Genomic DNA, 70,700 nt, shown 5'->3' on the forward strand with positions numbered 1-70,700 from the left:
AGGTCATCGTTAGCCCATTTCCCTCATGTAAGGGTGTGAAGAGTTTCCAGAGAAGGAGAGCTACAAGATTTTAAGGGTGAGGCTACTAGAGAAGAGACCTCTTTCCACCATTGGATGACAGGAGCAAGGGCAGTGTTAGTGATGTTCACAGGGTGACTGGATGGCAGTCCAAGCCACGACCTTCTTCACTGGCACATTGTCCTTCAGGGAGATCAGTTCAGCTCTGTCCCAGGCACCAAGGTGCTGCAAAGGGAGCTCAGGCAGCAAAACCCTCTCCTGCCAAGGCTGGACAACCCAGCTCTGTTTCCCCCTGGCCCTGGGCTCTGCAGGCTTTGCTCTCTTAGTGGGAATCTCCTCTCACCATCGCATTGCCACCTGCTCTCCATGACAGCATGCCTGTGCTCTGAAGTGCAGCCACCAGAAACGCTGTGTCCTTGGCCCTTGGTAGAACAAGTTTCACCATCACCAACCTGTTCTCTGCGCCACAGCTGAGGCCCTGCAATGAAAACATGCACAAGTGCATAAAGCCTGGGGAAGAGAGAGGAGAAGATGGAGGTGCCCATCTCACTGAGAAATATTGCTGAGGTGTTGTGAAATCTCACACATCTCCAGCAGCAGGGTATGAGATCTTCAGGAGTGTACGGAGGAAGATGAGCAAAGGGGCTGCCCTGAGTGTGAAGGGGCAGCTCAGATGTGTGGAGCTCTTTGAACATGAGGGTTAGGGTCTGAGTTCAAGCTTGTAAGTGACAAGGGTGAGACCACAGTGGGAGTGACCAAGCACCCAGGCAGGGTGAGGAAGTGGGTACAATCCCCTTTAAGCAATGTGAACAAGTGTGTGGCTCAAAGGGCACTCCATGTGCACACAGCTTGCCAGCACTGGCTGCAAAGCTGTCGGGAATAGTTGTTCTCGAGGACTGGCTGGCTCCTGCAATGACCTCCCAGGAGCTGGGAGAGGGCCGAGGAGGCAGCAGTGCCCTGGTCCCCAGCACATGTCAGCGCCTTCACCCTCACAAACCACAGGAGGACTCATGTCCTTCCTCCCCGCACTCCTCCCAGCGGACAACTCCTCCCCAACAGGCTGAGGGAGGCTGAGGCCTCCTTGTCCACCCAGAGGACGTGTCACGGATGGACTCCCATCAATACTGCCAGCTGCTTGTTCCCAAGTGCCTGTCCCAGGAACCATTCTCTGGAGGGGACTGTTCACTTGTGACAGTCACAGGCAGTGCAGTGCCAAGAGGATGGTGCCAGGCCTGTTCTTCCAACATTGCCTTGAACAAGCGGCTTGTGAGGAGCAGGAATGGCCAGGCCCCATGGGTGTCCCTGCAGCCAGCTGTAGGGAGCAGCCTGGGAACGTGGTTGGGTTCAGCGCCAAGAAAGTGTGGGTGAAGCAGCAGGGCTGGTCATCACTGGTGCTGGTGGAGCAGAGCTGGGAGAGCTCCTGGCAGGTTCCCTTCTCCCAAGGGGAACATGGGGGCTTCCATGTGTGCCCATCCCTGCACCTGCACGCGGCTCCCTGGCTCCACTGTGCAGACAGCACCCAGGGCAGGGTGCTCAGCCCTGGGGAAATGTCCCTCTGACATGGTCCCCAGGACAGTCCGCACTGCCCTGTCCCCCCCACAAACCCTGCTGGCCCCAGCCTTGTACCACATTGGGGTTGGTGCAGAGCCGTCCTTGGCCTCTGAGCTGGGAGGGAGGCTGGGCAGGGCCGGCTGCTCCTCTGGCTACAGGCACCGAGGCCGGCAGGAAGGAGCTGCCCAGGCAGCCAAACACTGACATTGAAGGTGACCTCAGTGACTCTCCGGGCTCCCTGCCCTGGGCCTCCTGGGTCCCCACTGCCTCTTGCAGCACTGCAGAGCTCTCCCTAGCCTGCACATTCATTGCTTTTGCCCTTTCCCTTTGGGTGGCTCCCCTTGAGTTTCTGACGCTCCATTCACTGCTAGGAACATGGTGCCCTTGGAGATGCCCTGTGCTCTCCTGGAGGCTCCATATCCATCTTCAGCCCTGTCACATGGAAGATATGGCTTGACCATTCACCATCTGGAGGAGCTCTGAGCACTCACAGTGAGAACTGAATCCAACCCTCCTTCCCTAACACATCATCTATGAGATCATTGCTGGAGGTCCTGGAAAGCCCTGAGTAAAAAACAAATACTTTGATGGTGAGAGTCCCTGAGCACATTTTAGAATCTGACTTTGGAAGGAGAGGCCAACCTTCAAGTACTGCAGTGAGGAAATCCACTTTTATTTGAGCAAAGCCATGACTGACACAGAAACGCAAGGACAGACATATTTACAGCAGGTATGGCAATTATACAGAGTGGGTTCATGCTTCTGACAAAGGAGGATGCATTCAAAAACTTATGTAAAAAAAATCATTATAAACACAGAGAGAATGCTCAAAGCACAGAACTATCCAAGATGCATTAGGAACCACTTGTTAGGAAGGACAGGGAGCTTATTTCCAGCACCGAGCCAGTTTCATTAGGGCATTCTTGAGATCCTTGTTCCTCATGCTGTAGATGAGGGGGTTCAGGGCTGGAGGCACCACTGCATACAGAACAGCCACCACCAGATCCAGAGCTGGCGAGGAGATGGAAGGGGGCTTCAGGTAGGCAAACGTGCCACTGCTGACAAACAGGGAGACCACGGCCAGGTGCGGGATGCACATGGAAAAGGCTTTGTGCTGGCCCTGCTCAGAGGGGATCCTCAGCACAGCTCTGAAGATCTGCACGTAGGACACCACAATGAAAATGAAACATGCAAAGAATAAACAAATGCTAAATACAAGAAGCCCAACTTCCCTGAGGTAGGAGTCTGAGCAGGAGAGCTTGAGGATCTGGGGGATCTCACAGAAGAACTGCTCCACCACATTGCCTTGGCAGAGGGGTAAGGAAAATGTGTTCCCAGTGTGCAGGAGAGCATTGACAAAACTGCTACTCCAGGCAGCTGCTGCCATTTTGACACAAGCTCTGCTGTCCATGAGGGTCCCATAATACAGGGGTCTGCAGATGGCAACGTAGCGGTCATAGGCCATGACTGTGAGGAGGAAATACTCTCCTACTATGAAGAAAAGAAACATAAAGACCTGTGCAGAACATTCTAAGTAGGAAATGGTCCTGGTGTCCCACAGGGAATTGACCATGGATTTGGGGACAGTGGTGGAGATGGAGCCAAGGTCGAGGAGGGAGAGGTTGAGGAGGAAGAAGTACATGGGGGTGTGGAGGCGGTGGTCACAGGCTACGGATGTGATGATGAGGCCGTTGGCCAGGAGGGCAGCCAGGTAGATGGCCAGGAAGAGCGAGAAGTGCAAGAGCTGCAGCTCCCGCGTGTCTGCGAATGGCAGGAGGAGGAACTCACTGAAGGAGCTGCTGTTGGACATTTGCTATCTCAGGGCATAGTGCACTGTCCTGGAGAAAAAAAAAAAAAAAAAAAAAAAAAAAAAAGATGTGGCATTTTAGAAAAGACATTTGAAGGAAGAAAAAACCAGTAAATAAAACCCTATTCCTATTCTCATACAACACCACACCCACCTCTGAGTCTCTCTTTACTAGGGGAGGGGATGGGAAGGGGCATCTGTGCACTTACCTGGCTTGAATCCTGTTTTGTGCTGACCGGGTGTGTTGTAAGGATTTGGGACCTCTGCCCATGGAACGTGGAGGGAATTGGAGTGAGTAATTCTGACACTCACAATAAAATCACTTTTCATGTAACAGAGCTGTTCAGCATCTTCACACCCATTTCTAAAGGATGGGGCTTGTAGAAGAAAGTTTTTTTTTTAACATTATTTATTTTCTTTGAGATGCCCCTCTCCCACCTGGGCAGCGCTCCTTGAAGATAGCAATAATTATCCTTTCTGCCACGAGTGCTGAGAGGAAAGGCTTCCCTATCACTTGGGGCGGAGTGACGAGAGCTTCTCTATTACCCCAGGTTCCAGCTGTCCTGCACTCACACTGCTTTGAGCTGGAGGATGATCGCATTTACATGTTACCCTAAAAACCACACTCCCGTGCAGACCCCTGTTTCATATAACTTGCAGCATTGATATCTGAACTGCAGCTGAAATCCTCTCCACCCAAGTGAGCCTAAGAGAAGACCAGGAGCAGCATGGACAGGAGGGAAGCAAGGAGCAACCCTGGGGCACAGGGACACTGCTCTGGATTAGAGCCCATGCAGACCTGGGTGCACACCCAGCTTCACAGCCCTGCAGCATCCCTGGGAGAAGGAAGCAGGATGCCCTGTCCCGGTGACGCTGAGGCAGGGAATCCTGCTCTGAAGCATCCTCTGCATTGGAGATGGGGGGAGAGCGATTGCCCCAAACCCGATCAAGTGATGGCATTGACTGGGTGCAGAAGAGCCCTCTGGAAACTCAGTAGCATTGCCCTGCAGCCAGAGACTTACCATGCAAGGGGCTGGGAGCTCACTTCCACAGTGAGCTCTGCTCTGTCCTCCCGCTCCACACTGCCGTTCCCCTCTCACTGCCTTCTCTCCTCCCCTGTCCGCAGCAGCAGGCAGTGCCCGCAGCCCTGCTGCTCTTGGCACAGGAGCTGCTCCTGCACTCGGCTGTCTCTGGGCAGTGCTGCCAGGCTGCCACGAGCTGCCTCCGTCCCAGGAGCCTGGCCCCGCTCAGGAGCAGAGGCCCAGCTGAACTCACCAATTTCTCTGTCCCTTGTGCTCCCTCCTCCTGGGAAATGTTCACTTCAGTAAACTAAAATAATCATCTGTTGTCCTTTGCTAATGATTGGAGAGAGATTATTCCAACATGGCAATTTATTTCATCAAAGGATGACTATCTATGAAAGTTGGAAATGTCTCACTCTGAAAGTCTTATCTCACATCCCTTAACTAGACAGGAGACTGAGGAGTGGACAAGTGGGAGTTCACGGACACAAGGTTCAGGTGCTGATTCAGAAATACCCATATGGGCACTACCTGCCTAGATCTGAGTGTGAAGTCGTATTCAGATCCCTCCTGTAAACTCCACAAATACAGCAATGGCGGGATTCCCCTTGCCAAATGGAAATGAGTGGAGCACAGAGATCTGCACACAAGCTCCTTGTCAAAGCTCCGCTACAATCCCTGGAGATGAAGGTTGAGAGTCAGTTGCTCCCACGGAAGCACCTGGTGACAGTGGAAGAGACTGAGGAGATGCAAGGCAGGTGCCAGTGCCTGCTTGCTCCAATGGAGCTACTGGGAGACCTGCATCATTCTAGAGCACGAGTTGGGGTCCAGGTGGGGAATTGCCTTAGCTGTCTGAAATGACCCCAGATTACAACTACAATGACAGCCCCACTCGCTATGAAGTTGAAGCATGGGAAGATTGCAGGATTAACCAGCAGCTCTTGTAATTCAGTGCAGAGCCTTGATTTGATGGCACAGAAAAGTGCTGGCAGGGCCTTGTCAGATGCCAGGGGTGACCAGCACAACCACATGTCTCTAGCAGATACAGCAGGGGACCTACAGCAAAACCATGTCCCCTTGGAGTCATTGCTGGGCAAGTGCCCCAGGACATCCTGCATTTCTGTCCTGTACCCAAACACAGACATTCCAGCACTGGCTGTAGGGAAAGCCCATCCCGTCTACATCCAGGGTACTGGATGGCACCCCAACCCCGCCATGTATCTGCTCCAGGCCCTGCCCTCTCAAATCCTTCTAGCTCTCCTCCCCTGAACTTCTCTTCATCTCACCACATGATATGAACAGACAATGGGCTAATGAGGACCTCTGGGTGGCTGCATCAAAGGCTATCAAGGCCCACGGACATCTTCAGTGGCACCTTGTTCTTCCGGAACCAGCGTCAGCTACAGGAGAGAGTGCCCGTTGGGCTGCTTTTTGTGAGAGGAAATGCCCGTGGCCAGGAACATGTGTCCCCTTGCTGGAGAAGCTCCTGCCTGGCTGTCTTGGCCCAGGTCTCCTTTCCTACCATCCTCGTGCTCTCCATGCAGGTCCCATCCCTCCCGCCCACCTCTCCCTCCAGCCCCACCGCTCACCTCCCTTGTGCGCTCCTGCGCTCCAGGGATCCCGTCCATGGATGAGGAACAGCCGTTCACCTGCTAGTCCTTCTCCATCTCCAGGACTCGCTCTGGGGACAGCCCTGCACGGCGAGAGCGTTTCCAGCCTGTCCTCTACACAGACAGACGGGTCCTCACAGTCCATGTCACAGCCCTGTCCTCTGATCCGCTGCTCACACTGACGGGACCTCACAGGCCCTTGGCTGGGGCTGGTTCTGCTGCTGGCCAATCCCGCACGGGGGAGCAGTGACCTCACAATGTGCCTTGGAACCTTCAGCTGGCTCTGGCCTATCAGCAGCAGCGACAGAGGTGACGTCACAAGAAACCTCAGCAACCCAGAGCTTCCTGATAGCATCAGGTCTACAGTGAAGGATGTGACCTCACTGTCACCATCAGAGCCATATCCCTGCTTTTGGCCTACCAGGATCAGGCACAGCAGTGACCTCACTATTAATATCCAGGCCATGTCCCTGCTGCTGGCCTGTCAGGGACTGGCACAGCGGTGACCTCACTAACAACATTCTGGCCATGGCCCTGCTGCTGGCCTACCAGGTCCTGAGGCAGAAAGGCCAACACAACCAACATCCAAACCATGGGCCTTTTCTGTCTGGTCACCACCGGGCACTGAGGTGACATCACGACAGCCTGTGGGAGCTAAGAGCCCCCTCTGGCCTATCCAGAGCAATAAGTGTCCTCAGAGTCAGAATTTGGGGCTGTCAAGCACTCAGGCAGAAATGACCTCAGACTATGAATCGCACCCATGGCCCTGCTGACAGCATGTCATGTTCTCACACAGAAGGGACCCTGTCACTGGTCCCAGGAACATGGGAAAAGCTTTTCTCCAGGGTATGCCTGCTCCTGCACAGCTTTCCTAGGAGAAGGTCTAGCAGAGAGCAGTGCCCTGGCCCCAGACACACGTCACCACCTTCACCCCATGAGCCCTGAGCTCTGTCCCTCTTCCCCCGCAGGCCTCTGAGCAGACAGCTGCTCTGCACCGGTGTGACAAGAGCCTGAGATCTCTTTGTCTACCCAGAGAGCAATACAGCTGCCCTCCACCCCACCAGAGGCATCTCCTCCCAGCTGCTGCAGATCATTGCAGAAAGGGGCTTGCCCGAGAGGGTCTGAGATCCAGCTGTGTTTGGGGATGTGTACTGGTAGGACTCCTGGACTGCATTCCCCTTTTTTGATTCATTCCTACTTTTGTCCTCCAACTCTGCCACAGAAATTCATTTGACCCAGTGGTGTGTGTCATGAGCCCTTATCACGAGCAATCAGAGGAGAACGTGCGCAGCCTGGGAACTGGGACCCTTTCACCTCAGGAGGGTGACTGCTACTCAGCTTGCCCAGACCTCTGTTGTGGGTTTAGGTCACATACACTTACTCCTTCAGTGGGCTCCCCAGGCTGTCCGGATTATCAGCGGGTTGTTTTTGTGAACGCATTTCCTTCTCCAAAGTTCTGATCTATGATGCAGGGTAAAAATTTGACAGCACTGGCTGTTTTAAAATGTTTGCAGCACTTGGGCCATTGATCATACTGCTCTCTCCCAGACTGCTAGTCTGCAGTTCTGCCCTCTCTTTATTTTGCTTCTCTTTGGTTGAGGCTGCCAGGACACCTCAGTATCCTGCTGACTTCTTGTCATGTTCTTGTCCACCAGGCCCCCCACATCTTTTCCTGCAAAGCTGCTTTCCACCCAGTGAACCCCAGGTTGCCCTCCTGCATGAGGTTATTCCATCCCAGATACAGGACTTGCTTCAGCAACCCGTGTTTCCATCATTCCACATCAGCTGCAACCTGTTGCTCTCCCTCTGCTTAGCAACCCTAAGGGCACGCTGCCCCTCCAGCATGTCAGCCACTCATCCCAATTTGGCGTCGTCCATGAGCTGGCTGGGAGTGCACTTTGTCCCCTCGTCTACACCATTCATAATGACAAACAGCATGAACTCTAGTATCAACCCCTGAAGAACATCACTGGTAACATGAGTCAGGTGGACTTGCCCCACTCTTCTCCCCTCTTTGAGCTAAATGACGTCCAGCTCCTTTCCCACATGCTCCATTCCTGATGCCTCCACCCCATGTCTCCCCAGTCTATCTACAAAGATGTTATGGAAAAGCACATCAAGGGCATTCCTAAATGGTACTCTCCCCTTGTGCGCACAACCAGTCATCCCATCCCAGAAGCAGTCACGTTGGGGAGGCACACGTTTCCCTTGAGGCCTTCATGCTGACTGTTCTCAAGCCCTTCTTGTGGCTGGAACGAGCTCACAAAATGATTTACTTCCCATGGACTGAGGTGACACTGAGCAGCCCACCACTGCCCAGATCCACTTTCCTGTCCTGATACTGGAGTCAATGCTGTTTGTCATTATGAATGGTGTAGACGAGGGGACAAAGTGCACTCCCAGCCAGCTCATGGACGACGCCAAATTGGGATGAGTGGCTGACATGCTGGAGGGGCAGCGTGCCCTTAGGGCTGCTAAGCAGAGGGAGAGCAACAGGTTGCAGCTGATATGGAATGATGGAAACATGGGTTGCTGAAGCAAGTCCTGTATCTGGGATGGAATAACCTCATGCAGGAGGACAACCTGGGGCTCACTGGATGGAAAGCAGCTTTGCAGGAAAAGATGTGGGGGGTCTGGTGGACAAGAACATGGCAAGAAGTCAGCAGGATACTGAGGTGTCCTGGCAGCCTCAACCAAAGAGAAGCAAAATAAAGAGAGGGCAGAACTGCAGACTAGCAGTCTGGGAGAGAGCAGTATGATCAATGGCCCAAGTGCTGCAAACATTTTAAAACAGCCAGTGCTGTCAAATTTTTACCCTGCATAATAGATCAGAACTTTGGAGAAGGAAATGCGTTCACAAAAACAACCCGCTGATAATCTGGACAGCCTGGGGAGCCCACTGAAGGAGTAAGTGTATGTGACCTAAACCCACAACAGAGGCCTGGGCAAGCAGAGTAGCAGTCACCCTTCTGAGGTGAAAGAGTCCCAGTGCCCAGGCTGCGCACGTTCTCCTCTGATTGCTCGTGATAAGGGCTCATGACACACACCACCGGGTCAAACGAATTTCTGTGGCAGAGTTGGAGGAGGAAAGTAGGAACAAAACAAGAAAGGGGGAATGCAGTCCAGGAGTCCTACCATGACACATCCCCAAACACAGGTGGATCTCAGACCCTCTCGGGCAAGCCCCTTTCTGCAATGATCGGCAGCAGCTGGGAGGAGATGCCTCTGGTGGGGTGCAGGGCAGCTGTATTGCTCTCTGGGTAGACAAAGAGATCTCAGGCTCTTGTTGCACCGGTGCAGAGCAGCTGTCTGCTCAGAGGCCTGCGGGGGAAGAGAGACAGAGCTCAGGGCTCATGGGGTGAAGGTGGTGACGTGTGTCTGGGGCCAGGCACTGCTCTCTCCTAGACCTTCTCTTAGGAAAGCTGTGCAGGAGCAGGCATACTCCGGAAAAAAAGCTTTTCCCATGTTCCTGGGACCAGTGACAGGGTCCCTTCTGTGTGAGAACGGGACATGCCAGCAGCAGGGCCATGGCTGCCATTCGTACTCTGAGGTCCTTTCTGCCTGAGCACCTGATAGCCCCAGATTCTGACTCTGAGGACCCTTATTGCTCTGGATAGGCCAGAGAGGGCTCTTAGCTCCCACAAGCTGTTGTGATGTTACTTCAGTGTCCCGTGGTGACCAGACAGAAAAGGCCCATGGTTTGCATGTTGGTTGTATTGGCCTTTCTGCCTCAGGACCTGATGGGCCAGCAGCAGGCAAATGGCCTGGATGTTTATTAGTGAGGTCACTGCTGTGCCTGTTCCTGTTAGGCCAAAAGCAGGGATATGGCCTGGATATTGGTAGTGAGGTCACTGCTGGCCCAGTCCTCGATAGCCCAAAAGCAGGGATATGGCTCTGAGGGTGACTGTGAGGTCACATCCTTCTCTGTAGACTTGACGCCATCAGGAGGCTCTGGGTTGCTGAGGTTTCTTGTGACGTCACCTCTGTCCCTGCTGCTGATAGGCCAGAGCCAGTTGAAGGTTCCAGGGCACATTGTGAGGTCACTGCTGCCGCTGTGCGGGATTGGCCAGCAGCAGGACCAGCCCCAGCCAAGGGCTTGTGAGGTCCCCTCAGTGTGAGCAGGTGTTCAGAGGATGAGGCTGTGACATGGACTGTGAGGACGTGTCTGTCTGTGCAGAGGACAGGCCAGAAATATGCTGGCCAGGCAGGGCTGTACCCAGAGCGAGTCCTGGAGATGGAGAAGGGGCAGCAGGCAAATGACTGCTCCTCGTCCATGGATGGGATCCTTGGAGGGGATCACCTCCCGCACGAGGGAGGTGAGCGGTGAGGCTGGAGGGAGAGGCAGGCGGCAGGGATGGGACCTGCACAGAGAGCACAAGGATGGTAGGGAAGGAGACCTGGGCCAAGATAGCCAGGCAGGAGCTTCTCCAGCGAGGGAACATGTATTCCTGGCCATGGGCATTTCCTCTCACACAAAGCAGCCCAAGGGGCACTCTCTCTATGTACCTGACGCTGGTTCAGGAAGAACAAGTAGCCACTGAAGAAGTTCATGGGCCTTGCCAGCCATCGATGAAGCCACCCAGAGTTCCTCATTAGTCATGTGATGAAATGAAGAGGAGTTCAGGGGAGGAGAGCTAGAAGGGTTTGAGAGTGCAGAGCCTGCAACAGAGACGTGGCGGTGCCGGGGTGCCTCCCATTTATGCAGCATCCTGGGTGTGGACAGGATGGGCTTTCCCTACGGCCAGTGCTGGAATGTCTTTGTTTGGGTACAGGATGGAAACCAGGATGCCCTGGGGCACTTATCCAGCAATCACTCCAAGGGGACGTGGTTTTCCTGTAGGTCCCCTGCTGTATCTGCTAGAGACATGTGGTTGTGCTGGACACTCCTGGAATCTTACAAGGCCCTGCCAGCCCTTTTCTGTGCCATCAAATCAAGGGTCTGCACTGAATTACAAGAGCTGCTGGTTAATCCTGCAATCTTCCCATGCCTCAACTTCCCCATGCTCTCGTTGTAATTGGCACCTGGGGTCATTTCAGACAGATAGCCAAGGCAATTCCCCACCTGGACCCCCGCTCATGGTGTAGGATGATGCATGTCTCTCAGTAGCTCCATCACTGGCACCTTGCTTGGACCCCCTCAAACTCTTCCACTGTCACATACCTTGGCCCTCCTCAGTCTCTTCCACTGTCACCAGGTGTTTCTGTGGGAGCTACTGACTCTCACCCTACATCTCCAGTGATTATAGTGGAGCTTTAACAAGGAGCTCGTGTGCAGATCGCTGTGCTCTGCTCACTTCAGTTTTGGCAAGGGGAATCCCACCACTTGTGTTTTGGTGGAGTTTGCAGGAGGGATCTGAATACGACTTCAGACTCAGATCTAAGCAGGTACAGCCCAGATTGATATTTCTGAATCAGCACCTAAAGCCTGTGTCAATGACCTCCCTACTTGTTCACTCTTCGGTCTCCTGGTCTCCTGTCTAGCTAAGGGATGTGAAATGAGCCTTCCAGAGTGAGATGTTTCCAATTTTGATAGATCTTCATTCTCTGAGGAAATAAATTGCAGTATTAGGATCTCTCTCTCTCCACTTGTTAGCAAAGGACAACAGATGATTATTTTAGTTTATTGAAGTGCACTTTTCCCAGGAGGAAGGAGCACAAGGGACAGAGAAATTGGTGAGTTCAGCTGGGCCTCTGCTCCTGAGCGGGGCCAGGCTCCTGGGACGGAGGCAGCTCGTGGCAGCCTGGCAGCACTGCCCAGAGACAGCCGAGTGCAGGAGCAGCTCCTGTGCCAAGAGCAGCAGGGCTGCGGGCACTGCCTGCTGCTGCGGACAGCAGAGGAGAGAAGGCAGCGAGAGGGGAATGGCAGTGTGGAGCGGGAGGACAGAGCAGAGCTCACTGTGGAAGTGAGCTCCCAGCCTCTTGCAGGGTAAGTCTCTGGCTGCAGGGCAATGCTACTGAGTTTCCAGAGGGGTCTTCTGCACTCAGGCAATTCCATCACTTGATAGGGTTTGGGGCAATCTCTCTCCCCCCATCTCCAATGCAGAGGCTGCTTCAGAGCAGGATTCCCTGCCTCAGCGTCACAGGGACAGGGCATCCTGCTTCCTTCTCCCAGGGATGCTGCAGGGCTGTGAAGCTGGGTGTGCACCCAGGTCTGCACAGGCTCTAATCCAGAGCAGTGTCCCTGTGCCCCAGGATTGCTCCTTGCTTCCCTCCTGTCCATGCTGCTCCTGGTCTTCTCTTAGGCTCACTTGGGTGGAGAGGAATTCAGCTGCAGTTCAGATATCAATGCTGCAAGTTATGCGAAACAGGGGTCTGCACGGGAGTGTGGTTTTTAGGGTAACATGTAAATGCGATCATCCTCCAGCTTAAAGCAGTGTGAGTGCAGGACAGCTGGAACCTGGGGCAATAGAGAAGCTCTTGTCACTCTGCCCCAAGTGATAGGGAAGCCTTTCCTCTCAGCACTCGCAGCAGAAAGGACAATGATTGCTATCTTCAAAGAGCGCTGCCCAGGTGGGAGAGGGGCATCCCGAAGAAAATAAATAATGTCAGAAAAAGAAACCAACTTTCTTCTACAATCCACATCCTTTAGAAATGGGTGTGAAGATGCTGAACAGCCCTGTTACATGAAAAGTGGTTTTATTGTGAGTGTCAGAATTACTCACTCCAATTCCTTCCACATTCCATGGGCAGAGGTCCCAAATCCTTACAACACACCCCATCACCACAAAACGGGGTTCAAGCCAGGTAAGTGTGTAGATGCCCCTTCCCTGTCCCCTCCCCCTAGTAAAGGGAGAATCAGTGTGATGTGTTTTTAATGAGAAATTGAATATTTTTTTTAATTTACTGGTTTTTCTTTCTTCAAATGTCTTTTCCTAAAATGCCATATCTTTTTTTTTTTTTTTTTTTTCCTCCCAGGACAGTGCACTATGCCCTGAGATAGCAAATGTCCAACAGCAGCTCCTTCAGTGAGTTCCTCCTCCTGCCATTCACACACAGGCGGGAGCTGCAGCTCTTGCACTTCTCGCTCTTCCTGGCCATCTACCTGGCTGCCCTCCTGGCCAACGGCCTCATCATCACAGCCGTAGCCTGTGACCACCGCCTCCACACCCCCATGTACTTCTTCCTCCTCAACCTCTCCCTCCTTGACCTGGGCTCCATCTCCACCACTGTCCCCAAATCCATGGTCAATTCCCTGTGGGACACCAGGACCATTTCCTACTTAGAATGTTCTGCACAGGTCTTTATGTTTCTTTTCTTCATAGTAGGAGAGTACTTCCTCCTCACAGTCATGGCCTATGACCGCTATGTTGCCATCTGCAGACCCCTGTATTATGGGACCCTCATGGACAGCAGAGCTTGTGTCAAAATGGCAGCAGCTGCCTGGAGTAGCAGTTTCCTCAATGCTCTCCTGCACACTGGGAACACATTTTCCTTACCACTCTGCCAAGGTAATGTGGTGGAGCAGTTCTTCTGCGAGATCCCCCAGATCCTCAGGCTCTCCTGCTCTAATTCTGACCTCAGGGAAGTTGGAGTCCTTGTGATTACTTTTTGTGTACACTCTGGGTGTTTCATTTTCATTGTGTTGTCCTACGTGCAGATCTTCAGAGCAGTGCTGAGGATCCCCTCTGAGCAGGACCAGCACAAAGCCTTTTCCATGTGCCTCCCGCACCTGATTGTGGTCTCCCTGTTCATCAGCACAGCTATGTTTGCCTACCTGAAGCCCCCCTCCATCTCCTCCCCAGCTCTGGATCTGGTGCTGGCTGTTCTGTATGCGGTGATGACTCCAACAGTGAACCCCCTCATCTACAGCCTGAGGAACAAGGAGCTCAAGGATGCCCTGAGGAAAGTAATTTCACGGACATTATTCAGAAATGGTAATATTGGTGTTGCTCTCCACACGTGAATCCCACTGTATCCTGTACCAGGACTGAGCAATATTCTTTATTTTTATTAGATTTACTATTACTAGCATTTGTTAACATGCTGCTACACAAATGGTTGGATTTGTTCCTCCTTGAATTAGATTACTTTGTCTCATATGGTTTCCAAATAAATTGGTGTCTAAGTCTGGATCAGAGCTGACCCCCTCACTCTGTCATTAAAAGCAGAAAGTTCCACCTAGTGCAGTGCCTGAAGGCTGCTCTTTAGAGGAAGCTGGTTTTAAGAATAGGCTCAAGGAATTTCTCTTGCATTACCTTTTATGATACACAAGCCTGTGGTGCCTGCTCACCACAACTGGGCCTGCTGCACACAGAGCTGCATTAGGAAGTGCCTGGACACTCAGGCGAGAGCAGTTCTAAGCCCCCATGACTCAGCCCTGTTATGGCCACATGCGGAATTGTGTGTCCCACTGTGGTACACCCAGTGCTGCAGGAATGAGGAGGAACAGGAGAGGCTCCAGAGAGGGTCTGCAGAGATGGGCTTGGAGACCTAAAGCACATGGCCTGTGCGGAGAAGCTGAGGGACCTGGGTTTCTTCAGCCTGGTGAGGTGTTACAGCTAAGGCGAATATAACACTGGCCAGTGACTGCTAGAAGGGTGGTTTCAGAGATGATGGAGCCTGTTCTGACAATGGGAAAGAGCATGAGAAGTTGAAAGAGCCACCAACAGCAGCTTGAAATGTACAGACTGGACTTCAGGAAAACAAGAAATTTCACTTCAAGGGTAGTTCTGTGGCGTAAGAGATCATGCAGAAGGTATCTAGGACCATCCCATGCCTCTGTTTCAAAGAACAGTGAACAAGACCTAGAGACATCATTTGAGATGGAGAGATCCTGGGCTGAGAGCAAGGTGGGAAGCAGTTTGGATGTCTACAGGCTGCAGGCAAACAGGCACAGAAATAGCAAAGTATAGCAGAGCCCCAGGGGGAGATGGCCAAGGTTCATTACCATGGCCAAAAGCCTCCAAAAGAACTAGGTCTATGTCACCTGTGCTATGGCTGGTGTCTCTGATATTGAGGATTGGGAGAGGAAACTTCTTGCTCATGGCCACAGGGCCTCCTTGCCTGCTTTCCCCCAGGGACACAAGGTGTGCTGCCCTTGGCCTTGAACACCCCCACCCACACACTGACCCAGCAGGAGACCCGGGCAAAGCATGGTGGAAAGGACCCCCCTACTCAGAGTCTGGACATCTGTGCTTGGCCAAGGTACTTGAAAAACACGTGAAGTGTTAACCTGGCATCAGAGCAACCTGCACTTTGTCTTTGCTTATCTGCAATCAGGGCCTCCAACTTTCTGCTCTACTCAGTCCCTGGGGAGACTTTGCTGCTAATGGTCCTCAAGAGGACCAATTAACTCTCCAAGAAAGTTGGGCATTTGCTTCTGACTGTAACTGCTGGAGAGATTTCCTCAATCTCCTCCTGGAGGTTCTCAACCTCCTGGAGGTTCATAGACTCAGCACCAAATACTCCCAGGGCTCATTAAAATGAAAAAAAATATATCTAAGGATATGTCATATTTTTCTTCGATCTTCAATTCTTGTGTGGCTAATTGGAAAGCAATGTATTGAAATGAGGCAGATTTCAATGAGCACTTGAAAAAGAAGGATGGCTGCTTTTCAGCTTTCTTTTTTCATTCTGTTTTCAGAAGAAATCTGACCACATTCTCCAGTTCCTACAGTGTCTCCCAATGAAGTCTGCTCATGTGGGAAAAGCAGTGTTTTTGAGAGGAGACCTGTATGGACAACCTTCCTGTTCACATCCCCAGCCCTGACATTTCTCTCCTCAGCCACTGGGGACTTGGATAGCTCTAGTTCAAATCTAACCTTTTTCTGCTCCAGGCTGTAGCTGAATGTTACAGCTGTTGCAGTTCATCCAGGCTCCTATGAGTTAAAAAATCTAGTCACCTGTATGACAAGCATAAGATTCATCCTCTGTCCTAAGAAACAGAATGCAATCCTGATCACTATGTTGCGTCCAAATTGCCTCCAAGGAGGTTCCCAGTCTACAAGGAATAACCTTCCTTGAGATGTTTTTGACAGATAGATAGAACAGCCTGCATAGAAAACTCTAAAACAGCTAGCTGAAGAAGTAACTACACTCCTGAAAGGGAAGGCAAGATTGAAATTCTCCACTTGCTCAAAGGAGCAACTGGAGAGTTGAGAGGTATCTGAACAATAAAGAGAAATCATAGACTCATAGAATCATTAGAGTTGGAAAACACCTTCAAGATCATTCAGTCCAATCGTAAAACCTTCAACACCATACCTGTTAAACCATGTCTCTAAGTGCCTCATCTACACATTTCTTAAATATTGCCCCACCACTTCTTCAGGCAGCCTGTTCCAATGCTTGATTACTCTTTCTGTGTAGAATTTTCTCCTAAAACGTATCCTGAACCTCCCCTGGCACAACTTGAGGCCTTCTCCTCTCGTCCTATTTTCATATATTGGAGAAGAGACCAACCCTGCCTCACTAAAACCTCCTTTAAGGCAGATGTAAAGAGCGATAAGGTCACCCCTGACCTTCCTCTTCTCCACACTAAGTAACTCCAACTCCTTCAGCCGCTCCTCATAAGGTCTGTGCTCCAGTCCCTTTACCAGCTTTGTTCCTCTTCTTTGGACTCACTCCAGCACCTCCATGTCTTTCTTGTAGTGCGGGGCCCCAAACAGAACACAGGATTCGCGGTGCGGCCTCACCAATGCTGAGAACAGGGGGATGATCGCTTCCCTGGTCCTGCTGGCTACACCGTTCCTGATACAAGTCAGGATGCCTTTGGCCTTCTTGACCACCTGGGCACACTGCTGGCTCATGGTCAGATGGCTGTCGACCAACACCCGCAGATCCTTTTCTGCCACGCAGCTCTCCAAACAATCAGCATCAAGCCTGTAGCTGCATGGGGTTCTTGTGAGTGAGGTGCAGGATCCAGCACTTGGCCTTGTTGAAACTCACACAGTCGGCCTCAGCCTATTGATCCAGACTGCCCAGATCCTCCCCTAGAGCCTTCCTGCCCTCAAGTTGATCAAATGTTCCTTTGGGCTTGGTGTTGTCTGCAAACTTGCTGAAGGTGCACTCAATCCCCTTATCCCTTATTCAGATCATTGACAAAGATATTAAAGAGGACTCAACCCAACACTGACCCTGGGGGAACACCGCTCGTGACCAGTTACCAGCTGGATTTCACACCATTTACCACCACTCTCTGGGCCTGGCCATCTTCTCCGTTTTTCTCTTAGCAAAGAGTACACCTGTCTAAGCCATGAGCTGCCAGCTTCTCCAGGAGAATGCAGTGGAAGACTGTGTCAAGAACCTTCCTAAGGTCTACTGAGACCATGTCCACAGCCTTTCCCTCATCCATTAGGCAGGTCACCTGGTCTGAGGAGATCAAGCTGGTCAGGCAGCCATGAACCCATATTGTTCCAGCCTGATTCCCTGCTTATCAAGCACATGCTGTATGATCGCCCTCAATATGATCTGCTCCATAACTTCCCCCAATACCGAGGTCATGCTGACAGGCCTGTAGTTTCCCTGGGTCCTCCATCTTGCCAGCATTGGCAAGTCTCTAGCCATCTGGGACCTCCCCTGTTGACCAGGACTGCTGATAGATGATGGAGAGTGGCTTGACGAGCACTTCCACCAGCTCCCTCAGAACCTTTGGGTGGATGCCACCTGGACCCATAGACAGACGTGTGAGTGTCCAAGTGGAGTACTGTGGAAACTGACTGTTTCCTCCTGATTTATGGGGGAGTTGTTCTGCTCTGCACAGGTGTCTTCTAGCTCAGGGGGCAAGCACCTTGAGGAGAACTGATCTTGTTGTTAAAGACTGAGATAAACTAGGCGTTAAGTTCCTTAGACTTAGCCTCATCCTTTGTGATCCCCATCCTCATCCCTTTTACATGCAATTGTCAGGGTTTGTAGCGGGTCTGTGAAATCCCTGGCTCCCTTAGCAGAGAACGTTAACCTTGAAAAGATTAGAGTGTATCTATGAGACAGGGAGTTCACATGGAGAGAGCAGAAAGTTATTCACAAGTGTAAGGAGGTTTTGGCCATGGAGCAGAATGTGGCCAAGCTAAGAATCGTCCAATCATAACTCTGCCACTAGCTACTGTCCTTTGTAGTGCTCAGCTATTCAGCCAAGCTGGTCTTCTTCCCCTCTGACTCATCTTACAGCTCACAGGGATGGCCTGTTCCTGCATCTTTTACACTTCCTTTTTGAGAAAAGTCCAGCTTTCCTGGACCCCTTTGCTCTTCAGGACCATCCCTGCTGCTGCTGCTGGCCCCTCAGCAGCGACCTCAGCGCCAGCCCCCGCCGTGAGCCTCCTGCTGGCCCAGCAGCTCCTCGGGCAGGGGGACCTCGCTCGCGCACAGCCCAGCGTGGGCTGCTGCCGCCGCGGGCTGCAGGGACACCAGGTTCCTCGGCAGAGCCGCCCCGGCCAGGAAGGGGCTGCTGACGTCACAACCAGCTGCGCGGCCTGGCCTATCAGGGGCTGCGGCAGCAGTGACGTCACCAGCCGACGCCCACGCGTCAGCACAGAGCCAGCCCTGCAGAGAGCAGGGGCCTCCCGGCAGCGTCCCCGCAATGGCCTCCGTGTCCCTGCCCGCTGCTGAGACACCCCTGGCCTCACAGGCAGCGCCTGCTGCTGCCCCGGCAGCTCCGCGCACACAAGGGACCTCCCCGCGTGTCTGCACCAGACCCCGCTGCCGGCCGCGCTGCTGCTGGGACAGGAGCGGCCTCAGAGCCCGTCCCCAGCCATGGGCCAGCGCTGGCCTCGCAGCTGCTCTGCCAGCAGGGACCTCCCAAAGAACTGCCCAGCCAGGCACCTCTTGCTGGCCTGCCCGGGACTCAGCAAAGAGCAGAGCTCACGGTCACCCTCACAGACATGGATGGACCTGCTAATGCCTGCTGCTGTCCAGCCAGGAGCACAGACAATGTGACCCCCCTGCCAAGCAGGAGCAGTGCCATGTGCCTGCTGCTGGCCTCCCAGGTGCTTGCAAACATTGGCTTGACCATGATCTGACTAGATGATCTCCAAACATCCCTTGCAACCAGAGAAAGGGGCCTTCTCTCACTCAAGCCCCCTTGGAGCTTGCCTATGAACCAGCAATGTCCCCTTGCCGCCAAGAAGGCCAGAGGTCTTCTGGGCTGTAGTAGCCTACAGACTAGTAGCCAACAAGACTGTTTTCAGGAGGACAAGGGAGGTCATCCTGCCTCTCTACTAAGTCCTGGGGAGGCCACCCCTTGAGTCCTGTGTCCGGTGCTGGGCTCCCCACTACAAGAGGGACATGAAGCTACTGGAGAGAGCCCAGCATATGTCTATCTATGTCTAAAGTTGATCAGGGAGCTGGAGCATCTCTCCTATGAGAAGGTGAGAGAACTGAGCCTGTTTTTAGCCTGGAGAATGGAAGGGTGAGAGGGGATCTTATCAGGGTGTGCAAATACCTAAAGGGAGGATGCCAAGAGCAGAAGAGGATGGCTCAGACTCTTTTTAGTGGTGACTAGTGATGGCACAAGAGGCAACAGATACAAATTGAAGCACAGGAAGTTCTGCCTGAATTTGAGGACTGTGAAGGTGACAGAGCACTGGCACAGGTTGCCCAGAAAGGTTGCGGAGTCATCTTCTCTGCAGATATTCCAGACCTGCCTGGACAGGATCCTGTGCAACGTGCTGTAGGTGACACTGCTTGATCACGGGGATTGAACTAGATCATCTGCAAAGCTCCTTCCAAACTCAACCATTCTGTGATTCTATAAATGGTCTCCACTGGAATATATCAGCTCTTTGAGTTGTAGGGATCTGCCTGTCCCTCAGCTTTATTGTGAGTGGTGCTCTAGTAAGATAGAAGGCATCCAGGGTCATTAGAGATGACCAAGGAAATTCCTGCCCTGACCAGGAATCCCACCTGCCATGTATTTGTGGAGTTCATGAGTTAGCTGAATCCTTCTCCAAACCTGGCACTTCTGAACAGACATGTGGAGCCCAAATAAGCCATCTGAATAAGTCATCTGAATCATATATGCACCACGTATAAAAAAGCTCCCTTCTTATCCCTGTCTGGGTGTCCTGCCTAGTTTAGAGATGTGAATCAGGACTTCCCGTGGGACATTTCTAACTTTGGTAGATAATCATTATCTGATGAAATAAACTGCAACGTTGGAATCTGTATCCCTGTACTCTTTAGAGAAGGAAAACAGGTTACTCTACTTGAGGGAACATATCCCAGAGGGAGGAATCCCAAGGGACAGAGAAATTCATGAATTAAGCTGGGCTTCAGCTCGTGGCAGCCTGTCAGCACTGCCAGAGACAGCCGAGTGCAGGAGCAGCTCCTGTGCCAAGAGCAGCAGGGCTGTGGGCACTGCCTGCTGCTGCGGACAGCAGAGGAGAGAGGACAGAGAGGTGAAAGGCAGCAGGGAGTGGGAGGACAGAGGAGAGCTCATGGTGGGAGCAATCTTGGACACGGTAAGTTGCCGGCTGCAGGGTAATGCTGGTTTCTGCAGGGGTCTGCAGCATCCCTCCAGCTGATGACTTTCTTTTTTTTTTGAGGATTGTTCTCCCTGCTTCTACTTTGCATATGAGGAGATGCTTCAGAACAGAAATTCCCTGTCCCAGCATCACAAGGTCAGGGCATCATGGCTGCTTCTTCTGGAGCTGGTGCAGGACAGTGAAGGCAATGTCGGCACACAGGTTCTTCAGAGCACTGTTCTTCAGAGCAGTGTCCATGCGCCCCAGGGTGCTGTGTGCCCGGTGCAGTGATTCTGTGAGGATCAGCACTCAGCCTGCCAGGGCGCTGCAGGGAGAAGCTCTGGGTGGGAGGAGAGATCCCCCCGGGGCAGGTTCATTCTCCTGCTGAGAGGCTGCTGTGTGGGGTCAGGGCTGCTCACAGCTCAGCATCACCCACACCACATATCTGGAAGGGGCTTTTCAAGAGGACACTCTTGGGAAGCTTCTATGAAAGGGAAGGCAATATCCAGAGGCCAGGATTTTGTTTTGTATCCTTGACAAGGCAGCGAATGAATGGGACATTTTAGGTTTAGATGCCTGAAGGAGAGTTCTGCAGTGCTGCTCTGAGGGATCAATAGGTCTGCAAGGACCCCAGAATATTCCTCCAACTGCCTTTTCACCTGTGGGCAGCAGCAATACCCCCTTTGCAGCTCTCCTCATTCTCATTGTGCTTAGTCTCACTCTGCTCTCAAGGGGAAGGGCTCCAGGGCATTTCTGACCTCCTCTGCAGTCAGATTTCCAGAACAGCAGAGCTGCCTCTCTCCTGCCATGTGCCCATGTCCCATTGCAAAGCACAGGGGCTGAGAACCACTGCCCTGGAAGTCCACTCTGTCTGGGAGGTGCAACCTGGGGACGGTGCTGCTCTGTCTCTCTGTCCTCCCTTGGCAGCAGTCACAGTGTTTCCCCTCGTTTCCCTGCCTCTCCTTTCTGCTCTTGTCCTGGCAGTCACCTGGGGCTTCAGCTACAAATTCAGATATTCACCCTGATGTCCTGCCATGGAGGTGTCTGAAGAGGGGTAATGTGCCCAGGGTGCTGGGCAGCGTCATTGGAGGGGCTGCAAAGGGGTTGACTCTCCCCTTAGGAGACCCTGTGACTGTCAGGACACGTGAGTGTCTCTGTTGTCCTGCTGGGGTTGTGAGGTGCCCTGCATAAATGGACTCAGTGCACAGAGTCTTTGCCATGTAAGGAGCAGTGTCCTGTTCTCTCCAACAAATATTCACCTTAAACTTGGAGGGAGAGCAAAGTTAAATGAGTGCTTTAAAACCAGTCTTCTATGATCGCAGCAGAGTCCAGGTTTGTCTGCAGGAACAAGGCAGATGGACTCAACAGCACTCCATGCTGTTCCCTAAGCAGCAGAGAGCCCATTTCCATCTCCAGTCTGCTTAATGTTCACATTTTCAGAAATAGAGACATCTGTCTTTATTTGCATACCAATAAACACATGCAAAGAACCTGACCAGATATGGTGAGAGAATCTAAAAATTTCCAAAATAAGTAATTTTAAAACAAAATGCTAAAACCCCCTGCTGCACACCAATCTCCTTGAAAGTGTATGTGGGAATATGAAAAGACCCTTTATCTTAAAGGTGGATGTCCTGTGACATCAACTCCGAAAAGAACAGATATCAAGGACCAGTCCTTTATACACATTGGCGTAGAGTAACTCAGGCTCTGGCTCCTCCCACAACACACAGCTGGAGCAGAGTGAGGAGCTGGAAGGTGACAGTGCGAATAAGAAATTACTGAGAGTTGTGACGGGGTCGAGAAGCATTTCTGTGAAAAATGGAAAGTTTATTTCAGAGAAAATTCTTCTAAGCTAATACTGCCTTTTCTTCCCTACACAGTTTTCCTGAGCCCAATAGAACAGATGTCCAACAGCAGCTCCCTCAATGAGTTCCTCCTCTTGCCATTTGCAGACACGCGGGAGTTGCAGCTCTTGCACTTCTCGCTCTTCCTGGCCATCTACCTGGCTGCCCTCCTGGCCAACGGCCTCATCATCACAGCCATAGCCTGCGACCACCGCCTCCACACCCCCATGTACTTCTTCCTCCTCAACCTCTCCCTCCTCGACCTGGGCTGCATCTCCACGACTGTTCCCAAAGCCATGGCCAATTCCCTGTGGAACACCAGGGCCATTTCCTATTTGGAATGTGCTGCCCAGATATTTTTCTTCGTCTTCTTGTATGGAGGAGAATTTTCTCTCCTCACAGTCATGGCCTATGACCGCTACGTTGCCATCTGCAGACCCCTGCACTACGGGACCATCATGGACAGCAGAGCTTGTGTCAGAATGGCAGCAGTGGCCTGGGCCAGTGGCTTTCTCTATGCTCTCATGCAAACTGGGAACACATTTTCCCTGCCACTGTGCCAAGGCAATGTGGTGGAGCAGTTCTTCTGTGAGATCCCGCAGATCCTCAAGCTCTCCTGCTCAGATTCCTACCTCAGGGAAGTTGGGTTTCTTGCTGTTACTATCTCTTTAGGCTTTGGGTGTTTCGTTTTCATTGTGGTGTCCTACGTGCAGATCTTCAGAGCTGTGCTGAGGATCCCCTCTGAGCAGGGTCGGCACAAAGCCTTTTCCATGTGCCTCCTGCACCTGGCCGTGGTCTTCCTCTTTCTCAGCACTGCAATGTTTGCCTACCTGAAGCCTCCCTCCATCTCCTCCCCAGCTCTGGATCTGGAGCTGGCTGTTCTGTACTCGGTGGTGATTCCAGCACTGAACCCCCTCATCTACAGCATGAGGAACAAGGAGCTCAAGGATGCCATTAGGAAAGTGATTTCATGGACATTTTTAAACAGTGTTTTCCACATCTCTCCACAAATGACTCTTTCTGTATCCCGTAACTGCATTGAGCATTGTTTCTTCATGTTATTTTTATTAAGACTTTTACTAGTGATAATAATTGTTATCGTGTTGTTACACAACTACTTGTATTCATTCTCCTTTTTACAGTGTCTGCTCTGTCTCACCTCATACCCTCAATTGTGTTGAATGCTGGACAAGGACTGGCTCCCTAACAGTATCTCTGTAATAAAGTAATTTCTACCAGTACAGTGCGTGAAAGCTGGGCTTTTCCTCCAAAACTGGTGTCAAGAATAGGCCCAAGGACTTGCACCCCTCAAGGGCCTGCTGCACAGGATTCTCCATGGGTTCAGCAACACAGAGCTCAGAATCATGTAATGATCTTTTAGAGACCAAGGGCTGGTTTGGGAATTCCCCTATCAGAGTCCAAGGATAGTGGAGAGGCTGAATGGTCATGGATTTACACATGCACAGCTCTCCTACGTATTTAGGCACAGTGTCAGACGGCTGTTCTCATGGAGGGGAAGCTGGAGGTGTCAGGAGAGCACAGAGATCCTCCTGGGACAGCATATGCCTGGGATGGACTGTGAGTAGAGCCTCATAAAGGGAGAGGGCCTCAAAGAGGACACAGAAAAGGCCACCTTTGCCTCAGCCTTTAGTGCTAAGAGTGACCCTCAGGAATCCTGGGCCCTGGAGACCATGGGGAAATGGAGAAAGGAAGACTTTCCCTTGCTGGAGGAGGATCTGAGTAGCGCTCACTTCAGCAAACTGGACACCCACAAAACCATGGGCTCTGAGGGGACTCTCTTGCACTGTTCAGTGCCCACGTCTGACAGAGCTCCATGAACTGGAAGAAATCGAGTCCCTCCAGTTACACTGCTTGTACCTCTGGCCCTTGGCAAGTGACCTTCACACATCAGAGACTCTCTGAGCACCGCCTGATAGATGCAAAAAGGGGCTCACATTGGAATGCTGCATTTATGGCACTGCATCTCGCACTGCTTTCATGCCTCCTGATGTTAGCTTGCTTCCCTTTACCCCTTCTCTGTTTTTCACACTGCACCATTGCATGTGTCACAATCACATCTCAAAGTGCACAAGTGGCAATTTCTCCTCTGGTGTTATTCCTGTGTTTCACACCTCAGACAACTTCACCTGCCACCTGCATGGTCAAAGTGACAACTGGGAATAGAAGAAGCTGAGTGCAAGGAAGGACCTTGCTCTGCCTTGCTTGGTCTTGTTACGGGCATTGCCTAGTTCAGGCTGGGCTGCTTTTTCTTGGAGAGCAGCAGGAGAAGAGGCATCTTTCCCTTCTTTTAAAAGTCATCAGGCAATAATTGGCATCCTGCTTGTAACACACACTTGCTACTCAGGGCCATAAGGGCAGGGGGCTTGGGGCATGCAAAGGAGCACGATGAGAAAGAAGAGCACCGGCACAGCTCAGCACTGAAACTGAGCTCTTTTTCCCCTTGGGAGGTGGTCGGGAGTGGGGATTAGCGGGTGGTGTCACAGTCACCCACGGGATGGAAAGCCATGCTGTCACACACAGCATGTGGCCCTTCCTCTGCAGTCCTGCACTCCTGCCTTTCACAGCATGGGGAGGTGTGTGCTGAGAGGGATTTCTGGCTGAAAATCACCCCCGGCAGGATGAAGAGGGTCACAGGGGAAGAGGATTGCTGCTTCCACGGCTTGTCTGAACCTACAGCAGCTCGTGGATGTTGCTAAAGCACAGCTGAGCCACGAGACACTGAACAATCTTGGCCTGCAATCAGAACAAAACCACAAGGACTGCTCCTGCTTTCTGTCCTCCTTGATCCTGGCGAAAGGAAAGACAGTTTTACTTGCCACCAATGCGCACTGCATTGTAAGTGAACGGGCTCTAAGGTAGGACTCGAGGTGACAAGATCCACACCTCCAGGCCATCTGCTGACTGCTATGCAGAGTCCAGAAATCAGGTTTGCCAAAAGAAAGCACAGAAAGCATGGAGCACTGGAGAGTTTTCCTTCTTTCTTTACATCACAGGATCCAGGAAGGAGGAATTTGTGACCTGAACAAGAAACATCACATGAAAACCAGGACACCCGTTTACCAAATGAAGAGTACAGCAACACTTGCCTGCTCACTACCCTGGAGCAGGCAACTGCTGCCTGAGAGAACTCCAGGTGCAACTTGTGACCTTGGTTACCTCTTCAGAGCTGGCTGGAAACACTTGTGGCCCCCTCCAACTGATCTTGATTTAAGGGTGAGCAACTGCAGGAAGCAGCACCAGACCAGAAGTACAGCTGCCTTCAGAAATACTGTGGCCTGCAAGGCTGAAAATCAGAGGCCAACCTTGCATCCTGAGAGCTGCAATGGGCATCTGCGAAGAACATGGTGTTTTGCCAACTGACTGGGACAGACAGGGTGACAGAAAGAACCAGACACCACTGGAAAGAATGGTCTTATTTCACTATTAATATTAAGGCAGTACAGAATGATACATTTAACAAAATAGGCTTATTACAAACTCTGGTTTAGCAACAGAGATATTAGGCAAGGTAATGCACCTAACCATCACTATATGAGAAAGGGAATAGTGGTTAAAAGATACATCACCAATTGCCTAAATATGTTACTGTCATACAGATCCGCAGTCACTGGGGAGTCCCTGTTGCAATGAGGATTTGGAGAACCTTTCCAGAAACTGGGAGGTCTTACATGGTGCCTCCGCCCGTGAGGTCTCCAAAATCACAGCAAGAGTGTCCATCTTTTATAGAGCCAAATCAACAAATCATGATAACTTGCATTTTGTTTGTTAGTGGTAACATCTGATGTGACATACTTTCCCTATCACGTGGGATGGGGATCTGGTCAGAGGCCAGGCCTCAGGTGGGAGGGTTTCCTTCAAGGTCAAAAACAGCCACATGAGAGCTTAAAAAAGCTACAGTTTAATGAGCCTCCGTGCAAGCTGGCATGAGCAATTCTACAGGTGAGTGTTGTGCACTGTAAAGACAGTGCCGTGTTCATCTCTAAGTCAACCCTGACTCAGGCCTGTCATTCAGGCCCTGGCACTTCAGTTCCTCAGGTTCCACTCTGTCGTGACACACAAGGTTATATTCATCCCCACGTTGTGGGGCTGCCAGGAGATTTCCTTGGTAGTGGGAAGCAGCATGAAAAGAGGAAACAGGACCAAAATACAGTTTGGGAAGCTCAGATTGGGCAATAGGATGAAGAAATATCACTTGAAGGGTAGAGCAGTGGTGCTACAGGGCACCCAGAGCGAATCTGTCACCATCAGTGATTTTGTGTTTCAAGAAACAGACACCGAGGATGGAAAAGCCATCAAGGAAGGGAAGGAGAATCTGTTGTGAGAACTTGCTGGGGAAGCAGATTGGGTGTCTATAGTCTGCAGGGACACAGGAGCAGGTCTAGGATGACCCGTGGTAGAGATGGCCAAGGGCACTGCCAAGGTCCCAGCAGAATGGAGGTCTTTAACCTCTTGACTATGGCTGTTGTGTCTGTCACTGAGGCCTACCCCGAATCATCAGGACTTCTTTGCCCCCTTTATCCTTCTGGGGACCCTGGGAGGTGTCGTGTGTTTGTCCTGCACTCAGCATTGCACACCCTCACCCAAACACTGATGCCAGGGAGGACGTGGGCAACACATGGAGGAAAGGATCTCCCTTCCCTGGGTTTCTGTGCCTGTGCTTGGCCAATGTGTGTTGAGAAAACACATCAAGGGTGTATTCGGCATCAGAGTCACATGAGTGTTTTTTCTATCTATTACCAATGATTATTTTTTTTAACCTTTAATCAGCCCCTGGTGAGTTGTTGTAGTTAATGGCCTCTGTGGGATCCATTAATGCTCTACAAAACTTTAGGGTTTCCTTCTGACTTTGACTTCCTCACTGATTTCTTCAATCTCCTTTCAATAGCTGCAATTCATGGACTCAGCTCCAAGTACTGCATGGAGCTCATTAAAAAGCAAAAAGCCCTGATAAACCAGGACTCTCCCTGCAATTTCCTTCAAGTGTCCATGGCTCATTGGGGAGGTTTGGGGTGTGTAGCTGAAAGCTGAAGACAACAATCATATACAAATATTTCCTCTTTTTAAAGTTTTCTATTATTATTCTAAAGAATAGGTGACAGCACACCATCCAATTCATAGCCATCCAGAGTGACTCCTAATGAAGGCAGCACATGTAGGAAAAGCAGCGTCCCAGAGATCAGGCACTGTATGCACAATCTTTCTCCCCATCTCCCCAGCCCTACCATTTCCCTCATCAGCCTCTCGGGAATTTAAATCACTCATGTTGAAAGCTAGCCTTAGTCCACCTAAGACTGCACTCAATGTTATAGCTCACCTGCCCCAATTCTCACCTGCTTTACTTAGACAACTGGCTGCTAACAGGCACAGCGGTGTCTTCTTCCAATTAGAAAGAAGCAAACAAAAAATAAAGCAGAGCATAGTTTCATGGAAAATAATGACACTCTTTGTATGGATGCTAGGTCCTTACAATCCGTATATATAGTAAGAACTTGGCTAATGGTGCAGACTACAGAGAGACAGAGCAAGGTTTAACCTCCCTAAAGGGCAAACGAGCAGCTGAGTCTCTGAGTGAACAGAGTATCGGGAGGAGTCACAATGTGTCCAAATAGTGCCCTAAAGGGGACGTTAGAAATTGTCACTTTAAACAGGACATGTGGGAATGGGAGACTTAGGTAGACGCACAGGAGACAGGGGAGAGAATGGGCCAAGATCCCCAGCATGAAGAGCTGGGCTCACAGCATCACTGATGAGCTGCCACAGACTGAATAAGCAACCCAAAGAAGTCCTTCCTTTGGCAGTGACTTGGAAAGCCACATCTCTGACAGGGTTCCAGGGAGATGGGGGTTCTCTTCTTTAAGACGGTCCCGAGGACTATGCAGAGATGAAGAAGAGCATGAAGGGAGGTTGCAGGGATATTCACCAGCTTCATCAACTGCAGAGCAGGGAGCTGGTCAACCCACAAACTGCTGATGGAGTCAAATGAGATGGGGACTGATGAGTGAGATGGGGACTGCTGGATAAACATGCACAGCCTGGACCTCAGTTCTTGTTCCCACTGATCCTGCTGCTCTCCACCAAGGCTCCCAGCTTCAGGAGCTCCTTCCTGAGGTATCACACAGAAACTGTCACTGCAAAGACCCCTGTGGATCCCGGGCTGTGGCAGTGGCTGCTCAGGGCTGGAGGCTGCTGCAAGAGTCCTGCCTGAGGGTCCCATCTTGCTCAGGGGTCAATGGGGCAGCCAGGACTCCTGGGGCTGGAGCTTCCCCGAGCCCCAAGGCTCCCGTGGGGCAGCTCCAACCCTTGTGTGGGTGCTGGGGGCAGAAGGAGAGAATCCAGGGCAGGTTTCCCTGGCACTGGCTGCCCCTCTTCTCCCCCACGCCGGGGTGGGCAGTGCTGGCTGAGCCCAACACAGCAGCTCACACAGCCCCCCAGGCCCCCACACCAGCACCCCCAGCACCCGCAGCCCCGAGCTGGGCTCCCCTCCCTGCCCCGGCCCCGCACAGCCCCCAGCACAGCCAGGAGCCCCGCGGGGCCTCACAGCCAATGGCTGCGCTGGGCACGAGGAGGTCACTGCTGCCGCAGCCCCTGATAGGCCAGCTGCAGGGAGAGGGCGTGGCTGCTGCTTGGGAGGTCCCCGCTGCGGGCAGAGCTGATTGGGCAGCAGCAGGGCTGGCTCTGCCTGGTGACTGTGAGGTCACCGCTCCCGCAGCGCCTCATTGGGCAGCAGCCGGGCCCTGTGGGGCTCTGCGCTGCTGAGATCATCTCCGCGGAGCAGCTGCTGAGCCCGGGCTGGGCTCCTGGCGGGGAAGGGCTGGGGAGGCCATTGCTGCCCTGGAGGGCAGGGCCAGAGAGCTGGGCGGGACGGCGCTGTGACGTCATGTCTTTGTGAGTGCCTGATTGGCCGGCAGCAGGCAGGCAGGCGTGGGCGGTGGGTGGGGGGTCTCTGTGGTGAGAGGAGCTGAGAGGGCAGCAGTGGTTCCTGTGTGGGGAAGGGCTTTGAGGAAGCTGCTGTCTCTGAAGGCCACAGGCAGCAGCAGGGATGTGGTGGGTTTGCACCTGTGAGGTCACCTCCATGTGAGCAGCTGGGTTTGGGGCTTAGGCTTTAGGGTTGTGATCAGTGGTGCAGAGCCTAGTTGGAGACCTGCCACTATTGGTATCAGGAGTCAGTCAAAACCTGTTCAGTTTATTAATCAGTGACCTGAAGGGACAGAGTGCAACCTCAGTGAGTTTGCTGAGGATAGAAAAGTGGGAGGAATGAATGATAGCCCAGAGGTCTGTGCAGGCTTTAAGAGGGACCTGGACAGCCTGGAGAGTTGGGGATAGAGGAACCTCATGAAGTTCAACATGGGCAAGTGCAGGGTCTTGCAGCTAGGGAGGAATAACTCCGTGCACCAGGATAAGTTGGGGGTTGACCTGTTGGAGAGCAGCTCCACAAAAAGGGACCTGGGAATCGTGGTTGGCAACCAATTGACCATGAGCCATCGGTGTGCTCTTGTGACCACTGATACTGGTGGCTGAGGTCTGATGGTACTCAGAGTGCCCCACAATATTGCAATGACAGGAGATGTCTTTGCGTGGCCACTAGCTCCAGGCTGTGGTGTTTCACTGTGGGTGCAGGAATCGCCCTCCACTGCCCCTTCCCTGGGCCTCCTGGGTCCCCACTGCCTCTCTGGGGATTGCAGAGCCCTCCTTTCTCCATGTGCACCTTGGTTGAGTGCTCTACCTTCTGCTCCCTGCACTGTGAGTCATCCCTGTTTCATTAAATCTGCACTCAGTGGCCCCTCCCAGGCAAACCCTGTGCCTGGATATCCCCTGGGGGTTCTCTCATCAGCACAGTCACGTGTGGGGCAGCCTGGCACAGGCAATGCAGAGACCATTGCCTGTCTGCAGTGGTCACTGAGAGATGAACCCTAGATTGAGGCTAACAGATCACCCTGGAATGCTGAGGTCATCCCCTGGATCTCATGCAGTTCACAAGGAGAAGAGCAGGCCCATTTGTGGTTGCACACACTTGGGCATATTTTTTGATTCCAGTTTCTAAAGAGAGGCCAGATTCAGGACCATCATAGGGAAGACCCCCTTTTATTATGGAAATGTTATTCTGGAGTCCAGCTGTGGCTTAAGGGAGCCCAAGGACTGCTCCTGCCTGTTCTTCCAGGGCACGTGGAAACACTAGGATCTCTCTTCCAGGTTATGAGAGTTCCTGGGCCATATCTGCAGAATAAAGCATGGAAGGACAGCACGGAAATGAGGAGGACAGCTCTAAATAGAGAAAGTCCTGCTGCCCTCCTGGAATGTGTCTTCAGGAAAGATGAACTGCCATGGGAAGGCGACCTCTAGACTTTCCTTCAATTCACTCATGTTTAGTTTTGTGTGTTGGAGCTTTGCATGGAACCATGGAAACCTGTGGTGACACTTGTTTGCCATTTCTGTCATATTAGAGAGATTTGAGATGACACTCTAACCATAGGCATGAGAGCTGAGATCTCCTAAACAACACTGGACCCCTGGTCTCAGGCCACCTGTCCTTGTCCCGCCGTGACTCTGTACCCCAGAGGTCCCTTGGTGTCAGTGCTGGAAAAGACGCTGCAGAGGGAAACTCTCCTCCCTGCACGGGGCACATCCAAGGGAGCTCAAAGAAGCGGCTCAGAGGATCCTCCCTCTCTGCTAGTGAAGGGGGAAGCCTGGCTTCCTGCTTTATCATGGTCTATGTTTAAGTGCTAAATGAGAGATTCCTGTGCAGACATGACAAAAACTAGGCATCTTTATTTTAGTATTTATTAGTTTAAAATGGATGTAAAAGAGAAGTAAAAAAGAAAGAAATGGATAAAATACAGCCTTGATGCCAGATATCCTGGTGAGTGAATGAAACAGTTGTTACCACTGACCTTGTACCCACTGGATGAGTTTCTTCAGTGCCTCCTTGAGCTCCTTGTTCCTCATGCTTTAGATGAGGGGATTCAGGGCTGGAGGCACCACTGAGTACAGAATGGACACAACCATATCTAGAAGTGGGGAGGAGATTGAGGGGGGCTTCAGGTAGGCAAACAATACAGTAATGACAAACAAGGAGACCACAGCCAGGTGCGGGAGGCACATGGAAAGGGCTTTGTGCCGGCCCTGCTCTGATGGGATCCTCAGCACAGCTCTGAAGATCTGCACGTAGGACACCACGATGAAAATGAAACACCCAAGGATTAAACAGGCACTAACCCCAAGAAGCCCAACTTCCCTGAGGTAGGAGTGTGAGCAGGAGAGCTTGAGGATCTCGGGGATCTCACAGAAGAACTGCTCCACCACATTGCCTTGGCAGAGGGGTAGGGAAAATGTGTTCCCAGTGTGCAGGAGAGCATAGAGAAAACACTGGCCCAGGCAGCTGCTGACATTTTGACGCAAGCTCTGCTGTCCAGGAGGGTCCCATAGTGCAGGGGTCTGCAGATGGCAACATAGCGGTCGTAGGCCATAACTGTGAGGAGAAAAAACTCTGCTGAAAACAAGAAGACCATGAAAAATATCTGGGCAGCACATTTCGAATAGGAAATGGCCCTGGTGTTCCACAGGGAGTTGTACATGGATTTGGGGATAGTTGTGGAGATGGAGCCAAAGTCAAGGAGGGAGAGGCTGAGGAGGAAGAAGTACATGGGGGTGTGGAGGCGGTGGTCGCAGGCTACGGCTGTGATGATGAGGCAGTTGGCCAGGAGGACAGCCAGGTAGATGGCCAGGAAGAGCGAGAAGTGCCAGAGCTGCAGCTCCCGCGTGTCTGAGAACATCATAAGCAGGAACTCGCTGAAGGAGCTGCTGTTGGACATTAGTTCCTTCGGGGCCCAGGAGCCCAATCCAAGGAAGGAAAGAAAGCCAAAAGTTAAGGCAGGCTTTTCTGAGCCAAACCATTTCACTTTCTCAAGGAACTCCCCACATTTCCTCTCTCCCTTATTTCAGCTCCATTTCTGGTGCTCCACTTTGAACTGGCTGAGTGTGCCAAGTTCAGCAGGGACTCCTGCCCATAGCTCCGGAGGTGTTGTTTCTGCTTTGCTGCAGGTGGAAATAGATGCACTAGTCTTTGACTGGTATTTGTGGAGATGCCTTGGAATGACATATTGCATTGCTTGGAATCGACTTAGTCCAGAGACCACATGGGAATATTCTCCATTCACCAGCATGAGAGCTGAATACAGCCCTCACACTAGTTGCATCTGAAGGGGAAGAGCTCTGTGAGGGATTCACCCCCATCACTCTTGCCCTCCTCAACAGAGATATTTCTATCTGAGTCTGCCACACCAGATCTCACTCCAACAAGGAAGAACAACAGTCAAAGGGAAAGAAGGATAGACCTTACCCTTTCTACATATCAAGATGTCTAGAGATAGACCTTGTCCTCATGCCTCTTTTAACCCTGCACCCTGCAACCTTATTCCAGGCACTGCAGAGAGAAGGAGTAGCTTTGATGCACAGAACCTGCAGGAGACGATGTCCTCCCCTTCTACGGCAGGGCTCTTCAACGTTTAGAATTCAAATATTCTCTGCAAAAGGATAAGTGGAGGAGTCTGTTGATATATAAGCATGCGTATAAATAATATATATGATGGTGCACACACAAAAACACAAAGGTGCCTACTCACTGTGGGAACATATTTTGATAGAGCAGAAATTTTTGGTGCTTCAATCGTTCTCAGCATAAACCCTTGTGCATCCCAAAAGGAAAAAAAAGAAAAACCTTGTTATGACTTTGTCATGGGACCTGCTTCATCACTGAGCCTTGCCCCTCACTGTCGTGTACTTGCACCTCACTCACATGAAGGACAACGATACTCACAAGTGAGCCCAGTTCTTCCTGCAGAAACCTCCCAGGAGCAGGGGACTGTCCAGGGGCACCCCCATGTTTGCAGGTGCTAAGGAGCAGCTCAGATAGACCCTGATGCAGCAGCACAGGAGAAGCTGGTGCTGTCTATGGACTAAGGGGTGGGTGAGGGGACAGTCTGAAGTCCCTGGCAGACTCTTTGGCTGCTCCTTGAATCTCTTAATGAGTCTCAATCTGTTGTCCAAATCTGACAGTTTTGTTTCCATTTTACTCTTACCAAGTGGAAGGAAATTGTAAGCACCAACTCACTGGCTTCTCTTTCAGGAAATGCCTGCCTTGCCTTTCCTGTTGCAAAGTGCCCCCTGAAATGTGCTCACAGCTAGACCTGTGAGCAGACCTGACCCCCGCAGCACCCTCCCAGCAGGAGAAGAAGCCTGTCCTGGTAGAGGATAATCCTCCCACCCAGAATTTCTCCCCTCAGTGCTGTGGGGAACTCCCTGGGCAGGCTGAGCACTGACCTTCACAGGCGACACAGTCGCTGCTGCGGGCACACAGCACCTTTGGGTGCAGGGACCCTGCTCTGAAGTGCAGACCTCTCACCCTGTCTGCACACCCCGGCTTCACATCACTGCTGTTTCTGTTGGGGAAGGCAGCAGGATGCCCTGCCCTTAGGTGGTATGTTAGAGAATCCCTGCTCTGAAGCAGCTCCTCTTCCTCTGCACTGCAAAAACCAGAAGAAAGAAGAGAAAAATGCTGCCAGCCATGGGGTGTGATGGGTTCTTATGTCCCCTTCAAGAAGCTCCGTAGCATTGTCCTGTAAGCACAAACTCACCGTGTCAAGAGCTATGAAGGTCTCCTGTGTGCTCCCGCTCCACACTGCCGTTCCCCTCTCGCTGCCTTCTCTCCTCTGCTGTCCGCAGCAGCAGGCAGTGCCCGCAGCCCTGCTGCTCTTGGCACAGGAGCTGCTCCTGCACTCGGCTGTCTCTGGGCAGTGCTGCCAGGCTGCCACGAGCTGCCTCCGTCCCAGGAGCCTGGCCCCGCTCAGGAGCAGAGGCCCAGCTGAACTCACCAATTTCTCTGTCCCTTGTGCTCCCTCCTCCTGGGGAATGTTCACTGGAATAGAGTGAAGTAATCACCTGTTGTCTCTTCCCATCGAGTGGAGAGCAACTCTTTCAAACCTTGCAAATTCTTTCATCAGAGGATCACTACCTATGACAGATGGAAATGTGCTCCTGTGGAACGCCCAATTCTCATCTCTGACCTAGGCAGGACACCTAGTTAGGACATGAAGGGAGCTCCTTGACACATGGTTCAGGGATTGACTCAAATGTGTCAATCTGGGCATCTCTTGCTGGTCTAGAAGACCCTGACATGAAGTGGGATTCAGAAAAATCCTACAAGCTCCACAGGCAGGTCAAGTGATTCCACTTTCAAAACTGAAGTGAGCTCAACATAGAGGTCTGCAAGAGAGTTCCTTGTCTAAGCTGCAATTGCAATCACTGGAGATGGAGGATGGGAACCAGTTGCTCCCACACAAACACCTGGGGACAGTCCAAAAGACTGAGGAGGTCCAAGGCCTGTGCCAGGGCCCACTTGCTCTGATGCAGCTCCTTGGAGACCTGCATCATCCTAGAGCATCAGGGTGGGGGCCTCAGGAGAATTGCATTGCCCATCTGGAATGACCCCAGATGCCAAATACAATGGCAGCCCCAGGAACTATGAAGATGAGGCGTATAAAGGTTCTGGCATGAAGCAGCAGCTCTGGTAATTCAGTGTGGATACTTGATTTGATGGCATAGAAAAGTGCTTGCAGGGGTCAGATGCTTGTCAGATGCTTGGGGTGTCCAGCACAACCACGTGTCTCTAGCAAATGCAGCAGGGCACCTGCAGGAAAATCATGTCCCTTGGTAAGGGCTCCAGGGCACCCTGCGTTTCCATGCTGTAGCCAAACAAAGACATTCCAGCACTGGCTGTAAGGAAAGCCCATCCTGTCTACATTCAGGGTGCTGCATAAATGGGAGGCATCCTCACCCCGCCATATCTCTGCTCCAGTCTCTGCCCTCTCAAACCCTCCTAGCTCTCCTCTCCTGAATTTCTACTCCCCGTGCAAGATGATATGAACAAGGACGGGGCTAATGAGGGCCTCAGAGTGGATGGAGCACTGGCTGCCAAGGCCTATGGACTTCTTCAGCAGCACCTTCGCTTTCCTAGAGATTGCTTCAAGAAATCTGCCATCCTGCCCCATCCCTCAGGCTAGGCAGGAGTGACAGTCACAAACGGTCCATGTGCCCACCTACAGCACCTGCACACATACACCCATGGTCCCTACAGCACTGGCACGGCCTTTGGGTGCCTGGTACTCCCTGGGTATCCCCCTTCCCCTGCCTGGTGGCCTGATGGAGCCAGCAAAGGTGCTGCTGGTGCCGTCAACAGGCAGAGTGGGCAAAGGCACTTTTGGAGCTTCCTCACAACCTGCTGCTCTGTCCATATGCTTTGGAGTCTTCAGCCAGTGCCATTGTGGTGGCCTTTGCTCTGGAACAGAGCAGTGATGCACAGATCATGCCTCCAGCAGCAGCATCCCTGCACATCCGGGCATGCACTGATGCAAGAAGGAGAACATGTCCTAAATATTCATGATTTAATTCTGCATTTCATATACTATAATTCATATTGCTTTCAGGTACCCTCATACAAGCTTATTACAAGACAAAACTGGAGAGGACAAATAGCAAGGGTCTTTCTCGCTCTCCTCCCCTTTTTTTTCTCTTCTTTTTTATTTTATTTTTTCAGTAGGAGTTGGAGGAGGACCTGGAGCTGAGCCCACAGCAGGGCAGCATGACTGCAGGTTGTCACATTTCCTTTGGATGGAGGCTCTTCCCATCTGCCGTCCTGATGGCCATCAGCCAGGTGGTCAAGACGGTGAGGAGAGCTTTAAACTGGGAGTGACTCAGGGGAGAAGAAGACTCCAGCAAGAGTGAGGAAGTGATGGCCTGGGATGGCAGGGAAAGGTGCAAGTGATGTGAACAAAGGAACCCCTGGAGAGAGCAGTGGGATGCAGGGAGCTCTGCATAGGGAGGGACAGAGAGCCTGTCAGGATTGTAGGGGGTGAGGATTAGTGGGCAGAGCAACAGAGGTGGCCTTGTGTAGATCTCTACTACGGATCTCTAGAAAGGGATCATGATGGGATCCCCATGGTTTTCACCAAGACATTGTGATGGCGTCTTTCTCCATAGTCTCCACCAAGGAATCATGATGGGACCTCCATAGTCCCCACAAAGGCATCATGATGGGGTCTGTCAGGGTGTCTAGCAGGGCATGATGATAGGGTCCCCATGGAAACCACCAGGGCTTTGTGATGGCAGTGGTAGCCTGCTCATAAGGCCATTGTGAGCGGGTGGTCCCCATGGTGACCATGTCCTTGTTGGGGACCAAGGCCCCAGGTTCCCCACTCTGAGGACAGCAGCTCCACCAGGAGGGAACAGCTCCCCTTGGTGCCACTGTCACGTCCCCACCAGAGGATCCTGAACATGGACAAGGAGCGGCAGGCGAACGCCTGCTCCCAGCCCACAGACGGGCTCTCAGGCTTGCAGGAGAGCGGGAGCGAGGTGAGCAGTGGGGCTGAAGGGAGAGTTAGGCAGCGGGGATGGCACCAACACAGGGAGCACAAGGATGGTGTCGAAGGGGAGCTGGGATGAGGCGGGAGTTAGGAGCTCTTCTAGGGAGGGCTCATTTATTCCTGGTCCTGAGAGTTACTTTAACTGGAGTAGATTTAGTTTGTGCAAAACTGGCCCTGCTAGAGCAGAGCATTCCCTTGAAGCTGGTCTCCTGCCTTTCTGCACCAGGCGAGAGAGGACAACACCTGTGAGTGCAACGTGCTCTGTGCAGAGAGTGAGGGGTGGCAGGGCCAGCTTTGGGCAGAGGGTCTTTTCTGAGTGCTGCGCTCTGAGTGGGACTAGGAAACCTCCTATTTAGTGCTATAGGCCTGATAATAATGGAAATGTTTAGAAAATGGTTTCAAAAACAAAGCTAAAAAGAAATTAAGAGAAAGAAATAAAGCAAATAAATGCTTTGATTTAGCTTCCACCTTTATTCATTGTTCTGTTTTAGCACACTAGACTTTGGCATGATCTCTTTTTCTTGAAAAGGAAAGCGATTTTCAGAAGTGGGTGGGATGCAGTCCCAGAGTCCTGCACAGCTGGTGCCATTCCAGGTGCCGTGGTCCCCTGTCCCCAGCCTCCCTCTGCAGTTCTGAGGGGCTCTGCTCTCCCACAGGTCCCTGCGAGAGCTCTCAGGCCCACGCAGGTCACTCAGAGACACTGGGACATCTCCAAGTCCCTCTGGGTACTGGTGCTCGAACACTTGAGCTCTGCCTGCAGAGATGAAGGACTGTTTTCAATGTTTTCCAGCGATGAAAGAATAGAAATCTTCAGGAACTTGCTGAATCTGCTGTGAAAAAATATTTATCTGCCCTTGCCTTTTAGTGTCTACTGCTCTCTCCATTGGACTGTAGAGGAAATCTCTGTGATCGCCCCCATATTTTCTATGTCTTGAATACACTAATCATTCCCGCAGCCCCTCTGGGCAGCCCCTCTCTCAGCACAGCACTCACCCCCACTCCAGGCATGTTCTGCCCCTGGAGGTCTCCTATGCTCCATGGTGGCTCCATAGCCCCTTCCAGGAGGATGGGCGTCTGTCCCAGCTCTGTAATGAGTGGGACTGTCCTCAGCAAATCCCTCCTGAGCACTCACCCTCTCCAGTGGCCTGGGCCCCAACAAGTGGCAGCTGAATCCAGTCCTCTTTCCCTAACACAGGAACATGGCTGCACAGCCCTCTGGGGTATCAGCCAAGCCTCCCACATTTGTATCATCACAAAATTTGCTGGGAGTGCACTCTGTTCCTTCTTCCAGGTTACTGATGGAGAAGTTGAATAGGATTGGACCCAATACTACTCCCTGGGGGACACAGCTGGCTCCAGGCCCCCAGTAGACTCTGTGCAAATGTCTGGGCACAAGTAGGAAAAGCTGAGAGAACCTGGGGTCTTTTCCTAGCAACTTCTAAAGAAAGGCAGAGTTTCCTCATAGCTCCTGCCCATGCAGATGTGCTAGAAATCCCAGGCATGTATCATGGCCTTGCAGGCCTACTTCAGTGTCACTGAATCAATTGTCCAAAATGAATTACAGTCACAGTTTACATTGTTAACATCTCCATGTGTCTCAGCTTCCTAGTGAGTGTGGCTCTAACACTAGTGAGCATCTAGTGCTATTTCAGATGGCCAAGGAAGATGCCCACCGGGCCCTGACCAGGCATTCTAGAAAGATGTGAGTATCACATTTGCTCTATCAGAGCAATAGGCACTAGCCCATGCCTGGGACAACCCTGTCTCTTCAGATGTCACCTGGTGTCACCAGGCAATTGCCTCCCACCCGAACTGCCATGGGGAGGCGGCCTCTAGACTTTCCTTCAATTCACTCATGTTCAGTTTTGTGTGTTGGAGCTTTGCATGGAACCATGGGAACCCATGCTGAGACTTGGTTATCATTTCTGTCATATTAGAGAGATTTGAGATCACACTCTAACCATAGGCACGAGAGCTGAGATCTCCTAAACAACACTGGACCCCTGGTCTCAGCCCACCTGCCCTTGTCCCGCCGTGACTCTGTACCCCAGAGGTCCCTTGGTGTCAGTGCTGGAAAAGACGCTGCAGAGGGAAACTCTCCTCCCTGCACTGGGCACATCCAAGGGAGCTCAAAGAAGCGGCTCAGAGAATCCCCTCTCTCTGCTAGTGAAGGGGGAAGCCTGGCTTCCTGCTTTATCCTGGTCTGTGTTCAAGTGTTAAATGAGAGATTCCTGTGCAGACGTGACAAAAACTACGTATCTTTATTTTATTATTTATTCAGATGGATGTAAAAGAGAGAAGTAAAGAAGAGATGAATGGATAAAATACAGCCTTGATGACAGGTATCCTGGTGAGTGAATGAAACAGTTGTTATCATTGACCTTGTACCCACTGGATGAGTTTCTTCAGTGCCTCCTTGAGCTCCTTGTTCCTCATGCTGTAGATGAGGGGGTTCAGGGCTGGAGGCACCACCGAGTACAGAATGGACACAACAATATCTAGAAGTGGGGAGGAGATGGAGGGGGGCTTCAGGTAGGCAAACAATACAGTAATGACAAACAAGGACACCACGGCCAGGTGCGGGAGGCACATGGAAAAGGCTTTGTGTTGGCGCTGCTCAGAGGGGATCCTCAGCACAGCTCTGAAAATCTGCACATAGGACACCACAATGAAAATGAAACAGCCAAAGAATAAAGAGGTACTAACAACAAGAAGCCCAGCTTCCCTGAGGTAGGAGTGTGAGCAGGAGAGCTTGAGGATCCGGGGGATCTCACAGAAGAACTGCTCCAACACATTTCCTTGGCAGAGGGGTATGGAAAATGTGTTCCCAGTGTGCAGGAGAGCATTGAGAAAGCCACTGGCCCAGGCAGCTGCTGCTATTCTGACACAAGCTCTGCTGCCCAGGAGGGTCCCATAGTGCAGGGGTCTGCAGATGGCAACGTAGCGGTCATAGGCCATGACTGTGAGGAGAAAAAACTCTCCTCCAAACAAGAACACCATGAAAAACATCTGGGCAGCACATTTCTAATAGGAAATGGCCCTGATGTTCCTTAGGGAATTGTGCATGGCTTTGGGAACAGTCGTGGAGATGAAGCCAAGGTTGAGGAGGGAGAGGTTGAGGAGGAAGAAGTACATGGGGGTGTGGAGGTGGTGGTCGCAGGCTACGGCTGTGATGATGAGGCCGTTGGCCAGGAGGGCAGCCAGGTAGATGGCCAGGAAGAGCGAGAAGTGCAAGAGCTGCAGCTCCCGCCTGTCTGAGAACGGCAGGAGGAGGAACTCGTTGAATGAGCTGCTGTTGGACATTTCCTCCCCATACATATGGGGAACTCACCAAGGGAAAAACAGACAGAGACAAGTTAGGAGATACCCTTAAAAGGAAAATAAATTAATGTCTTTTTCTTATCTATTTGTCTCATTCCCAGATCTCTTAGGCTCATGCCTCTTCTAACTACAAAATGATGTTACTCTAAAAAGAGAGAGCAGAGTCTGGTTTCAGAGTGCCCATCTCTGACCTTCTCACCCTTTCTACATGCCCCTGAGGGAGGTCTCCACACTCCCGTTCTAGCAAACAACACACAAGACCCTTTTCTGCTGCCCATTTACAGCCTCCCACCATCACTTCCATACTATCAGTATTTCCATAAGTTCCGCATGGGTTGCTGGGATACCACAAATATGCCATGAGACAGCAGAAGCTTTCTGGAGGGCAGGTGGCAGCCTGCAGGGCATCACGGGGTAACAGCCAAATGACTGTGAGGATTTAAGATGGACTTTCCTTAAGGGACAGTCAACTCATTTCTCTGTACTGCATTTCCTGGAGCTCCACAGGACAGAATGGGGCTGTGGAGACCTCACTGCCCTGGAAATCCTTCTTTTCCGCTACTTGTAGCTTTGGTGCCTGAACTGCAGCTGAATGCTCCCAAGCACAGGAAGCAGAGAGCAAGAACAGGAGCAGCATGGACAGGAGAAGGATTAAGGAGCAACACCATGACCCTGTTGCCAAGGGAGGCAAGGAGAGGGACAGAGAGGCATTCTGGAAAACCTTCTCTTTACCTGCAGGGTATGGCACCTTGCAGAGGGGGACATTGCAGCACTGCCCCTCTCAGCCCTTTGGTGGGGAGGCACCAAAGAGATGCCCCTCTCCTCTGCCACAGCTCTGGCTGCAGAGTTCAGCCAGAGTCCCATGCCCTGTAGTTCCTTCTCCTTCCCTGCCCATCTCTGCTGCCTGGAGCTGTCCCTGCTGGCAGCTCTTTCTCTGTCCCAGTGTCTTGTCCCTGTCACTGCTCAAAGATCCCATGTCACCCTCTGGGTGCTCAGTTCTGCCCTACAGAAACCTCTGGCAATGTCCAGGGCCAGCTCTGTGGTTGCAGGTTGGAATGGAGCAGGTCACATATAGTCCTAGGATGCTGCAAAGATCCTGATGCTGCCTTTAGACTAAAGTGGGGATGAAGCAGCTCACTGATGTTTCTCACAGACCTTTTAATCTCTCAGAGTGAAGGTTTACGACTCCCAGCTCATTGCCAAAACAGGAAACTTGTTCCTTCATTCTCCCTGTCAAAATGAGGCAAGTGAAAGTGCAGAGACCTGAAGGAAAGCTCCTTCTCCTTCAAGCAGCTCTTCTCTTGATTTTCTTCTTGAAAGGACCCCTCAGACATGTCCTGCGCATGTGCTGGAGCTGTGAGCAGAACCTGACCCCTGCAGCACCTCTCAAAGGCAGAAAGAACCTGCCCTGTCAGGGATCTCTCTTCCCACCCAAAGCTTCTCCCCACAGCACCCCAGGGAGCTCCCTGGAGAGGCTGTGTGCTGACCCTCACGGGTGGCAGAGTCACTGCCCTGGGCAAACAGCACCATGAGGTACAGGGACACTGCTCTGAATCACAGCCCCAGGCAGACCTTGGTGCACTCCCTGCCTTCACAGCCCTACAGCCCTGTGCTCAAGTGACATACCCAAGAGAAGCATACCCTGATCCTCTGACCATGTGTCAGGGAATCCCTGCCCTGAGGCATCTCCTCCTCCTGCTATGTCCTGCTTACTCCAGGAGAGAGACCATTAAAAATCCTATGAGCCATGGTTTGGCTGGGATGCAGACACCCCCTCCAGGAACGTCAGCAGCATTGCCCTGCAGACAGAGACTCACTGTTTCAAGGGCTGTGAAGATTTCCCCACAATGAGCTCTGCTCCCGCTCCACACTGCCGTTCCCCTCTCGCTGCCTTCTCTCCTCTGCTGTCTGCAGCAGCAGGCAGTGCCCGCAGCCCTGCTGCTCTTGGCACAGGAGCTGCTCCTGCACTCGGCTGTCTCTGGGCAGTGCTGCCAGGCTGCCACGAGCTGCCTCCGTCCCAGGAGCCTGGCCCCGCTCAGGAGCAGAGGAACAGCTGAACTCACCAATTTCTCTGTCCCTTGTGCTCCCTCCTCCTGGGAAATGTGCACGAAGCAACCTAAAAGAATCACACTTGTCGTCCTTTCCTAATGAATGGATAAAAAGGGATTCCAAAGTTGCCATCTGTTTCATCATAGGATGACTATCTATGAAAGTTAGAAGTGTCCCACTCCGGAAGGCCCTAGTTATGAAGCCCCTAACAGGCAGGACACCCAGAAAGAGGCAAGAAGGGGGAACTATGTGAGCACCATAATACAGTGCCGTATAATGTAGAGACCCTGGCGGATCATTACAGTGCAAAAAGTTCATACAATTCAGTGCAGACATTTAATTCAGTGACATAGAAATAGGCTGCAGGGCCAAGACAGATGCCTGGCTTGTCCAGCATAACCAGATGTCTCCTCTAGGAGGCACAGCCTGGGATCTATGGCAAACCATGTCCAATCCCTCCTGCAGCTGAGCGTGCTTCGTAAGTGGTAGAGGCACCTCACACCGAGGGGTCTGGACTGGTCTCTGCTCTCCTAAGAGCTTCTCACTTTGTTCCCACACAACCCCTTTGCACCCTGGAAAACATGATGGGGCTAATGATGACCCTAGGATTGGTGGATCACAGTTGGCTCTAGCCCAAGGACATCTTCAGGGGCACCTTCTCCTGCCTGGACATGGGCTCACCTCTGTCCCAGGCCCCAGGGTGCTACAAATCAGCTCCAGCAACAAAACCCTCTCCTGTTGTTCCCTCATAGCCCAGCTCTGTTTCTCCCTGGTCTTGGGCACTGCAGCCTTGACTCTCTTAGTGGGAACCTCCTCTCACCATTGCATTGACCCCTGCTCTCCATGCCAGCATGGCTCTGCTCTCGAGTGGGGCCATTGCACACAGTGTCTTTGGCTCTTGGTAACAGGTTTCACCAGGACCAGTCTCTCTTCTGTGCCACATCCTGATATTTTGCAGCCCAAATATATGCAAATGCCTGTAGCCTGGCATGGAGACAGAAGCACAAGCTGTCACAGGCCCTCAGCATCATTGCAATAGCTGTGATGCATTATCACCACTCACACAACTGGAGGCCTGAGCTGCTGGGGTAAAAGCTCTTCAGGGGAGGCTGTGAGGGAAGAGGAGGAGGGGGCAGGTCCTTTGTGTGGAGGGGCAGCTTGGATGGACAAAGTGCTTCCATGGCATGGACAAGGTTTGGGTATGTGCTTGTGGGTGAGCATCAGATGAAGGGTGACATCATGCTGGGAGCTACAGACCATGCATCAGGCTGATGGCGTGGATGACATCTTTAAGCAACATGACAAAATCTGTGTATCATAGGCCGTGGTTCTTACTGGCAGAACAGGTTGGAAGTCTCTTGAATCCCCCTAACATTCACTGGAAAGGCAAAGAACAGGATGTAAACAGGCTGTGAGGTTTCTGGAGTGTGGACACCAGATGCAACAGAGAAGTCTCAGTTAAGGTGGAAGATATGCAACAGTTTGGGTAGCAACAGGATATAAAATACTCCTTCCATTAATAAAAAATGAAGTGAAAAAATATTTAAAAAGTAATATAAATATTAGAAAAAATAGTGAAGAAACAATGTTCAGCATTGGTATGGGATGCTGAGGGAGTCATTTTTTAGAGAGCAATGGCAATTTCCCAAGGCCGAAAAATATCTGTGAAATTATTTTCCTCATCCTCCTTGAGTGCCTTGTTCCTCGTGCCGTAGATGATGGGGGGTTCAGTGCTGTAGGCACCACCGTGTACAGAACAACCACTACCAGATCCAGAACAGGGGAGGAGACACAGGGGACCTCAGGTAGGCAAACATGCCAGTGCTAAGAGAAAAACAGACAATGGGCAGGTGCGGGAGGCACATGGAAAAGGCTTTGTGCTGGCCCTGCTCTCAGCACAACAGCAAAGATCTGCTCGTAGGATAAGACTGTGAAAATGAAACAATCAAACATTAAACTGGCGCTAATAATAAGATGCCTAACATGGCTGAGGTAGGAGTGTGAGCAGGAGAGCTTGAGGGTCTGAAGGATTTCACACAAGAACTGTCCACAGAGTTCTCTCCACAGAAAGAAAACAGGAAAGTGTTAGCAGTGGGGACAGGAACAGGTACAGTAGGGCACCTGTAGGAAAACGATGTCACACTGCAGTGCTTGCTGGGCAAGTGCCCCAGGTTGTGCTGGGTTTCCTACCTCTACACTAATAAATGAATTCTGACACTGACTGTAGGGAAAATCCATCCCGCCTGCATGCAGCGTGCGGCAAAAATAGGAGACACATCACACTGAGCTCTGTGCTCTGGTCTCTGAACTCTCACACCCTTCTAGCTCTCCTCCCCTGAATTTCTGCTCACTCTACCAGATGATGTGAACAGGGACTGGGCTAATGAGGGCCTCAGTGTGGATGGACCGCTGGCTACCCAGGCCTAGGGACTTCTGCAGTAGCACCTTTGCTTTCCCAGAGATTGCTTCAAGAAATCTGCCATCCTGCCCTGTCCCACAGGCTAGGCAGCTGTGATAGTCACAAGTGGCCCCTGTGCCCACCTACAACTCCTGCACACGCACACTCATGGTCCCTATGGCACTGGCATGGCCCTTGGGTGCCTAGGATCCCTTCGTTATCTCCTTAACCCTGCTTCGTGGACTCAGGGGGCCAGCAAAGGGGCTGCTGGTGCTGTCCATGGGCCAGAGTGGGCAAAGGCCCTTCTGGAGCTTCCTCACAACCTGCTGATCTCTCCATGGGCTTTGGAGACTTCAGTCAGTGTCCTTGGGGTGGCCTTTTCTCTGGCACAGTGATGCACAGACATGCCTCCAGCAGCAGCTTCCCTGCACATCTGGGCATGCACTGATGCAAGAAGGAGAAACATGTCCTAAGGATTCATGGTTTAATTCTGCATTTCAGATACCCTAATTCATATTGCTTTATTGTACCCTCACACCAGCTTAAGATAAGCTGAAAGTGGAGAGGACAAAGAGCAAAGGACTTTTTTTCCCCTCCCTTCCTCCCCTCCCCGCATTTTTTTTTTTTTTTTTTTTTGCAGGGGCTGGAGGAGGACCTGGAGCTTAGGCCACAGCAAGGCCGCAAGGCTGCAGGTTATCACAATTCATTTGGAAGGAGACTGTTCCCATCTGCCGAACTGATGGTCACCAACCAGCTGACTAAGGGACAAACAGGGAGTGAGTCCGGGCAGAAGAAGACTCCAGCAAGAGTGAGGAATTGATGGCCTGGGATGGCAGGGATATGTGCAGGAGATGTAGACAAAGGAAACCCTGGGGAGAGCAGTGGGATGCATGGAGCTCTGCTTAGGGATGGACAGAGATTCAGTCAGGATTGTAGGGATGAGGATTGGTAGGCAGAGCAAGAGTAGTGGCCTTGTGTAGATCTCTGCTATGGATCTCCACGAAAGCACCATGATGAGGTTGCCATGCTCTTCCCCAAAACACTGTGATGGGGTCTCTCTCCATGGTCTCCACCAGGGCATCATGAGGGGTCTCCATAGTTCCCACAAAGGCATCATGACGGGGTCTCCATGGTCTCTACCAAGATGAGGTATCCACCAGGACATCGTGACGTGGTCCTCATCGTCTCCACCAAGACATCGTTATGGGGTCTGCATGGTCTCCCCCAGGGCTTTGCAATGGGGTCTCCATGGTCTCCACCAGGACATTGTGGTGGGATCCCCATAGTCTTCACAAAGACGTTGTGATGGGATCTCCATCGTCTCCATGAAGACATCATGATAGATCTCCATGGTCTGCACTAGGGCATGATGATAGGCTCCCCATAGAAACCACCAGGGCTTTGTGATGGCAGTGGCTTCATGCCCATAAGGCCATTGTGAGGGGGTGGTCCCCATGGTGACCATGCCCTTGTTGGGGGCCAAGGCTCCAGGCTCCCCACAGCTCCATCAGGAGGGAGCAGCTCTCCTTGGTGCCACTGTCAGGTCCCTACGAGAGGATCCTGAACATGGACAAGGAGCGGCAGGTGAACGCCTGCTCCCAGCGCACAGACGGGCTCTCAGGATTGCAGGAGAGCGGGAGCGAGGTGAGCAGTGGGGCTGAAGGGAGAGGCAGGCAGCAGGGATGGCACCAACATGGAGAGCACAAGGATGGTGTCGAAGGGGAGCCGGGATGAGGGGAGAGCTAGAAGCTCTTCTGGGGAGGGCTCATTTATTCCTGGCCCTGGCCTTTGCTTTAACTGGGGTAGATTTAGTTTGTGCAAAGTTGGCCCTGCCAAAACAGAGCATTTCTTTGAAGCTGGTCCCCAACTTCCTGCACCAGTCGAGGGAGGACGACACCTCCAGGAGTGACGGGCTCTGTGCAGAGAGTGAGGGGTGGCAGGGACAGCTGTGGGCAGGGGGCTTTTCTGAGCGCTGGGCTCTGAGTGGGACAAGGAAACCTTACAGGTATAGGCCTGATGATAAAAGAAAAGTTTAGAAAATTTGTTTATAAACAAATCTAGAAAGAAATTAAAAGAAAGAATTAAAGCAAAAAATCATTTGTTATACTTTCCGCCTTTATTCGTTGTTGTGTTTTAGTACACTAGACTTTGGCATGATCATTTGTTCGTGAAAAGGGAAGCGATTTTCAGAAGTGGGTGGGCTGCGGTCCCAGAGTCCTGCACAGCTGGTGCCATTCCAGGTGCCGTGGTCCCCTGTCCCCAGCCTCCCTCTGCAGCTCTGAGGGGCTCTGCTCTCCCGCAGGTCCCTGCGAGAGCTCTCAGGCCCATGCAGGTCACTCAGAGACACTGGGACATCTCCAAGTCCCACTGGGTGCTGGTGCTCGGACACTTGAGCTCTGCCTGCAAAGTTGAATGGCTGTTTTCAATGTTTTCCAGTGATGAAAGAGTGGAAATCTTCAGGAACTTGCAGAATCTGCTGTGAAGAACTATTTATCTGCCCTTGCCTTTTAGTGTCCCCTGCTCTCTCCATTGGACTGTAGAGGAAATCTCTGTGATCGCCCCCATATTTTCTATGTCTTGAATACATTAATCATTCCTGCAGCCCCTCTGGGCAGTCCCTCTCCCAGCACAGCACTCACCCCCACTCCAGGCATGTTCTGCCCCTGGAGGTCTCCTATGCTCCATGGTGGCTCCATAGCCCCTTCCAGGAGGATGGGCGTCTGTCCCAGCTCTGTAATGAGTGGGACTGTCCTCAGCCGATCCCTCCTGAGCACTCACCCTCTCCAGGGGCCTGGGCACCCACAAGTGGCAGTTGAATCCAGTCCTCTTTCCCTAACACAGGAACATGGCTGCACAGCCCTCTGGGGTATCAGCCAAGCCTCCCGCATTTGTATCATCACAAAATTTGCTGGGAGTGCACTCTGTTCCTTCTTCCAGGTTACTGATGGAGAAGTTGAATAGGATTGTACCCAATACTACTCCCTGGGGCACACAGCTGGCTCCAGGCCCCCAGTAGACTCTGTACAAATGCCTGGGCACAAGTAGGAAAACCTGAGAGAACCTGGGGTCTTTTCCTAGCAACTACTAAAGAAAGGCAGAGTTTCCTCATAGCTCCTGCCCATGCAGATGTGCTAGAAATCCCAGGCATGTATCATGGCCTTGCAGGCCTACTTCAGTGTCACTGAATCAAGTGTCCAAAATGAATTACAGTCACAGTTTACATTGTTAACATCTCCACGTGTCTCAGCTTCCTAGTGAGCGTGGCTCTAACACCAGTGAGCATCTAGTGCTATTTCAGATGGCCAAGGAAGATGCCCACTGGACCCTGACCAGGCATTCTAGAAAGATGTATCACATTTGCTCTATCAGAACAATAGACACTAGCCCGTGCCTGGGACAACCCTGTCTCTTCAGATGTCACCTGGTGTCACCAGGCAATTGACTCCCACCCTGCATCTGATGTGGTTACAGCAGAAGCCTAGACGAGGACCTCCCATGCAGTCATCATTGGAGATCATCCTTCAGCTTGGGAAAGGGGAATCCCAGAACCTTTATGTTCGTGGAGTTCTGGGCAGGGAGCTGAATCCCACTGCATGCCAGGGGCTTCTAAACCAGCATGACATGTCCATATTGACAGATTGGAATCAATATCTGAACCATGGTTAAATGAACTCCCTTCTTGTCCCTACCTAGGTGTCCTGTCTAGCTGAGAGATGTGTATGAGGGCTTTCAGAGCAGGATATTTCCAAATCTGGCAAATAAGAGGTGGAAAATTTCTGATGAGAGCAATTGCCCTTCTAGCATCAGTCTCCCTTCAGTACTTAGAGAGGGAACATCAGGGAGTGTTGAAGTCTATTCTAGTGATAATTTCCCAGGAGTAATGAGCAGAAGGGATAGAGAAATTGTTGAATTCAGCCGGGACTCTACTTCAGAGCCCCTGCTCAGGAGCAGCACCTGGAGACAGATGCAGTTTGTGGCAGCACTGCCCAGAGACAGCCGAGTGCAGGAGCAGCTCCTGTGCCAAGAGCAGCAGGGCTGCGGGCACTGCCTGCTGCTGCGGACAGCAGAGGAGAGAAGGCAGAGAGAGGGGAACGGCAGTGTGGAGCGGGAGGACAGAGCAGAGCTGCTGTGGGAGCAACCTTTTCAGCCCATGACACGGTGAGTTTCTAGCTGCAGGGCAATGCTGCTGAGGTTCCTGGAGGGCTCTTCTGAACTCAATGCATGTAATCATGGACTGAGATTGTAAAGGTCTCTCTACTGGAGAATGCAGGGTTTAGCAGGAGGAGGAGATGCTTCAGAGCAGGGATTCCCTGCCACACACTCACAGGGACAGGGCATCCTGCTCCCTTCTCCCATGGAAGACGCAGGGGTGTGAAGCTGCGCTCTGCACTCAGCTCTGCACGGGCTGTGATTGAGAGCAGCATCCCCCAGGCCCAGGGTGCTGTGTGCCCGGGACAGTGACTCTGCAGCCTGCGAGGGGCAGCACTGCCCAGGGTGCTCCCCACAGCGCTGCGGGGAAGCGCTGCGTGGGGAGACAGACACCCGTCAGGGCAGGTTCATTCTGCTGCTAAGAGGCTGCTGCAGAGTGAAGTCTGCTCACAGCTCCAGCTCATACACAGGGCACGTGCGAGGGGTCCTTTACAGGAGAAGATCAAGAGAAGGGCTACTTGGAAGAGAAGGAGCTTTCCTTTGTGTCTCTGCTCTTTCAGTCTCCTTATTATGGCAGGGAGAATGAATGAACAAGTTTTCTGCTTTGACAAGGAATTGGGAGTCCTAAACCTTCACTCTGGAAGTTTAATAGTTCTGTGAGAAACCTGAGCAAGCTGCTCCATCCCCACCTTAGCCTAGAGGCAGCATCAGCATCATCTTTGGATTTTATGTGACCTACTTGTTAGCACCTGCAACTGCAGAGCTGCCCTGGACATGGCCCAGAGGTTTCTACAGGGCAGGACTGAGCACACAGAGGGTGATACCATATGGGATCTGTGAGCAATGGCAGGGACAGGACACTGGGATAGAGGAAGAGCTGGTGGCAGGGACAGCTGCAGGCAGCAGAGATGGGCAGGGAAGGGGCAGGAGGTGCAGGGCAGGAGCTGCCTCCTCTGCAGCCAGACCTGCAGCAGAGGAGAGGGGCAGCTCTCCTGCCACAGGCACATTGCCTGCTGCCCCACCAAAGGGCTAAGAGGGACTGCCCTGCGACGTCCCCCTCGGAGAGGTGACATACCCAGCTGGTAAACTGAAACTTTTCCAGAAGGCCTCTCTGTCCCTCTCCTTGCCTCCCTTGGCAGCACATTTATGGTGTTGCTCCTTGTTTCCCCTCCCGTCCATGCTTTTCCTGTTCTTGCTCTCAGCTTTCTGCAGCTGGATGTTTTCAGCTGCAGTTCAGACACTGATGCTACAGGTTGTGGAACAGAGGGGTCTGCGTGGGAGTGAGGTTTCACAAGCCCCCTTTTGTCCTGTGGAGCTCCTGGAAATGCAGCCTGTGAGCCTAGCAATTGCACTGACTCTCCCTTAAGGAGAGCCCGTCTTCAGTGCTAAAGCTCCTTTTGCTGTTTTCCTGTGGTGTCCTGCCAGGCTCCAGAAAGGCTCTGCTGTCTCATGGCCTATCTGTGATATCTGAGCAATGTGTGAGGAAGCTGCCGAGATGCTGAGGGTATGGAGGTGGTGGTGGGAGGCTGTCCATGAGCAGCTGAAATGAGCTCTGTGTCATTCCAGATTGTGGAGATCTCCCTTAGGTGTGTGGAGAAAGGGTAAGAAATTTGGAGATGGGCACTTTGAAACTGCACAGCTCTGCTCTCAGCAGAGCCTGGTCTCCTTTGAGGGCAGCATAATGAACACGATGATCCTCTAGCTCAAGGAGACATGAGTACAGTACAGAGGGGAACAAGACTAATAGATAAACAAGATAAACGGCACTAAGGTACTATTACTAAAGGGAGGTACTGGAGGACAGTGTCGGACAACTGAATGACTTCAGGGCTTTTGTCTTCAAAAGTTTCTCTTAACTTCTCCATGTCTTCTATTCTTTAGACAGGCCCACATGACTGGAGGGAGCTAATGTCCAACAGCAGCTCCCTCAACGAGTTCCTGCTCCTGCCATTTGCAGACAGGCGGGAGCTGCAGCTCTTGCACTTCTCGCTCTTCCTGGCCATCTACCTGGCTGCCCTCCTGGCCAACGGCCTCATCATCACAGCCGTAGCCTGCGACCACCGCCTCCACACCCCCATGTACTTCTTCCTCCTCAACCTCTCCCTCCTTGACCTGGGCTCCATTTCCACCACTGTTCCCAAAGCCATGGCCAATTCCCTGTGGAACACCAGGGCCATTTCCTATTCAGAATGTGCTGCCCAGATATTTTTCTTCTACTTCCTGTTTGGAGGGGAGTTTTCTCTCCTCACAGTCATGGCCTATGACCGCTACGTTGCCATCTGCAGACCCTTGTATTATGGGACCCTCCTGGGCATCAGGGCTTGTGTCAAAATGGCAGCAGCTGCCTGGGCCAGTGGTTTCCTCAATGCTCTCTTGCACACTGGGAACACATTTTCCCTACCACTCTGCCAAGGCAATGTGGTGGAGCAGTTCTTCTGTGAGATCCCTCAGATCCTCAAGATCTCCTGCTCAGACTCCTACCTCAGGGAAGCTGGGCTTCTTGTGGTTAGTCTTTGTTTAACTTTTGGGTGTTTCACTTTCATTGTGGTGTCCTACGTGCAGATCTTCAGAGCTGTGCTGAGGATCCCCTCTGAGCAGGGCCGGCACAAAGCCTTTTCCATGTGCCTCCCGCACCTGGCCGTGGTCTCCCTGTTTGTCAGCACTGTAGTGTTTGCCTACCTGAAGCCCCCCTCCATCTCCTCCCCATCTCTGGATCTGGTGCTGGCTGTTCTGTACTCGGTGGTGCCTCCAGCAGTGAATCCTCTCATCTACAGCATAAGGAACAAGGAGCTCAAGGATGCCCTGAAGAAACTCATCCAATTGTTATAATGTCAGCAATATCTGTACTGGGGTTTTTTTCATCAAAGATATGTGTTGTTTTTCAATTTATTTCTTACTTTTGTTGTGTTACATTCCTGTAAAGGAAAATAAATATTCTGTTTCATGCTCTTTGTCCTCAAGAATCTCTCACATGAATCTTAGGCATGTGCAATTCCTACAGAGTCAGTTTCCCACCATGACAAGCAGACAAGCATGACAAGCATGTCCCACCAAGACAAGTTGCTGGAGGGGCTGCAGGTCCAGGGCTCTGGGGATGTGCTGGGCAGCAGGGTGGGTATGGAGGGACTGCAGGCAGGCAGGGAGGGGACCTGCTGGGCACAAGAGCTAGGGAGACAGGGAGTCTCCTGCACATGCTGACTCTGGGCAGTGCTGCCAGGCTGCCACGAGCTGCCTCCATCCCAGGAGCTTGGCCCCGCTCAGGAGCAGAGGCCCAGCTGAACTCACCAATTTCTCTGTCCCTCGTGCTCCCTCCTCCTGGGAAATGTGCACTGTAGTCAACTAAAATAATCCCTGTTTGTCCCTCTCTAAACACTAGGAAAGACTGGTGTCAGCACTGTGGTTTGTTTCATCAGAGCATGGTTACTTCGAAGAGCTGAAAATGTCCCACTCAGGAAGCCCCTCTTCCCAACTCTTAGCTAGGCAAGATAAATGAATACAAGAATAGAGGTCACTTTCCCAGTGTTCAGGTTTTGGTTGATGTCACCCAGTTTGGGATTCTCAGGCTGGTTTAGAAGACCCTGGGCTGCCATGGTATTCTGTGGTGAGCTCCACAGAAACACACAGCAGGTGGGATTCTCCTTCCCCAAGCTGAAGTGAGCACAGCAGGGATGCCTGGATGGGAGGTCTTGCTCTATGCTCCCAATCACTGGTCGTTCAGGGTGGGTGTCAGCTGCACACACACAAACCCTTGGTGACACTGGAAGGGTCAGAGGTGGTTGAAGGCATGTGCCAGTGTCTGATTGCTGTGTTCACCATATCTACTTTATTCTAGAGCATGTGTTGGGAGTGGGTAGGGAATTGCTTTGGTCCCCCAAAATGTTATCAGATGACCACTGCTACAAGAGCTCTACTCACTAGGAAGCTGAGACACGAGCAGATGCTGACACTGAAATAGTTCATCTCATTCTGTTCAGTCACTTGATTCTCTGACACAGAAATAGGCCTTGCTGGATGCCTGGGGCATCCAGCACAGCCGCGTGTCTCTAGCAGATACACCCTGTGACCTATGGGGTAAACGTGTCCCTTTCAAGTGGTTTTGGGCACTCAGGTTTCTTAACAGTGCCCACATGTCTGGATCCCACAACTGTCCTTCAGCCAAGTCCTAGAAGTCTAAGCCAAGCTTACTTCATCAATGAGAGAGGCACATCACACCAAGGTCTCTGCACCCTTAAAACCTTCTAGCTCTCCCTCTCTTGAAACTCTTCGCATCCCTAGATGGCATGAACGGGACTTGGGCCAATGATGACCTCAGGCTGTGAACTCAGGCCAAAGGACTTATTCGCTGTCATCTTGTCTTTCCTGTAGATTGGTTCACCTCTGTCAAGGTAAAGCCCGCTCCTGCCATTCTTTCTGCACAGCCCAGCTCTGTTTCTCCTGAGGCCTCCCCTCCTCCTGGCCTGGGTGAGAATGACGGTGCTGGGGCTGGGGCTGGAGGAAAAATACTCAACTTTGATAATGCTCAGCAGAGGCCACCAACAAAGGAAGATTGTAACACCCAGATCTCTGAGGAAGAACAGAAAGCACATAGTGGTTACATGTTATCCAAACAAACAAAGAAGTTTGCTAGCTCAGGAGAAACAAGAACTGCTGTTCAGGCTGCCTTGCTGCCAGCCTAACTACAAAATGCTGTCTAAGGATGTTTGAGAATGTGAGAATGAGAGGGATAAGGAAAGCGGGACCACCACATTGAGGAATGAGACCTCCTTCTGGAATGTGCGCAGTCTTACAAGGATTCTATAACAGGAAGGTGGAGATTTGCCTGCCCCTGGGCAGCCTCCTGGCATGTACTGGCCTTACGTGACAGGACACCTGGGAATAAAACATGAGGGCAGACTCCAGTGGGACGGAGACTCCCAACATCGAGGCCAACGTTGTCTCTTGCAGGGATGCGCACTATGATTGAGAGCCTGCCAGCCTCTCCACTCCGCTCTCCTGGAGAAATGTGTGGCTCATAGTTCTGCTGCAAGCATTATTCAGTAAGTAACCATTTCCTATTTGTTTGTGCTTGTACCTATGTTGTTTTGATTAAAGGCATCAGTGTCAGTAAGTCTGTCTCATCAGATGTGTTTTTATTGCCAAATCCCGAGCCCATGCAGCACACCTGCTCAGGAGCAGAGGCCCAGCTGAACTCATGAATTTCTCCATCCCTCGTGCTCCTTCCTCCTGGGGAGTGTTCACTGGAATAGACTGAAATAATCAACAGTGGTCTCTGTCTAAGCACTGAAGGAAGATTGATGCCAGCATTGCAGCTGGTCTCATCAGAGGATGGTTATTTGCAAGAGGTGGAAACATCCCACTCTGGAAGACCCTATTGGCATCTCTTAGCTGAGGAGGACACCTAGATGGGGACAAGAAGAGAGCTCATTTTCCCAGAGTTCAGGTATTGACTCAGATGAGCCAGGCTGGGCTTCTCAGGCTGGCCTAGGAGTCCCTGGGCTGGATTGCAATTCACATCCTTCCCATGTGCTCTACAAAAGCACCGAGGAGGTGGGATTCCCCTTGTGCAGGCAAAAGGGAGCACAGCAAGGCTGTGTGCAACCAAGATCCTGCTCTATGCGCCCTTTAATATCACTGGGTATGGAGGAGGAAAGCCAGCTGCTCACCCACAAGCACATAGTGACACTGAAAGCGAGTGAGGTGCTTGAAGGCATGCACTTACATCCATCAAGAGCGTGAACTGGGGACCAGGTAGGGAGTTGGTGACATGAAAGGACACTGGATGCCCACCGCCACCAGAGCTTCTCGACCAGGCAGCTGAGGCACATGCAGACACTGCAAGCACTTGATGTCGATCAGTGCAGACACTTGACTCGGTGACACCAAAACAGGCCCACAGGGACAGGTGGGCTGCCTGGGGTGTCCAGCAGAACCCCATGTTTCTAGCAGACACAGCAGGGCATCTATAGGAAAACCAGGACCCTTTGGAGTGGTTGCTGGCAAGAGCCTAGGAAGACTCGGATTTCCTGACGGTGCCCAAACAACTGGATGCCACCACTGCCTTAGGCCTAGTCCTCCTTATGTACAGTCAAGCGTGCTTCAGAAATGGGAGAGGCACATCACCCCAAGGTCTCTGCTCTAGTCACTGCACCCTTAACACCTTCTATCACTCCCTCCCCAGAAACTCTTCACATCCCTAGAGGATATGAAGAGGAAACAGGCTAAGGGTGACGTCAGGCTGCCAAATCACAGGCTGACCAGATACAGGGACTTATTCACTAACTTGATGTTATGATGTTATGATGAAGCAGTCCTGTCCCACATGCTGATCACTGAGGGATGCCACCAATAGCCAGCTGCTGCTTGGCAGCACTGTACTGCTGATCACTGTTCTCAGTGAGCCTGATGCTCCATCCACCTCCCTTATGGTCCACTGATCCTCTGCAGATCAGTTCACAATGTGACTAGAAGGAGACTATGAGAAACCTTTTCAATGCCCTTGCTAAAGTGAGAGTTCACAAAATCCCCTGCTTTGTCCTTTTGCACACAGGCATTTATCTTGAGGTGGAAGGCAATCAGGTTGCTCTGGGAAGGGCTAACTTTACTCTTATATCAGGTTGGTAGGTGGTTTCGCCAGGAAAATCTCCTGGCTCCTGTCCCAGTGCTGCTCAGCTACAAAAATTATTATCAGTTTGTCCTTAAACTCTCTTGAAATTCCCTTTGCTGCTGCTCGTCCTTGTTGTCTCTTGTCCTTTCCTGCCCTTGGCCCCAATCAGACTTTCCCTGAGGACAATCACACCTTCACCTCTAAGCGCAGCCTTGCTGGGGTCTCCAGGCACCGCGCAGGCAGGCCTGCTCCATGGTAGGAGAGGGGTCTGCAGACAGCGGGGCTGCCTTGGGGACCCTCAGCAACAGGCAGCAGAGCAGGGGCACATTGCAGGCACCTGGCGGTGACAAGAAGGCAGGAGCGTCCCTCCTCCCTGGGGGCAGACGCCTTCTGAGAGCAAGGGCACGCTGGAGATGTGGGGGGCCCTGGACACTTCCACAAGGCTTCACACACGGTCTGTTTTTCTCCTGCTTTGGAGGTTTTCCCCACAGATTAATTTTTACTGGTATTCTTACACTTTGCCACTTCTTCCCACGTTTTTCCCACATTTTCCTCTACTTTGATAGTTTTCCCATGATTTGACTTTTTTTCCTTCTCTTTCACAAACATTCCCTCCCATGTTTGTGACCATTTTCCCACACTTGTGAAGATTTTCCTACCCTTTTGTCTTTTCCCCAACCTCTCCTTCTATTCCCATGCTTTCTCAATATTACCGAGCTCTGTGTTCTTTTTGCACTTTCCTTTTTTTCCCATCACTTCACTCTTTTTCCACTTTTGTAACCATTCCTGCACTTTTGACCATATTCCTACACTATCGTTCCTTACCCATGTTTTTCCCTATTTTCCAAGATCTGGGCACTTCTCCAATGCTTTTGCACTTTTTCCCACCATTTCAATCTTTTTCCAATGCTTATATTTGCCTATATTATTTTCCAACTCTTGCGCTCATTTGCTGCACTTTTCCCTATGCTTCTAGTAATTTTCCCATGCCTTCCCTTCTTCCCCTTCCTTTAAGTGTTCTCCTACACTTGCCGTATCCTTGCCACTTATTTCCACTTGTACAACCTCGTTAAAAACCCTGTATATCTCAATAAAACCTATAACCATTTCTTACATATTAAGATGATAGCTAATGTCTCTTAGCTAGGCATGCACCTAGATGGGGAAAAGAACAATTTCTTTACATATTGATTGCAATTAATAAATGGTATTAACTCCCTTCTCCACTCTTACCACTCAATGCTGCACCCACAGGGCAGGAATTTTGGGGGTGGTAAATGCATGTAGGCAGAAAGAAGCCCATGTCAGGAACCTAAGCACAAGAGCCCCAAGTGTTTTGTCTTTTCATGGTGACCGGTTGGGGGTTGGCGTCACATGAAGCTGATGGGGTGTAAAACGCAGCTGTTCCCATGTGCTGACCTGATGGTCGAGCAGGTGGCCACGCTGGTGAGGAGAGCCTCAAAGTGGGAGCAACTCGGGGAGGAGGAGGATTCCAAAAAGAGTGAGGAAGTGATAGCCTGGGATGGCAAGGAATAGCCACGGGGTGATGTGGGAAAGAGAAGCTCAGGGAGGGAGCAGTGGGATGCAGGGAGCTCTGCCTTGGGATGAACCAAGAGGCAATCGCGAGCACAGGGGCGAGGACGGGGGTGGCCTCATGGTGGGTGTCTGCTATGGAGCGCCTGACGAGGGGCAGCCTCTGCAAGGCCCGGGGAGCACAGAGCTGTGGAGGGGACAACTCGTCCTGCGCCCCAGGGACCTGCTCAGGAGCGGGGAGAGGAGGTGCCTGGTGTCCCCATGGCGACTCCCAGGGCTTTGTGATGGGGGTGGCATCACACCCACAGGCCACTGTGATGGGGCAGTCCCCAAGGTGACCGTGTCCCTGCTGAGGTCCTCACTCTGAGGATTGCGGCGCAACCAGCAGGGAGCAACTCCCCTTGGTGCCCGTGCAAGAGGTCCTCAGAGAGGTTCCTAGAGATGGAGAAGGAGCAGCAGGTGAACGCCTGCACCTCATCCATGGAAGGGAACTCCAGTGCGCAAGAGTGCACGAGTGAGGTGAGTGTTGGGGCTGGAGGGAGAGCTGGGAGGCAGGGACAGGACCCGCATGGAGAGCACAGGGGTGGTGGGGAAGGAGCCCTGGGTCAAGATAGCCGGGCAGGAGCTCCTCCAGCGAGGGGACGTGCATTCCTGGGCACGGAAAAAGCAGCCTGACCTGCACTCTCCCCCTGTACTTGATGCTGGTGATGCTGCACCTCAAACACTGTGTTCAATTCTGGGCCCATCACTAGAAAAAGTAAAAATAAAAGCCATGGAGGCACTGGAGTGTGCCCAGAGAGGGGCACCAAAGCTGGTGAAGGCTATGGAGCATGGACCCTATGAGGAGTGGCTGAGGGAGCTGGGGTTATCTAGGAGCCTCAAGGGAGACATTATTGCTCTGCGCAAGAACCTGAGAGGTGGTTGTAGTGAGGCAGGGTTGATCTATTCCCAGAAATAGCTATCTATAAGACAAGAGGGAATGGCTTCAGGTTGCACCAGGAGAGGCTCAGGTTAAATATTAGGAAAACTTTCCAGGTGGAAAGAGTGCTGAAGCATTGGAAGAGGCTGCCCAGGAAAGTGGTAGAATCGCTGTCCCTGGCAGCCTTCAAGAAATGCGCAGATAAGGCACTTTAGAGCGATGGTTTAGCAGACATGGGGTTGAGGGGTTTACAGTCGGACTGAATGGTTTTGGAGAACTTTCCCAACATAGTGATTCTATGATTCTTTGATCTGGACGCTCCAAGGCCCGCATGAACCCCATGAGCTCTGTACTGAGGGCAGAGAGCAGGTCCAGGCCACGCACAGCCGCATTGTGATCAGCCAGGATGTTCCCTCCGACACGAGGCTGGGGTTTCCTGTGCTTTAGAGCTGCTCGTACCAACACAAGTGTCCCCATCACGGGCCTCCTTCTCCCCACAGGTGGGCCAGCAGGAGCTGCCCGCAGCAGTGCAGCGCAGCGGGAGCCCAGCTTCGTCCCAGCAAAGGGACCGGCTGTCACCGCTGCCCGGCCCTCAGGGCCCACACACCTCTGAACACGGCATCGCACAGGTACAGAGCTGAGCGGCGGTGGAGGCCGAGCCTCTGCCTGACTCCCCATGGGGCCGAGAAGCAGGCGGGACCTGCTGGGAGACACCAGGAGGTCTCTGTGCCCGGCAGGCCGAGCACTGCTCTGCACGGCAGCCTGCACGCACCCGCCTCGGGCTCTCCGAGGAGCTGCCTTTGCCCAAGGCTTGCCCATAGGCACGAGCCCTCTCCCCAGGCAGCCTTTGGGAGCAGGGCAGCAGCCACCTGCATGGCAGAGCCATCGTCAAGGGGGTCAGAGGCTGCCGGAGGTTTCCCGTTGGGAAGGATGGAGGGAGGGACCAAGGACGGCAGTAAGGACAGCCTTTGTGGTGGCCTTCATTGCAGGTTGTGGAGGAGAAGGCCAGCGATGTCCCCTCCACGGTGCAAGAGCCGCAGCCCTCCACCAGCCTTGGAAGGCCTCAGGAAACGCCATCGCCCTCTCCACGGGAGCCAGCACAGCCTGATGCCAATAGAGCTAGGATGGAGCTCGCTGTACCTGTGCCCCCACACGCACTGGCACGCGTCATCCATCAAGACGCCCAGGCAAGATCATGGCAGCTCCAGAGCATAGAGTGGCGCCCCAGCACATCATCTTCTGCACCTCAGACAGGGCCTGATCCCTACAGTCATCGGGGACAATTCCAGTGCAGCATTCCTAGCTGGCCGAGCTGGCCTAGCGGACTAAGCTGCCCAACTGGGCCAGTGAGAGTACGGACATCACGGACACGGCAGCAGCCCTTGGAGATCACGTGCTACCTCCAAGGAAGGCCAGTGCACGTGCATGAAGACAACACTGCGCGCTACCTGGCTGTGCTCAGCATCAAAACAGAGCCACTGGAGGAGCTCGAGAGGAGCTGCCTGCAGCGCACTGGACAGAGCTTGGCCCAGCTCCGAGAAGGAGCTTTTCCAATGAGGGAGCAGAACCTGAGAGAGAGGCAGGACGAGCAGGAGGAGGGCCGTGGCAACCGTTTCTCCCTGACGCTGGCAGGATCACTCAATGCCAAACCCAAGGAGGTGAGTGCCAGGGAGTGCTGGGCCACGGGGGAGCCCTCCTGGTGCTGTGGCCAGCAGCTGTGCCGCGTCGTGCGGGACAGCCGGCTTGTCAAAGCACTGGCGGAGCCCCACGAGGCCTTTCCTCCCTTAACAAACCTCCGTCTCTCCTTCTAGCTCCTCGCCAGAAACTCCTTCTATGACCTCTGGAAACCAGAGATCACGCGAGTGGAGCTCCTCAAAGGCGCAAGCTGCAAGTGGGAGGTGCTGGAGCGGCTCTATGCTCATGCCCCAACGCGGGAGGCGCCGAGAGGCCTGGGAGCACTGCAGGAGGAGAGAGTAGAGGACACTGATGAGGAGGAGGAGGATGGGGAAGAGGAGGTGGAGGAAATGAACTCTTTGACCTGGGTCAGAGCCAGCCTCTGCAGCCCGGCTGTGGACAAGGACACAGAGCACGAGAAGGTGCCCTGCTCGCCCCATGTCAGCAGCACAGAGGCTGTGAGCGAGGCACCTGGCACCGTGGAGAGCCCCTCTCTGGAGCCAGCAGTGCCCAGGGGCGGTGAGCCAGGAGCACCTGCTTTGGCCAGCAGCTTTCTGCACACAGAGGACAGCGTGTCTGTCCCACCAGCAACAAGTGCAGGAGCAGAACCGGAGGCCTCCCCTGCATCCAGCAACTGCATCCAGCATGCAGGGGAAAATGCTCCTCCGTCCCCATCAGTTCCTCCAGAAGCTGCACCAGAGGCTTCTCCTTTGGCTGAAACCCCTTGGGATGAGATGAGCAGCATCCCGTCTCCCAAGGAAACCCTGCTGCAGGAAACAACAGCAGCAGCTTCTCCCCTGGCTGCAGGCCCTGCTCCCCAGGTGAGCAAGCAGCACCTCCCCTGTCCCCACCATCCCTGGGAGCTGCTGTGGGAGCTGTGTGGGGGGTGCCCAGAGTTGCCCCATCTCGTCGGAGCCCCCCTGCCCATGGCATCCCACTGTCATCCCCAGGCATTTGCCCTCTGCCATGTCTCCATGGGGAGATGCCGCCTCCTCTCCGTTTCCAAGTGCCAAAGACACAGCGATGAAGTCTGCTCCAGCCCACGTCACATTCAGCCCTGGGGTCTGGATGCCGAGCAAGGAGGGAAGGGGCAGCCCCAGCAGCAGCCCCCTCCACACCAGGGCACAAACCCCCTTGTTCCACACACACCCCCGGCTGCCTCCGTTCCCCCTGCCCAGCCCTGCTGCTACGGCCCCACAACCAGCCTTGTCCCACTGCCGTGCCAGCCGCAGGTCCCTTCCCTTGGGACGTGCAGCCATGGGCAGCCTCCTCTGATCCAAACCCTTTGCCATTGTGCAACCTGGGGCACTGGGACCCTCAGCAGGGCCAGCTGATGGCTGACGGGTGCGTGTTCTTGCTCTGCCCATGCAGGTGGCCTTGGAGCCCCAAGAGGAGGAGGAGAAGCCCTCCTCCTGCAGCCCCACACCCGACGTTGAGCCAGGTACATACCCGAGTGCAGAGCCCTGCTGGGGACAGTGGCCTGTCCTGGCACAGGGGGTGGCACTGAGGCTGGCAGCAGGAAGCGCTCAGGAGTTGTTGTACAGAGGACAGAACCCCTCGGGAAGCCCTCGGTGGCAGGGACAGGCAGGTGCAGCCCTGCGCCCGTGCAGCCCATTGCCCACAGCTCTGCTTCCCACCGCAGGCACCGCTGCCCTCCCAGACATGGTGGCTCCCCGGCGATGGCGCTCACGGCTCAGGACGGCGCTTCGGGCTCTGCGCAGAGCGTTCTGCTGCTGCTGCATCATGGGGCAGCGAGAGGAGCAGAGAGCGGACGCACGTGCCAGACAGGTCGCCTGAGATGGGGCTGGTGCAGAGTCGAGAGACAGAGTATCAGACACTGAGTCCTGGGGCTACGGAGATGCTGCCCTGTTGTGTCCTACAGCATCCATGTGCCCAGAGAAACCAGACTCACCAACATCGCCAACAGCCATTGCCTTCTTCAAATAAACCCCTTGGTAGCTTTTTCTCCTCGTGTCAATTGCTGTCAGAAAATCTCCAGGGAGACAAGTGGGGCTGTGGGGCCATAAGGCCATGGGGTCAATCCTAACTCCGCACTGGTCTTGGTGGTTGGGGTGGGCAGCAGACCCAGCGAAATGGGGCTCCCCATCACTGATACTGCTAGCACGTGTCTGTGCTCTTGACTGGTTCTCAGAGTGACCCCAGGGCTCTTGCAATAGCAGCAGATTAGGTGAAATACCACCTGGGGAGTGTTCCTCAGAGGCAGACATTTTCAGCATTTCTCCTGGGAATCTTGAGAAAAATGGATTCATAGTCACCTTGTGCAGAGTGAGGACAGCTCGTCTGCCTGTTAGCCTTGATTCCAGCGTCATGTGCCCACATCTCTTTGAACTGCATGACGATCACCCTAAATAATTTCCCCTAAAAAGAACCCAGCCCTTCCTAAGAGCAAACCAGTCCAGTTTCCAAACCTCTGATCTCCAACTTCTCTCCCTTTCTCAGGCCACTTGAGGGAAGTCTCCAAGCTCCACTTCTAGCCAAGAACATGCAGGGCTCTTCTTAGCTGCCCATATGCACTTTCCAAACCATTTTTTTTCATACTCTCAGTCTTTGTAATAGGTGACAGGAAAATATTGAAATTAAAATTAGCACTTGGAGAGGCCCCAGGGTCTCTGAGGGAGCTGCGTGGGCCTGGCAGCTCTCACAGAAACCTCGGGAGACCAGAGGCCATCAGAGCTGCAGAGGGAGGCTGAGCAGAGAGGATGAGGGCACCTGCAATGGCACCAGCGGTCCAGCACCAGCGGTCATGACCACATCCCACACCAGTTCTTCTTAGTTCCACGTGAGAGATTACGTCTTCTACTCCACATGCTCCAAGATACATATCTGTATGTGTTGCACAGGCCACTTGCGATACGTGGATGCAGATCCTGGCAAGAGCTGAGGAAGCTTCAGGCCTGAACCTCAGTGTCTCTCAGGCAGCAGGCTCCGAGCTCCCTTTTTTGGGGAGACATTCCTTCTGTCTCCTGCTAAAGCATTTGTACCTGTTCTCCAAGCAGAACATGCTTGGATAGAAAGTCAGAGACCTCTGATCTCTTTCAGTCCTACGTAGACCATAAAAGCAGGTGGACCCATGAAGGACAGAGACCCAGTTTCAGACCCCGTAGGAAAATCTCACAAGATCCCTGCTGTTGGACAGGGAGGGGAATTACTACAGACAAAGAGCCTGGCAATCACAGATTATTAATGGTGCTGCTCTCAATACACCATGCTCACTCAGGCCCTGGATTCATTTAGCAGCCTAAAAGATCTTGCTGGACTCCCTGGTACAATGGCAGCTGGTCACAAGTTTCTGCTCCTTGTCCACGTTAGATGGAGAAGATCATGCTCACAGCAGCACAAATTCCTGGTGCTAAGTGCTCCATCTCCCTCCTCTTGATTAAGGAGCTGCCTTTCTCCAGGGCTGCAGAGCTCCGCAGGTGTCAGCCCCTCCACGGGGCACCCTCAGCAAACCCTCTCGTCCCCGCCGCTGCTGGGACAGGAGAGGCCTCAGAGCCCGTCCCCAGCCATGGGCCAGCGCTGGCCTCGCAGCTGCTCTGCCAGCAGGGACCTCCCAAGGAACTGCCCAGCCAGGCGCCTCTTGCTGGCCTGCCCGGGACTCAGCAAAGAGCAGAGCTCACGGTCACCCTCACAGACATGGATGGACCTGCTAATGCCTGGTGCTGTCCAGTCAGGAGCACAGACAATGTGACCCCCCTGCCAAGCAGGAGCAGTGCCATGTGCCTGCTGCTGGCCTCCCAGGTGCTTACAAACATTGCCGTAGGTGAAATGCCTTGATCAAGGGGTTTGGACTAGATCATCTGCAAAGCTCCTTCCAACCTCAACCATACTGTGATTCTATAAATGGTCTCCACTGGAATAGATCAGCTTTTGAGCTGTAGGGATCTGCCTGTCCCTCAGCTTTATTGTGAGTGCTGCTCTAGTAGGATAGAAGCCATCCAGGGTCATTAGAGATGACCAAGGATATTCCTGACCTGGCCTCCCACTGAAGCTCTATCTGCAGTGATTCCATTAGGACCTTTAGGCCAGGAGCTTGCAAGCAGACCATGTGCATGCTTAGCCTGGTAAGGGGGAATCCCACCTGCCATGTATTTGTGGAGTTTGTGAGTTAGCTGAATCCTTCTCCAAACCTGGCGCTTCTGAACAGACATGTGGACCCCAATAAGCCATCTGAATAAGTCCTCTGAATCATATATGCACCATGTATCAACAAGCTCCCTTCTTATCCCTGTCTCGGTGTCCTGCCTAGTTAAGAGATGTGAATCAGGACTTCCCATGGGACATTTCTAACTTTGGTAGAAAATCATTATCCGATGAAATAAACTGCAATGTTGGAATCTGTATCCCTGTACTCTTTAGAGAAGGAAAACAGGTTACTCTACTTGATGGAGCATATCCCAGGAGGAGGAATCCAAAGGGACAGAGCAATTCATGAATTCAGCTGGGCTGCAGCTCGTGGCAGCCTGTCAGCACTGCCCAGAGACAGCCGAGTGCAGGAGCAGCTCCTGTGCCAAGAGCAGCAGGGCTGTGGGCACTGCCTGCTGCTGCGGACAGCAGAGGAGAGAAGGCAGCGAGAGGGGAACGGCAGTGTGGAGCGGGAGGACAGAGCAGAGCTCATGGTGGGAGCAATCTGTGACATGGTGAGTTGCCAGCTGCAGGGTAATGCTACTGAGGTTTCTGGAGGGGCCTGCAGTACCCCTCCCAGCTGATGACTTTTTTTTTTTTTTTTTGAGGACTGCTTCTACTTTGCATACGAGGAGATGCTTCAGAACAAAAATTCCCTGTCCCAGCATCACAAAGTCAGGGCATCAGGGCTGCTTCTTCTGGAGCTGGTGCAAGACAGTGAAGGCAATGTGGGCACACAGGTTCTTCAGAGCACTGTTCTTCAGAGCAGTGTCCATGCGCCCCAGGGTGCTGTGTGCCCGGGGCAGTGATTCTGTGAGGATCAGCACTCAGCCTGCCAGGGCGCTGCAGGGAGAAGCTCTGGGTGGGAGGAGAGATCCCCCCGGGCAGGTTTATTCTCCTGCTGAGAGGCTGCTGTGTGGGGTCAGGGCTGCTCACAGCTCAGCCTCACCCACACAACATATCTGGAAGGGGCTTTTCAAGAGGACACTCTTGGGAAGCTTCTATGAAAGGGAAGGCAATATCCAGAGGCTAGGATTTTGTTTTGTATCTTTGACAAGGCAGCAAATGAAAGGGACATTTTAGCTTTAGATGCCTGAAGGAGAGTTCTGCAGTGCTGCTCTGAGGGATCAATAGGTCTGCGAGGACCCCAGAATATTCCTTCAACTGCCTTTTCACCTGTGGGGAGCAGCAATATCCCCTTTGCAGCTCTCCTCATTCTCATTGTGCCTAGTCTCACTCCACTCTCAAGGGGAAGGGCTCCAGGGCATTTCTGACCTCCTCTGCAGTCAGATTTCCAGAACAGCAGAGCTGCCTCTCTCCTGCCATGTGCCCATTTCCCATTGCAAGGCACAGGGGCTGAGAACCACTGCCCTGGGAGCCCACACTGTCCGGGAGGTGCAACCTGGGGACGGTGCTGCTCTGTCTCTCTGTCCTCCCTTGGCAGCAGTCACAGTGTTTCTCCTCATTTCCCTGCCTCTCCTTTCTGCTCTTGTCCTGGCAGTCAGCTGGGGCTTCAGCTACAAATTCAGATACTCACCCTGAGGTCCTGCCATGGAGGTGTCTGAAGAGGGGCAATGTGCCCAGGGTGCTGGGCAGTGTCATTGGAGGGGCTGCAAACGGGCTGACTCTCCCTTTAGGAGACCCTGTGACTGTCAGGACACGTGACTGTCTCTGTTGTCCTGTTGGGGTTGTGAGCTGCCCTCCATAAGTGGACTCAGTGCACAGAGTGCTTGCCATGTCAGTAGCAGTGTCCTGTTCTCTCCATCACATAACCAGCTTGAGCTAAGAGGGAGAGCAGAGTTAAATGAGTGCTTTGAACCAGTCTTCTATGATCTCAACAGAGTTCAGGTTTTTCTGCAGGAACAAGGTAGATGGACTCAACAGCAATCCACACTGTTCCCTAAGCAGTAGAGACCCCATTCCATCTCCAGTCTGCTTAACATTCACATTTTCAGAAAGAAAGACATCTGTCTTTATTTGCATGTAAATAAAGACATGCAAATAACCTGACCAGATATGGTGACAGAATCTAAAAATTTCCAAAATAAGTAATTCTAAAGCAAAGTGCTAAAACCCCCTGCTGCACCCCGAACACCTTGAAAGTGTGTGTGGGAATATGAAACGACCCTTTATATTAAAGTTGGATGTCCTGTGACATCAACTCCAAAAAGGAGAGATATCAAGAACCAGTCCTTTATACACATTGACTTAGAGTAACTCAGGCTCCGGCTCTTCCCAGAAAACTCAGGTGGAACAGAGACTGAGGAGCTGACTGAAGGTGATAGAGAGAAGAAGAAATTACTGAGAGTTGGGACAGGGTCGAGAAGCATTTCTGTGAAAAATGGAAAGTTTATTTCAGAGAAAATTCCTCTAAGCTATTATTGCCTTTTTTCCCTACACAGCTTTCCTGAGCCCAATAGAACAGATGTCCAACAGCAGCTCCTTCAATGAGTTCCTCCTCCTGCCATTTGCAGACACACGGGAGCTGCAGCTCTTGCACTTCTCGCTCTTCCTGGCCATCTACCTGGCTGCCCTCCTGGGCAACGGCCTCATCATCACAGCTGTAGCCTGCGACCACCGCCTCCACACCCCCATGTACTTCTTCCTCCTCAACCTCTCCCTCCTTGACCTGGGCTGCATCTCCACAACTGTCCCCAAAGCCATGGCCAATTCCCTGTGGAACACCAGGGCCGTTTCCTATTCGGAATGTGCTGCCCAGGTATTTTTCTTCCTTTTTTTCATATCAGCGGAGTATTCTCTCCTCACAGTCACGGCCTATGACCGCTACGTTGCCATCTGCAGACCCCTGCACTACGGGACCCTCCTGGACAGCAGAGCTTGTTTCAAAATGGCAACAGCTGCCGGGGCTAGTGGTTTCCTCAATGCTCTCCTGAACACTGGGAACACATTTTCCCTACCCCGCTGCCAAGGCAATGTGGTGGAGCAGTTCTTCTGTGAGATCCCCCAGATCCTCAAGCTCTCCTGCTCACATTCCTACCTCAGGGAAGCTGGGATTATTGTGGTTAGTGCTTGTTTAGCCTCTGGGTGCTTCACTTTCATTGTGGTGTCCTATGTGCAGATCTTCACTGCTGTGCTGAGGATCCCCTCTGAGCAGCACCGGCACAAAGCCTTTTCCATGTGCCTCCCACACCTGGCCGTGGTCTCCCTGTTTCTCATCACTGTAGTGTTTGCCCCCCTCCATCTCCTCCCCAGCTCTGGATCTGGTGCTGGCTGTTCTGTACTCGGTGGTGCCTCCAGCACTGAACCCCCTCATCTACAGCATGAGGAACAAGGAGCTCAAGGATGCTATTAGGAAAGTGATTTCATGGACCTTTTTAAGCAGTGGTAATTTTTCCACATCTCTCCACAAATGACTCTTTCTGTATCCCGTAACTGCATTGAGCATTGTTTCTTCATGTTATTTTTATTATGACTTTTACTAGTGATAATAATTGTTATCATGTTGTTACACAACTACTTGAATTCATTCTCCTTTTTACGGTGTCTGCTCTGTCTCACCTGATACCCTAAATTGTGTTTAATGCTGGACAAGGACTGGCTCCTTAACAGTATCTTTGTAATAAAGTAATTTCTATCAGTACAGTGCGTGAAAGCTGGGCTTTTCCTCCAAAGCTGGTGTCAAGAATAGGCCCAAGGACTTGCATCCCTCAAGGGCCTGCAGCACAGGATTCTCCATGGGTTCAGCAACACAGAGCTCAGGATCATGTAATGATCTTTCAGAGACCAAGGGCTGGTTTGAGAATTCCCCTATCAGAGTCCAAGGATAGTGGAGACGCTGAATGGTCATGGATTTACACATGCACAGCTCTCCTACGTATTAAGGCACAGTGTCAGATGGCTGTTCTCATGGAGGGGAAGCTGGCGGTGTCAGGAGAGCACAGAGATCCTCCTGGAACAGCATATGCCTGGGAAGGACTGTGAGTAGAGCCTCATAAAGGGAGAGGTCCTCAAAGATGGAGTTTCTTAGAGGTAAAGCACTGGGTATTCGCAGGCAAAAGAGGACTCTGCAGTCTCAGGAGAGGCAGTGAGGACTCAACTGTCAGGAAGAAGGGAGAACGGAGAGCCCTCTGGGTCACCATCTATCAAATACCAGGGGCAGGATGTATAGGCACAACTGGACACAACGAGCACCCTTGGAAATGCTCTGCAGTCCAGGTGCCCTGGACTGTGCAGTCACCTGTAGTCCCCCGGAGGGATTAGAGGTCGTGATACCCATTTGGTTGGGTCTGACTCCTACCCCCAGTCACAGGGGCAGTGAAATGTCACCCTTAGCCACTTCATTCCTCCCTCTGCCCCCTCCATATCCTTCCCAGCTCTGGATCTCTCTCTACTGGCCATTCGGTACTCAGTGGTGCCTCCAGCACTGAACCCCCTTGTCTACAGCATGAGGAACAAGGAGCTCAAGGAGGCACTGAGGAAACTTCCTCAATGGGTACAATGTCAGTGCCAAAAACTGTCCTGTGTGCAGTCACTTGTCATTCCCAGTTACCTGACATGAAACTTGCTCTTCATTTATTTCTTTCTGAAGTGTTCCATGAACTGGAAGAAATCGAGTCCCTCCAGTTACACTGCTTGTACCTCTGGCCCTTGGCAAGCGACCTTCACACATCAGAGACTCTCTGAGCACTGCCTGATAGATGCAAAAAGGGGCTCACATTGGAATGCTGCATTTATGGCACTGCATCTCGCACTGCTTTCATGCCTCCTGATGTTAGCTTGCTTCCCTTTACCCCTTCTCTGTTTGTCACACTGCACCATTGCATGTGTCACGATCACATCTCAAAGTGCACAAGTGGCAGTTTCTCCTCTGGTGTTATTCCTGTGTTTCACACCTCAGACAACTTCACCTGCCACCTGCATGGTCAAAGTGACAACCGGGAATAGAAGAAGCAGAGTCCAAGGAAGGACCTTGCTCTACCTTGCTTGGTCTTGTTACAGGAATTGCCTGGTTCAGGCTGGACTGCTTTTTCTTGGAGAGCAACAAGAGAAGAGGCATCTTTTCCTTCTTTTAAAAGTCATCAGGCAATAATTTGCATCCTGCTTGTAACACACACTTGCTACTCAGGGCCATAAGGGCCGGGGCCTTGGGGCATGCAAAGGAGCATGATGAGAAAGAAGAGCACCGGCACAGCTCTGGGGCACACGGGGCGACGGAAAGAACCAGACACCCCTGGAAAGAATGGTCTTATTTCACTATTAATATTAAGTCAGTACAGAATGATACATTTAACAAAATAAGCTTATTACACACTGGTTTTAGCAACAGACAAAATAAGCAAGGCAATGTAGCTAACCATTACTATATGAGAAAGAGAATAGTGATTAAAAATGCATCACCAATTCCCTAAATATGTCATCATATGTCATCATCATCCCAATCCGCAATCACTGGGGGGTCCCTGTTGTGGCCAGGATTTGGAGAACCTTTCTGACAACTGGGAGGTCTTATGTGGTGCATCCACCCGTGAGGTCTCCAAAATCGCGGCAAGAGTGTCCATCTTTTATAGAGCCAAATCAGCAAATCATGATAACTTGCATTTTGTTTGTGAGCAGTAACATCTGATGTGGCATACTTTCCCTATCATGTGGGATGGGGATCTCATCAGAGCCCAGGCCTCGCATGGGAGGGCTCCCTTCAAGGTCAAAAACAGATGCACGAGAGCTTAAAAAAGCTACAGTTTAATAAGCCTCCGTGCAAGCTGGCATGAGCAATTCTACAGGCGAGTGTTGTGTACTGCAAAGGCAGTGCCATATTCATCTCTAAGTCAACCCCGACTCGGGCCTGTTGTTCAGGCCCTGGCTCCTCACATTCCACTCTGTCGTGACACACAAGGTTATATTCGTCTCCACATTGTGGGCTGCCAAGAGATTTCCTTGGTAGTGGGAAGTAGCATGAAAAGAGGAAAGAGGACCAAAATACAGCTTGGGAAGCTCAGATTGGGCAATAGGATGAAGAAATATCACTTGAAGGGTAGAGCAGTGATGCTACAGGGCACCCAGAGTGAGTCTATCACCACCCATGGCTTTGTGTTTCAAGAAACAGCCACTGAGGATGGAAAAGCCCTCAATGAAGGGAAGGAGAACCTCTTGTGAGAACTTGCTGGGGAAGCAGATTGGGTGTCTATAGTCTGCAGGGACACAGGAGCAGGTCTAGGATGACCTGTGGTAGAGATGGCCAAGGGCATTGCCAAGGCCCCAACAGAATGGAGGTCTTTATCCTCTTGACTATGGCTGTTGTGTCTGTCACCGAGGCCTACCCCAAATCATCAGGACTTCTTTGCCCCCTTTATCCTTCTGGGGACCCTGGGAGGTGTCGTGTGTTTGTCCTGCACTCAGCATTGCACACCCTCACCCAAACACTGATGCCAGGAGGAGACTTGGGCAACACATGGAGGAAAGGATCTCCCTTTCCAGGGTTTCTCTGCTTGTGCTTGGCCAATGTGTGTTGACAAAACACATCAAGGGTGTATTCAGCATCGGGGTCACCTGAGTATTTTCTCTACCTATTACCAATGATTATATTTTTTAGCTTTAACCAGCCCCTGGTGAGTTGTTGTAGTTAATGGCCTCTGTGGGATCCATTAATGCTCTGCAAAACTTTAGGTTTTCCTTCTGACTTTGACTTCTTCACTGATTTCTTCAATCTCATTTCAATAACTGCAATTCATGGACTCAGCTCCAAGTACTGCATGAAGCTCATTAAAAAGCAAAAAGCCCTGATAAACCAGGATTCTCCTGCAATTTCCTTCAAGTGTCCATGGCTGCTTGGAGAGGCCTGGCGAGTGTAGCTGAAAGCTGAAGACAATAATTATATACAAGTATTTCATCTTTTTAAAGTTTTCTATTATTATTCTAAAGAATAGGTGACAGCACACTGTCCAATTCATAGCCACCCAGAGTGACTCCTAATTAAGTCAGCACATGTAGGAAAAGCCATGTCCCAGATATCATGCACTGTATGCACAATCTTCCTCCCCACCTCCCCAGCCCTACCATTTTCCTCATCAGCCTCTTGGGAATTTAAATCACTCGTGTTGAAAGCTAGCCTTCGTCCACCTAAGTCTGCACTCAATGTTACAGCTCACCTGCCCCAATTCCCACCTGCTTTACTTAGACAACTGGCTGCCAACAGGCACAGGGGGATCTTCTTTTAGTTACAAAGAAACAAAAAAATAAAGCAGGGTACAGTCTCATGGAAAATAA

General features: G+C 52.1%; 2 protein-coding genes across 2 annotated transcripts; both read left to right on the forward strand.

Moving 5' to 3' along the window:
• Window positions 1-10,242: 10,242 nt before the first annotated feature.
• LOC148595406 (olfactory receptor 14C36-like) lies at window positions 10,243-13,911 on the forward strand. The gene is made up of 2 exons (XM_088520948.1): window positions 10,243-10,324; window positions 13,088-13,911. The coding sequence occupies exons 1-2, from the start codon at window positions 10,243-10,245 to the stop codon at window positions 13,909-13,911; spliced, it is 906 nt and encodes a 301-aa protein (XP_088377074.1).
• A 36,600-nt stretch (window positions 13,912-50,511) lies between these two features.
• LOC148595407 (olfactory receptor 14J1-like) lies at window positions 50,512-51,432 on the forward strand. Its single transcript, XM_088520949.1, has one exon. The coding sequence runs from the start codon at window positions 50,512-50,514 to the stop codon at window positions 51,430-51,432; it is 921 nt and encodes a 306-aa protein (XP_088377075.1).
• The last annotated feature ends 19,268 nt before the right edge of the window (window positions 51,433-70,700 follow it).

Source organism: Tinamus guttatus, unplaced genomic scaffold (genome assembly GCF_059628265.1).
Source record: "Tinamus guttatus ecotype Peru unplaced genomic scaffold, ASM5962826v1 Tinamus_guttatus_pri_ptg000106l, whole genome shotgun sequence".
Classification (NCBI taxonomy): Eukaryota; Metazoa; Chordata; class Aves; order Tinamiformes; family Tinamidae; genus Tinamus; species Tinamus guttatus.

What these genes read in the sequence shown, in the direction of transcription:
- LOC148595406 (XM_088520948.1), top strand. Translation starts at nt 10,243, where the DNA reads ATGGAGAAGGGGCAGCAGGCAAATGACTGCTCCTCGTCCATGGATGGG. An exon ending in TCACCTCCCGCACGAGGGAG is followed by an intron (nt 10,325 to 13,087) that starts GTGAGCGGTGAG and finishes TCATCATCACAG; the next exon opens with CCGTAGCCTGTGACCACCGC.
- LOC148595407 (XM_088520949.1), top strand. Translation starts at nt 50,512, where the DNA reads ATGTCCAACAGCAGCTCCCTCAACGAGTTCCTGCTCCTGCCATTTGCA.